A 71,641-nucleotide genomic window follows, 5' to 3' on the forward strand; every position below is an offset into this window, starting at 1 on the left:
TCCGGTCATGATCTCGCAGTTTGTGGGTTCGAGCCCCGCATCAGGCTCTGTGCTGACAGCTCGGAGCCTAGAGCCTGCTTTGGGCTCTGTGTCTCCCTCTCCCTCTCTCTCTGCCTCTCCCCCGCTTACACTCAGTCTCTCTCTGTCTCAAAAATAAACATTTTTTAAAAATTAAAAAAAAAAAAAAAAAAAAAAAAACGGATACCAGACAGATCAGACCCTGGATTCCAGTCTCTGGAGGCTTCCATAAATTTTAAAATGGCAGTGTGAAGGAGGCTCCAAGAAAGCCACTTAAGATGTCAGAAGTAGGTTTGTTCTTGGTAACAGCAAAAACATGGGGTGGGGCCATGGGAGCCACGCTGAATCAGATGGACTGAAAAGGAGAAGGTTGAACTGAGAAGCTCAGCTGTCTTCCAGGCACTTAAATGCCCCAAGCCAGTTGCAGGCATGAAGTAGAAATCTACCTCAGAGAATGACGGGCTAATTGTTTTCTTTCCCCTCAGAACCTCTCCCTACTCTGTCCCAGCAACTTTGACTGGTTGGTTGGTTCCTAAATCTGCCTGGAGGGCCAGCTACCCCAATGAATGAGAACTTTCCACTCTTTCTTTCTCTGCAAAAGAAGCCAGATAAAATCCAGGGTGTTCACCCCACAGGGAAGAAATCTGGAAGTGTCCCTGAGGCCTGGAGGCAGTCTCCACCCTTCCACTCCCATCCTGACCCAGAGCAACCGTGCTTGCTAGAAGAGTCTCGGGAACTTCGTGCTACCACTTTGTTCTTCGCTCTCGAAAACTACCTCAAGTAACCAGGGCGCCCTGGAAAAAGTGTAAGCTTTGAAGTGCAACAGATCTGATTTGAATCCCAGTTCTGACTTTGGACAAGTTACTCGATTTTTCTAAACGTGGATTTCCTTATCTCTAAAATAGGGATAGTAATTCCCGCCTCCTAAGGTCATTGTCATAGTTAAATGAAATAATTTCTATCCAGCTACGACATTCGTGCCAGCACATAGTTCCCGCATCCACCACCATCGGTCTTTCCCCCCAAAACCCCAGTTGCCTCAGAGGCCCCTCCATTAGCCAATACTGGGCATGAGGAGGGCCATGTGGACCAATGGAATGAGAACCGGATGAGCTTCAGGAGCCCTGCATTCTGGTTGCGGCTCTCGCAAGTGCTTCAATTGGGCACAACGCTCGGCCTGTTGGGCCATCAGTTTTTCATCTGTAAAGACAGATGCTGACTCGAGCCCTGCCCACCTCACAGAACGGAGGGAATGTGATTTATAAACATCAGCAAAAAAGGACAGAAGTTTGTATTAAAGTACCAGTGAGGAGCGCCTGGACGGCTCAGTCTGTTCAGCGTCTGACTCTTGGTTTTGGCTCCGATCGTGATTCCAGGGTCATGGGATCAAGCCCTGCGTCAAGCTCTGCACTGAGCCTGGAGCCTACTTAAGATTCTCTCCCTGGGGCGCCTGGGTGGCTCAGTCGGTTAAGCGGCCGACTTCGGCTCAGGTCACGATCTCGCGATCTCGCGGTCCGTGAGTTCGAGCCCCGTGAGTTCGAGCTGTGCTGACAGCTCAGAGCCTGGAGCCTGTTTCAGATTCTGTGTCTCCCTCTCTCTGACCCTTCCCCGTTCATGCTCTGTCTCTCCCTGTCTCAAAAATAAATAAACGTTAAAAAAAAATTTTTTTTTTTTAAAAAGAAAAAAAAGAAAAAAAAAAAGATTCTCTCCCTGTCTCAGGGGGGCACCTGGGTGGCTCAGTCGGCTAAGTGTCTGACTTCAGCTCAGGTCATGATCTCACAGTTCGTGGGTTCGAGCCCCGTGTCAGCACAGAGCCTGCTTGGGTTTCTTTCTCTCCCTCTCTCTCTGCCCCTCCCCTGCTCTCTCTCTGTCTCAAAATAAGTAAATCAATAAACGTTTTTAAAAAGGATTCTCTCTCCCCTGCCCCTCTTCTCCACTCGCGCTCTCTCTCTCTCTCTCTCTCAAAAATAAATAAATAAACATTTTTTTAAATAAAAAAATAATAAAGTACCAGGGAGAACTGCAGCTCAGAGTGGTACTTTTCTGGAGAGTATTACATTCCTGATTGCAGTGAAATGTAATCAGCCATTCATTTAATGAAACTGAATTGATCCCTAGTCTACCAAGTGTTCAATCCCAGTGCAAAGAATTAGCTCAGGGGCGCCTGGGTGGCTCAGTCGGTTAAGTGTCTGACCCTTGGTCTCGGCTCAGATCATGGTCTCATGGTTCATGAGACTCTCTCTCTCTCTCTCTCTCTCTCACACACACACACTCTCTCTCAAAATAAATAAAATAAACTCTGAGAAACTTAGTTCAAAAATAACCTGTCCTCCTCTATGATACTAGATACATGGGTTGAACATCCCTTCAATCCCTCATTCATTTAATAAATGTTATTGAGTCCTGACATTGGAAAGGGGCTACAGTATTTATCTCTTATAGGACATATTTCAGTCTTATTAGTAATTTAGTTGACTTTCACCTCCTACTGACTAGACTGTGAGCTTTTTGAGGCCACGTGGGATCCAGGCAAGGTTCAGTGCCTGTTGACTGACCAAACGGACCCAAACAACTGACCATGTCTTCACTAACACAGCTGCCACGAGTGCTTCTCTGACCATTAGCTACACTCGCGGGGGCTTCTTGTCACCCCGGTCAGGCCCAGGAGAGGGAAGCGTGCTCATCATTTTTCCATCACCCCAAACAAACTACTCCTTGTCCTCCAGATGACTCAGCAGTCTCTAGCCCCTGGCCTGGCATCAGACCCCAGGATGGCCCAGGGCGATGCCATTTCTATGAGCACAGCCTGGCATGCACCCAACCATTATGTTAGCACTCCAGTCTCTTCGCATCCCACAGGCTCAGGACCATTAAAGCTGTCTGGGGCCTCTGATATTAATGAGGGATCCTCTCAGCACAGTTCAGCTTTGCTTCCTGAGTGTCAGCCCTCCAGAAGCAGACAGATCTCACTGGCAAGTGCATTTCCCTCCACTTCCAGACCATTCCAAGGCTGCCTGCTGGATGGGTGGCACGGGAAGGATTTGGCTTCTCGCCCTCACATCGGTCCCTTCCCTTCCTCCGTCTCCCATCTCTACCCTCCCTTCCCTTCCTTGTCCCCCTCTCACTTTATTTTCATCCCCTCCCCCCTCACACCTCTTCTTACTCTGTCACTTTTCCTGCTTTCTCGTTGTCCTTCTCCCCCTTTATCCCACGCCTACCTCCCTTCCTTCTCTGTCGTTGTCTTTCTTGTCTTTGTTGATTTCCATCTCTCTGCCACTGTGCCTCTTTCTGTCCCTTTGTATATGTCTGTCTCTGTCTTCCCTTCTGAGTTGTCTTCTGCTCCTCCTGTTCTCCACTCCTAACTCCTTGCCTTAAAACTGCAACCATTCCGGGGGCAGGAAAGCATGGGATTCAGGGCACAGGAAAAGACCAGTTCTAAAGGAACACAAGACACATAGAGGGATCTGGGAAGGTATTTGAATTATCTACCAAACTTGAAACCAGGTTAAAAAGGAGTTTCCCCCACCCCTCAAAACTATAACACAACAAGATATCACTTTACACCCACAAGACTGGCTAAAAATTTGACTTGACCAAATTTGGCAAGAATGTAGAAGCAACTGGAAGTTGCACACATTGCTGGTGGGAGTGTAAAATGTTACGACCACTTTGGAAAACTGTCCTTTTCTTTCCTCATAAAATTCAACATACATCTGCTCCCTGACCCAACAATTCCACTCTTTGGTAAAAACCCAAGAGAAGTGAAAATCTATGATCACATAAAAACAAAACATGAATACGCATAGCAGTTTTATTCATACTACCCCAAATCTAGAAAATACCCAAATGTCCATCAATAAGAAGATAGGTAAATAATTATGGTATATTCATACAATGGAATATCACTCAGCAATAAAAAGGAGCATGCAATGTAATGATTAATCTCCAAAACGTTGAGTGGAGGAAGCCAAACACAAAAGAATATGATCCCATTCATATAAAATTCAAAAACAAACAAATTGCCCCAGTTGACCTTGACGGCAGCTTTGTGAGACTCTAAAACGGAGGGCCATTTTTCCATGTCGTTAAAAACAATCTGTTGTGATAAAAGGCATGGTGTAGGACTGGCCAGAAGGCCGGGGAATGAATAACTTCATCAGATGATAGAAATGTTCTATCATTTTGGATGACAGTGACAGTTATATGTAGTTCACAAACTTCATCGACCTGGACACTTAAGATCTGGGCATTCTATTGTGTATAAATTATGTTTGTTTTTAAAAATTGTTTTTAAAAACAATCATAATTACATAATGCACAGAAAGGTAGTGTTATATTTCCACTTCTTCTATTCACATACAGATCTGTTTTCATAATTATGGTTAAATGTCCCACACAGTCCTTTTTCTCTTAAAAGCATTTTGTGCATTTTTTCCACGTCTTTAAAATTCTTTGAAAAGCGTGCCTTTTTGTAAATGAACGTAATAGGTCACCATAAAGATGCATCATAATCTACTTCAGCACTTTCCTATTGTTGGACAGGTATGTTGTTTCCAATCTTTCATTATTGTAAATGGCAATGTCATGACAACACAAATGGAAATGTGTACATACTGAAGATTTTTTACTTTGAATAAGTGGTTTAAGAGCAGGGACTCTGGAGCCCAGACCATCTCAGTTTGAATCTCAGTCTCACCACTTGCTTTTTGTGACCCAGGCAAAGTTATACGACCTGTCTCTGCTTCAATTTCCTCATTGGAAGTGACGATATTGATAGTAACTCCCCTCACTACACTGTGAGGTTAAGTGGGGTCATAAATGTAAGACATTTAGAACACTGCCTGACATTTAGGAAGCCCTCAAAATGTGTTAGCAATTACTTACAGGATTGTTTGAGGAAAGACCTACAACTGGGCTTAGAACAATTGATGTTGCAAACAAATTAGAAATTATTGTTGTTGGAGGACTGGAGGAGATCAGAGAGGGTTGCTCAACTGCCCCAAAAGTCTATGTTTGGGTTGGCAGAGTCTAGACCAGGGATGGCATATTCTATATTTGACCTATATCTTGACCTTGCCAGATGGCACTATTCGATATCCACACTGACCCCGTAGAGCCCAGCTATAGCTTTGAAATCCCTTTAATCACCGTTTCATCTGAGTGGAGATAAAGGAAGGTTTGTTTGCATCCTCGTTCTAGAGCAATGGTTCTCAATCCTGGTGGTGGTGGTATAGGCGGACTTCCAAGAGAGCCCCAGTGATTCCTGCCTCTGGTAAGCATGCCTTTGTGAATCCCCTTTCTCTGAGAGTGGGCTGGACCTAGTGACTTATTTCTAATGCATAGAACATGGCAAAAGTAACGGGATGTTGTTTCCATGAATGGGTTATAAAAGATGGTGACTTCTGTCTTGCTAGCAGATTCTCTCACACACAGACTTTAATGAAGCAAAGCTTCCATGTTGGAGAGGTCCAAGTGGCAAAGAACTGACAGTGGCCTGCCCCCAGCAGCCAAGAAGGAACTGAGACCCTCGGTCCAGTGGCCCATAGGGAGCTGAGTGAGCTCAGAAGCAGATCATGCTGCAGTTGGACCTTGACTGCTGTCTTCTGAGAGACCCTAGGCCAACACCTTGACTGCCACTTCATGAGAGACCCTGAAGCAGGGGATCTAGCTAAGCTGTGTCTGCATTCCAGAACACAGAAACTGTGAGGTAACAGATATGTGTTTGTTGAAGCCATTAAGTGCTGGGGCAATTTGTTACCCAGCGACAGATGAACTAAAACAAGTGGGAAAGAGGGGCTTTAAAGAAAATACTGATGTTAAATGATTATATCAGAATTTCTAAGGATAGAACCCAATCATTGGTGGTTTTCCAATCTCCCCAGGTGATTCCAAAATATAGCCAGAGTCTGCTTTCTGGACTTCTCAAACTTTACAACGCATTAGAATTACCTACGTTTTTGGTCAAAATGTAGATCTAGGGTGGGGCCCAAGGTGTTGCATGTCCATCAAGGTCCACTTTATGCTGGTGCTGATGATCCCTAGACCACCTAAAGTAGCAAGGGTCTAGGGACTCCAGGCAAAAGCCAAGGGGGGACTGGACTGCGTGTATGACTCTGGAAATGGTAAGAAGCACGAGGATTCAGGACATCAGGACATGTGAAGGAATACTCCTCAGGTCTTGGCTGTGGAGGGTGAGGCAAGGCTAACAGCTGCCTTGAGGTTTCAAGTCCAGAGGACTGGGAAGAAGCTGGTGTGTTTTGGTGAGATGAGGAAGCTAAAAAGGAGAAGCCTATTTGGGAGGAAAAATAGTAATTGGTGGAAGTAACCTGATAAGGATGATCAGGACATAATTTGCGGGACCCAGTACAAAATGAAAATGTGGTACGCTTTGTTCAAAAATCATTAAGAATTTCAAGATGGTGACAGCAGAGTTTTAATCCAAGAGCGTGAGGGCCTCTGAGCGTGGGTCATACACCCATGAAGTCAGCCCAAGGACAGATCAGGCAAAGTTCAAGACTTAACTACTCCAAGAAACCACACTTGGTTACCCTGACACCCAAACTCTCATCCCCTCAGCACTGGAGTGATGAGGTATTTTGGGATGACGGTGGGGTTCAGAGCTGACGGCCAAGAAAGAATTCTCTCAAAGATGTCTTTGGTGCAAAAAGGTGATTTTATTAAAGCCCGGGGACAGGAGCCGTGGGCAGAAAGAGCTGCAGTGGGGTTGTGAGGAGTGACTCATAGTCTGCGGGGGAGATAGCTTGAAAGGAAGTTTCTTAAAGGGATTTTCACATGCTAAAGACTCACAGATTACTGGAGGCCTAGTTATTGTCAAGGTTAAGGTTGTTTTTCCCTCTAGCAGAGCATTAACGTTAAAACGGCAGGGAGTTCCTGGGCATCAGGCTGTTGATAAGGTTGTCCTTTCCTTGTCATTGTACTAAGATATTTGGAGACTCTATCAGTTTAAACATTTGTGTTCTGACCTTTCCTTTGTCCTTGGGCAGCCAGGAGTGCCTGAGGAATATCACACTATCCCACCTTGAGAGGTGCAGTGTGCTAGCTTGTGCTTTGCCCTCAGCCTGCCTTAGGCTCCCTCATCAGAAGTACGCCGTACTCTGTGCCTTAAAACTCCCTCACACATTGTCCTACAACGAGGCGCTGGTCTTGTTAGCTCCTCTGCCTCCATGAGACTGGAAAGTGCCAGAGGACAGGAGAGTGATTCCTTTGTTATTTCCCCCCAACCAGTTCTCACAGGGGCATGGCATGGATAAGTCCCCCAAGATCAGGAATGGGCCCCGTGCCTGAGTCACCGGTCCTGCACCTACGTCCGTTGGGCTAATGCTCCACCAAGGGAGAGCGATGCCGCTGTGGGCAACATCAGCCAGTTTCCCCCTCCCTCCAGCCCCTCCCTGGATCTGAAGGCCTCTCCCAGATTGGATCCTCAGATAACAGGCTGTGAACAGAGTTCACGGGTGGTAGCTCTAAGAATATTCCTCAACAGGAGATCCAGGGGAAGATGGTGGCGTAGGAGGACGCTGGGCTCACCTCGTCCTGCTGATCACTTAGATTCCACCCACATCTGCCTAAAGAACCCAGAAAACCACCAGAAGGCTAGCAGAACGGACTCTCTGGGGCCAAGCGTAGACAAGAGGCCCACGGAAGAGGGTAGGAAGGGGGGAGAGGCGGTGCGTGCTACATGGACTTGTGGGAGGGAGCGGGGCAGTGGAGGGGCAGCTCGCTGGGCAAGGCAGAGCCCCTGAAGTCTGGTTTGCAAAAGCGGAGGGGCCGGACTGCGTGAGTTCCGACAGCCAGCGGGACTTAACATCTGGAATGTTAAAAGTGAACAGCTCTGCTCTTGGAGAGCAGGGAGGGTGAGAGGACACTGGGAAGGAGAATTGTTGAGCCCCAGACACAGAGCTCAGCTTGGCGGGGAACAAAGGTGCTGGCCAGCGCCATCTCCCTCGCTCATCCCCCAGAAGAAATCCCAAAGGGAACCAGTTCCCGGCACCGAACTTGCTTGTGCCGTGCAAACCCCCAACGCTGTGCTTCTGTGGATCCATCCCTCCGACGGGTCTGCCTACCTCCCTCCCAGTGCTGCAGGGCCCCTCCCGCAGGGGACCACCATCGGCAAAGTGAGCTAAGCCTGCCCCTCCCACCCCTGCGCACCTTGCGGATCCACCCCGGCTAATACGCCAGATCCCATCAGAGCAGCACCACAAGCCTGGCAGTGTGCAAGCAGCCCACACAGGGGCCACACCACTCCACAGTGAGTCCTGAGTCTGGGAGAGGGGAAGGTAAGATACACACCAGTCTGACTGTGGCCCCAGCGGTGGGCTGGGGACAGACATCAGGTCTGACTGAGGCCCGCCCACCAACACAAGTTACTCCAGACAGCACAGGGGAAGTGCCCTGCAGTTCCTCACCACTCCAGGGACTGTCCAAAATGACGATACAGAAGAATTCTCTTCAAAAGAAACTCCAGGAGTAGTGACAGCTAACAAATTGATCAAAAAACGATTTAAGCAATATAACAGAACATGAATTTAAAATAATAGTCATAAAATTAATTGCTGGGTTTGAAAAAAGTATAGAGGACAGCAGAGAATCTCTTGCTACAGAGATCAAGGGACTAAGAAACAATCATGAGGAGTTAAAAATGCTATAAATGAGGTGCAAAATAAAATGGAGGTGACCACAGCTCGGATTGAAGAGGCAGAGGACAGAATAGGTGAATTGGAAGATAAAATTATGGAAAAAGAAGCAGCTAAGAAAAAGAGAGATAAAAAAATTCAGGAGTATGAGGGGAGAATTAGAGAACTAAGTGATACACTAAAAAGAAATAATATATGCATAATTGGTATCCCAGAGGAGGAAGAGAGAGGGAAAGGGGCTGAAGGTGTACTTGAACAAATCATAGCTGAGAACCTCCCTGATCTGGGGAAGGAAAAAGGCATTGAAATCCAAGAGGCACAGAGAACTCCCTTCAGACGTAACTTGAATCGATCTTCTGCACGACATATCATAGTGAAACTGGCAAAATAGAAGGATAAAGAGAAAATTCTGAAAGCAGCCAGGGATAAACAGCCTCTAACTTATAAAGGGAGACCCATAAGACTAGTGGCAGACCTATCTACTGAAACTTGTCAGGCCAGAAAGGAATGGCAGGAAATCTTCAATGGGATGAACAGAAAAAAATATGCAACCAAGAATCCGTATCCAGCAAGTCTGTCATTCAGAATAGGAGAGATAAAGGTCTTCTCAAACAAACAAAAACTGAAGGAATTCATCACCACTAAACCAGCCCTACAAGAGATCCTAAGGGGGATTCTGTGAGTGAAATGTTGCAAGGACCACAAAGTACCAGAGGCATCACTACAAGCATGAAACCTACAGGCATCACAATGACTTTAAACCCGTATCTTTCAATAATAACACTGAATGTAAATGGACCAAATGCTCCAACCAAAAGACATAGGGTATCAGAATGGAAAAAAACAAGACCCATCTATTTGCTGCCTACAAAAGACTCATGTTAGACCTGAGGACACCTTCAGATTGAAAGTGAGGGGATGGAGAACTATCTGTCATGCTACTGGAAGTCAAAAGAAAGCTGGAGTAGCCATACTTATATCAGACAAACTAGACTTTAAATTAAAGGCTGTAACAGGAGATGAAGAAGGACATTATATAATAATCACAGGGTCTATCCATCAGGAAGAGCTAACAGAAATGTCTATGTGCCGAATACAGGAGCCGCCAAATATATAAAACAACGAATCACAAACATAAGAATATTCCTCAACAGTTATTGTTTGTAAAGTGCTTTATGGTCCAAATCAGAAAAGAACCATCCCATCCCTGAGGGTTGGCACCTCCCCCACACTGATCATTTGGCATCGATTGTGGTTGTTTACAAGTTGCTGACAGCGCTCACCTGCACCCCCTCTGGGGCAGACCCGGCTCTCAGGCCCAGCCCTCACCTTGCCTTAAAAGGGTCTCAGGAGTCTCCTAGACCACATGTACCAACGAGGGTTCACAATTTACTGGAAAAACATATTAACACTGATTTACTGGACAAACTTATCAACCTTCTCAATACTTCTAATCATATCGTAGACTAAGAAACTAAAATGTCAATGGGTTGACAATAATGCAGTATATCCGGTCTATAAAATTCCATTGAATTTTACATGCTGCAACATTGCACATCTTGTTCCGGAATTATAGGTAAATGCTAGGATGTTTGGCACCTTTCTCTGTGACTTTACACCTAAGGAAGAAGGAAACTACTATTTATTGTGAAGCTAGTATATGTCAGGTACTGTGCTGGGCACTTCACATATTATGTCATTTAATAACAGAGAAGCAGAATAACAGAGTGACGGGGAGAGCAGTCTCATAAGCCTAACAGCCTGAGTGCAAGTGAAGCTCTGGTACTTACTGACTCTGTGCCTCAACTTTCTCGTCTGTGAAATGGGTAGAGTGATAGAGTACTTTCTGCATGGGAGTGATTAATTGATTAAATGATTAAGTGAGTTATTACAAGACAATGTGGACAGCACTGACCTTCCATTATTAGTAATCTACGTGTATCTTCACTACAACCTTGTGAGACAGTATGATTCCTACTCAGTTTACAGATGTAGTAACTGATATTCAGAGAGGTGAGGCCATTTGCTCAAGGTCACAAACCTAATGGTGCCAGACTTGGTATTTGAACTCAGGAACGCTCCGAGTACAGCCCAACATTGAAATTCCTGGAATCAATGAATTCACGACCTCCTATCATGTGTCCCCACTACCGATAAAGTAAAGGACAAGAGACTAAATCACTTTTTGTTTTAGCTCAGGAGAAGAGGGAGTCACAAAAACAACCAAAGAAAAGCACAAGATAATATCAGATAGCGATTATGCACCGAAGACAGTAAAATAGACTGATGTCTGGCAAAAACTGAAAATAGCCCAAATGTTCATCAACAGGTGAATGAATACACACGCTGTAGACAAGAAATGAAATGCTGATGTATTCAACAACAGGATGAATCTCAAAATGATCCTGGATGGAAAAAAACCCAACACTATGTACTGTATGATTCAGTTTATACAACATTGTAGAGAATGCAAATGAATCTGTCATAACAAAAACAATCCAATGGCTGCCTGGGGCTGAGGGCAGAGAGAAGGACTGACTGCACAGAGGAGCTTCGAGAGCGATGGAAATATTCTGTATCTGGATTGTGGTGGGTGTTTCATGGATGTATCCACATAATTAAACTCCTCAAACTGCACACTTTCAATGGATGCAGTTTCCCGCACATTAACAAAACCTCAGTAAAGGTGGTTTTAAAACATGGGGCAATGACTGTGCTTGTGCTGAGAACTAGGTGATGAGAAGGATGTTCAGGGTGTAAGGAATCAAAGAGGTATAGTCCAAGGGCACCTAAATGTTTTCAATCCATGGCGAACCAGGAACCAGCAACTGGCCCCTGATGCAAAATGAGGAGGTTCAGCGTCTAAAGAGAATGAAAAAAGAAGAATGAGACCCACCTAAAATTTTTGATGATCACCAGGCACCGGCAATTCAAAACAAAATGCTCTTTCCTGCTGGAGCAGACCGCCCCTACACCAGCCACTGTCTTCTGTAATGGTTCACGGGATCAGAAAATTCTGTGTGGCACACGGTTCTCAGTAATTGTTACTGAATATAGTGGCAAACGGCGATTTTTAAGATACGATTGATAAGCTTTGGTCTCACACTTATTTTTCTTTGGCAGGACTCCCTCATGGTGCCCAGCCTTCATGATGTTTTCATTGACTTTTACTGAAATTAGACTTGAACAGCTCAGAGCCTGTCTTGTCCATGGGATGCCCAGCCCATCCAGGCACAAAATGGTAATATCAGACCCTGTGAGCCAACTACAAATGCCAGCAGTTCAGGAAAACCAGTTTGTTTATTTGGCTTTCTTTTTTTTTTTTTTTTTAATTTTTTAATGTTTATTTATTTTTTTGAGAGAGACTCAGAGCATGAGTGGGGGAGGAGCAGAGCGAGAGGGAAACACAAAATCTGAAGCAGGCTCCAGGCTCTATGTCAGCACAGCCCAATATGGGGCTCGAAACCACGACCGGTGAGATCATGACCTGCGCCAAAGTCGGACACTTAACCAACTGAGCCACCCAGGCGCCCCTGTTTATTTGTCTTTCTAATTTTCATGTTTGTTTTGTTACGTTTGTCTGAAAATCTGCAGACCACATTCTGAGATCAAGCACATGCCACCTGCTCCAGACCGTGTACCCAATGCCTAATATCCCATTTTTACCGAGGAAGAAACTGAGACCCAGAGACATTAAATCATTTCCACAATGGAACAGCTAAGACCAGAATTCAAGTTAGACTTTTGCCAGCCGCCCCAGTGCCCCCAGTGCATATGTACTGAGCACCTTTTACATGCTCAGCGCTATATAGGAAGAGATAACCCATAGAAGATCTAGAATAAATGGTCTCCGTCCTTTAGAAGTATAATCTTTTAGCCCAAACTAAAAAGCACGAATACCACAGGGAAATTTATTCAGTTACTGAGCACCTATTATGCAAGGCACTAATAATCTCGACTCTGTGATAAAGGATCCAGAGTTTTCCATGCAGTCACCCCCTTCACACCTGTGTCTTAGTGACCTTCACAGCAGCACTAGTAGGTAAGAATATTGAAATCCCACTTCACAGCCAAGGAGACTGCTGTAAAGAAATGTTAAATAGTCTGCCTAAGGTCACACAGCTAGGAGTAGAGGAGCTGGGCTTTTCCTGGGTCTGTCTGACTCCCGAACTGGAGTTTGGAGTTCTTGTGCACTGTGTCTCCAGCCTCTCTATTATCAGGCAGTAGGGATTTTCAAAATCGGGATAAAAAAGAACAGACTCGTTGGTTGAGCCTGGGCGGCAGACTTGGTTTCCTCTCAAGCTGTAGTCTCATGGTTCCTGGTTTCCAGCCCCTCACTGGGCTCTGCGCTGACAGTGCGGAGCCCACTTGGGGTGCCCTCTCTCCCTCAATCTCTGCCCTTTCTTCTCCCATGAGTACACACACTCTTTCTCTCTCTCAATAAATAAACTTAAGGAAAAAAAACTATTAAAAAAAAAGAGAGAGAGAGAAACATAATAAGCATTGGCACTCACCCTTAAGGCTCATTGGGAATGTAGGTCATAGAGACTACACTCTAGGATACAGGCAGTTTGGACCAAACCAGTCCAGTGTAAGAGCCTTAGTACACTATATAGCACCATAAAAACCCAGCTCCAAGGAACCAACTTTAACGAAGCTTGTGTAGGTCTTCCATATTGTAACATTCAATCCCTTCCCAGCCCCGCCACCCTCCTGGCACCTTACCAACGTCCATTCGTGATAAACAATAAGCATACTTTCAAGAGAGACAAAAGAAGCAAGAAGTTACAGATCATCTGAACGTAGTGTCAATTTTCCAGAAACACCAGGATATATCGCCTCACAAATTCTTATGTACGTACAGGAACAATGGAAGAGCATATGTAAAATCAGGACTGTCCTCAAAAACAAGAACTGTGTGCAGCTACAGGGCTGTCATAACCTTGGACACTGTAAACACATCATTTGTTTCTCTTGGAAGTGAAAAGTGGCTCCGAAGGCTTTGAGAAAATAAGCACTGGTGGATGTTGATTCTTTTCCAGAGTGGTTGGTTGGTGAGAAGAGTTACCAAATACCTAATTGCTGTAATATATGCCAAAGATGGCAAAGAAGGAGCCAATATATCGGATTAGGTGTGACTCTCGAATTACATCCTTTTAGCAAAAACAAGCACCCTCACTCAGTATTCAGTATATCAGCCCTTCAAGTCTTAGTCCCAGTCTACTTTTCCGGTCTTCCTTCCCACTCCTCCTTCTCTGCCCCAACCAGACTGATGCCATGCCTGGGATCTTGTAGGCACTTAACCGATATTTGTTGAAAGACAGAGAGGAGGAAAGGAAGAAAGAGAGAGAAAAGGAAATGGTAAATATAACCATGGCTGAAATGGACTCATGCTATCTTCCTGCTCCCCTCTATGCAATCCTACTCTAAAGAAAGGATCTAAGGGGCGCCTGGGTGGCTCAGTCGGTTAGGCGTCCGATTTCGGTTCAGGTCATGATCTCGCGGTTCATGAGTTCAAGCCCCGTGTCGGGCTCTGTGCTGACAGCTCAGAGCCTGGAGCCTGTTTCAGATTCTGTGTCTCCCTCTCTCTCTCTGACCCTCCCCTGTTCATGCTCTGTCTCTCTCTGTCTCAAAAATAAATAAACGTTAAAAAAAAAATTTAAAGAAAGGATCTGATAAACTTAGTTCTAAGTGTCATCAAACGTGACCACAAGAAGCTTCTAACTAATCCAGAGCGGTGGTTTTCAACCCTGGCTGCACATCAGAATCACTGAGAGAGCTTTTGAGAAACACTAATGCCCAGCCCCTGCCCCCCACCACCCTGAAAATCTGATTCATTGAACTGGAGGGACACCCAGTTCCATATTGTAACATTCAATCCCCTGGTGCTTTGTTTCTAATGTGCAGACAGGGTCGACCGTTTCTGGCACAGCCCAGTCCCCTCAGAGGTCCAGAGAGTTGATGTCACTTCTCCATGGCTGGAGAGCTGGGAGGTGACAGAGGCGGGATATAAACTTACAGCATCACTGGGTCATTCTAGCCTTTATCAGCTCTTGATCTCACGATATTCTTTCTTCTCTCGTAAATGTCTCAGACTTCAGTTTTTCTCGTCCATATATGCATTTAGCAAATAGTTATTAAGCACCTACCCTGTGCCAGGTCTGCAGCAGTGAGCAAAACAGCCAGTTTCCTCTCACCTTGGCCTCAGCAAGAAGAGCCCTCATACCTGGATGCCTTTCTCAATTTGGATCATTTGGGCTCCACTAGTTTGTGAATTTCTTGGGACCAGGAGCCATGAGTTATTTATTTTTGGAGCTGCAGAGCCTAGCACATTGCCTGGTGTAAAGGCAGATTTGATAAAGTTTGATGAATAAACAAGTACGAGTGATTCCTAAATCCCCACACATGGATCAAGAAAACAGAAAAATGTCAAGAAGACCACTCGTATTAGTCAGGACTCTCTCAATTCTATGTCATTGAAATCTAACTTAAATTCTCTCCGTCCAGAGAGGGTATTTACTTGCTCGTAACTGGCAAAGGCAAATGTGCAGAATCCCAGAGGTCAAACCATGTTATTAGGGCTCAGTCTTTCTTGGCGGCTCCCAGCTGGCTCAATTTGTGTCCGTTGGCTTCATTCTTAATTCACAGGCTCTCCGTGTGACAGGCAAGACGGTTCCCCAGTATTCTCAGGTTTGTATCCTCTGATTTCAGCAATCCCAGCAATGACGCCAGGGCAGCCTCCAAAGGCCCATGTGCCCATCCCTGAACCAAACACTATCTGGTTCAATGCTCTCTTAGTATCTCCCAGGGGCCAGGCCCTTTGCAAACAAATAGGCTGTCCAAGAACACTTGAATGTATGTGGGTGGATGGATGGATGGACCGGTGTGTGGATGGTGGACAGATGATGAATGGTGGGTGGATAGATGGGTGGGTGGGTGGATGGTGGAGAGATGGGTAGATGGATGGATGGTGGGTGGATATCATTAGTGTCCAGTGGCTCCACCCAGAGCTGCCTGAGGCTCTCTTGTTGTCCCCTTCTTCCCACCCCTCTTACCCCAGGCTGTCACTTCACTTTCCTAAAAGCCTTCTGGTTGCCCATGGAGCCATTAGATGGTCTCTCTTGGTCCTCAGCCAACAGCTAGAACTTTCCCTCCCTCTTGTATCCAGCATCCAGCTGAGTCTGGAATCAATACCAGGACGCTGGGTGTGAACGGAAGGAGCCTGCTCTTTATTTGCCATTATTTACTTCTGAGCGTGTGCATTCCCACTGCTTTTCCATTCTCGCTGTCTCTCCTCTCTTTTCCTTCCCACTCCTTGGGAACTGGCTCAACCACAATAGGATCGGCTCATCTGCATTTGGCCCTAGAGGACCTGCCAGACTCCGAGGAGGAGGGCAGAGGCGGCGGGCGGGCGGGCGGGAGCCGCACGGCGCTGTGACAGCGCACAGTCGGGCCCGCGCTCGCCGCCTGGAAGCCCATGCCGGGCCGGAGCCGGGCCGGGATTGCTCATGAGGCCTCTGCCGAGCGGGAGTAGGAAGAACCGCGGCATATCCCTGGGGCTCCTCGCCCTCTGCCTGACCGCAGCCTGCTGTCTGCAAAGTAAGCGCGGGGCGGCGGAGGAGGGGGGGGCGGGTGCGGCGGGGCGAGCGCAGCGGGGAGGCTCGGGGCGCGGCGGGGCGGCGGGGCCAGGGGGGCTGCGGCGGACCGCGGGGTGCGCGGGGCGCGGCGGGGGACCGCAGGGCGGCATTCGGGTCCCAGGTGTCGCGGCTGCCGGGCCACAGGCCCTAGCCCACCTTGGGGGCCCCGCCTGGCAGGGGACGCGCTGCTCCCCGGCGGGGCTGGGCGCGTCCCCTAGGGCGCCGATCGCGGCCGGAGGGGACGAGCAAACCGCAGGCTCTCCGGTCCTGGCACCTTGGGCCACTTGGGGGTGCCCGTCCCGGCCCCGCCCGGCGGGGCGTTATCAGAGCCGGAAGCCGGCGGGGAGATAACCGGCTCCGGGCCCGGGCGGCCGCCTCCTCTGCAGTATTTTCTATTTCTTTTTCCTGGAATGACCGGACTGCAGCTGAGGTGTTCCGACCCCAAGGGCACGCGGGCCCCGCCCCCTACTGTGGGGACCCCTCGTCCTCCTCCGGGCTTCCCCGGTCACCAGGACATTCTGTAGGCCTTCCCTAAACGCAGAAGAGCCCACAGCAGACTCTCTTGAAGTAAAGGGGTTCTGGGGGTTTGGGTTTGGGTGTTGGGGCTTGAGGTGGCCCTTGCCACTGTGCACTGAGTGGCGGGCTTTGGGTGACCCTAGAATCTCCCTAGTATGGGGAGTCTGGATGTAAGGCACAGCTGCACAAACTCCCAATGGCACAAACTACAGACTGTAAGTTTTACTTTCTCGTCTAGTCATCAACGTTATTGTCATTCCCATTTTACAGATTAGCTAAGTGAGGTTCAGAGTGACCAGTGCAGGGCCATTGGAGGTGGGAGGGCCAATAGTAAGAGCCAGCTCTTACTAAGCATGGATGCATTCACGATCCCTCAGACTTTACAAGACTTCTGTCCTTGAATCCACAAGGCAACCCTCTTAAGTGCTACTCGATTTCTGTTTCACAAGTGAGGAAAGGAGACACAGAGGTTGCTACTTGCACAAAGTCACCAGCTGTTCCTGGGGAGGGTGGGGTGCCAGGGTTCAAACCCGAGCACTCTAGCACTGCACCCTTACACCTCTCTGACTAGAGCCCAGCTTTGGAGACTGCACATCTCAGAAACTCAGAAAGACTGGGACCTGGCATGCACTTCTGGCTGCCTGTTGAGGGAGAAGTAACAGGTTGTTATTTCTCAGGTAGGTGGGTGTGTTTGGCCTGGCAGTGACCTTTTCAATTGTTTTTCAAGGCTCCAACACATGTTTCCAACCACCATTCTTACACAACAGATGTTCCCAAGACTCAGGCCCCAGCCAATTGCCACAGTGTGTAATTCATTCATTCACTCACTCCTTCAGGGCCCCCTCTGCCTGTAGGAAGCAGGCCTCGGTAGGGAAACCTAGTTCAGAGTCATGCCCTCGGACAAGCAAACGACAGTGCCAGCTTGCAGTGGTGACTCTGGAGAGGCAGGAAGTGCAAACTTTCTGGGAGCCCTGGACGTTCAGAACCCAGACTGGAGAACTGGCCCCACTGAGTCATTCGTGGCCCGGTCCCCAGGAGGACAGAGGAGCGGGCTGAGTCTGGTCTGGGGAGGGAGTGGATAGGTCAGAAGCCACCATGGCTAGAATGGAGCTGTGGGTTCTGGGCTTAGCTGGGGATGGGTGGGAAGGGGCAGGAGAGCCAGTGTAGGGGGAATCTCACCCAAGCTCCCGGAAAGGCCCAGAAACCATTCCAGGACAGGGCCCGTTCATGCTCTCTCTCTGTCTCAAAAGTAAATAAACGTAAAAAAAAAAAAAAAAAAAAAAAAAAACTTAAAAAAAAAATAAAAAAGAAAGTCTTCCAAATTCCTTCATTTCTGATCTCCACGGGAGATCTGACATACTCCATGCTCGTCTGGGAGGGGGCTGCAGACAGGAGACCCTCTTTTCTCTATTACCACCAGGACCTGAGGACACCTATATGTGACACCCTATTTGCTGTCAGACTTTTTTCTTTAACATGTATGTATGTATGTATGTATGTATGTATGTATAATGGATATACAAGGCATTCAATATTACTGTAGGTGTACAATATATTTTTTTTAGATTTTTTAAATTGTTTTTTAAGTTTACTGATTTCTTTTGAGAGAGAGCAAGAGAGCGAGCAGGGGAGGGGCAGAGAGAAGGAGAGAGAGAGAATCCCAAGCAGGCCCTGCACCATCAGCACAGAACCCGATGTAGGGCTCAAACTCGTGAACCATGAGAGCGTGACCAGAAATGAAACCATGAGTCAGGCGATTAACCGCCTGAGCTATCCAGGTGCCCCTAAGGTGTACAACATATTGATTTGATAATTCTATGTATTGCTCAGTGCTCATCAAGATAAGGGTAGTCATCCTCTGTCACCAACAACATTATTAAAAGATGATTGACTGCGTTCCCTATGCTGTACTTTTCATCTCCGTGACATTTACTTTATAACTGAAAGTTTGTACCTCTTAATCCCGTGTCCCCACCCTCCCAGCCTCCTCCCCTCTGGCATCCACCAGTTCTCTGTATTTAAGGGTATGTTTCTGTTTTTTTGTTCGTTTGTTTTGTTTTTTAGATTCCACATATAAGTGAAATAATACGGTATTTGTCTTATCCATGTCTGACTTATTTCACGTTGCATAATACCCTCTAGGTCCATCCACGTTGTCACAAATGGCAAGATATTCTTTTTTATGGCTGAGTGATATTCCATTGTAGATATATATCACTCCTTCTTTATTCATTCATCTATTGATGACACGTCTGTTGCTTCCATATTTTGGCCGTTGTACAATAATGCTTCAATTAGCATAGGGTTACATATATCTTTTCAAATTAGTGTCTTGGTTTTCTTTGGGTTTTCCAGCAGCGGAAATCCTGGAACCCATGATAGTTTTAATTTTAATCTTTTGAGGAACTTCCATACTGTTTTCCACAGTGGCTGCACCAGTTTTCGTCCCCACCAACAATGCATGAGGGCTTCCTTTTGTCCACATCCTCACCAACATTGGTTTTTTTCTTGTCTTTCTGATACTAGCTATTCTGACCTGTGCAAAGTGATATCTCACTGTGGTTTTGATTTTCATTTCCCTGATGATTAGTGATGTTGAGCATCTTCTCACGTGTCTGTTGGACACCTGTATGTCTTCCTTGGAAAAACAGTTATTCAGATCTTCTGCCCATTTTTTAATCAGGTTGTTTGGGTTTTTTGGTGTTGAATCGTATAAGTTCTTTATATATTTTGGACACTAATCCCTTAGCAGATATACCACTGCAAGTATCTTCAATAGTTGCCCTTTTGTTTTGTTGATGGTTTCCTTTGTAGAGCAAAAGGTTTTTATTTTGGTGTAGTCCTGAGTCTTTATTTTTGCTTTTGTTTCCCTTGCCTGAGGAGACGTATCTTTTTCTAGATACGCAACATTTTTCTATGTTGCGAAGACTGATATTCAAGAGATTACTGCCTCTGTTTTCATTTAGAGGTTTTATGCTTTCAGGTCTCACGTTTATGTCTTTAATCCATTCGAGTTCATTTTTGTGTATGGTGTAGGCAGGTGGTCCAGTTTTATTCTTTTGCATGTAGCTGTCCAGTTTTCCCGAAACCATTTGTTGAAGAGACAAGTATTCTCTCATGTACTCTTGCTTCCTTTGTTGTAAGTTAATTGACCATATAATCTTGGATTTATTTCTGGTCTTTGTATTCTGTTCTGTTGATCTCTGTGCCTGTTTCTGTGCTAATACCATACTGTTTTGATTATTATAGTTATAGTTACAGTATATCTTAAAGTTCAGGGTTATGATACGCTCAGCTTTGTTTTTCTTTCTAAAGATTGTGTGGTTATTTGGGGTCTTTGTGGTTCCATACAAATTTTAGGATTCTTTGTTCCAGTTCTGTGAAAAATGCTGTTGGCATTTTGATAGGGATTGCATTAAATCTGTAGATTGCTTTGGGTAATATGGATTAATGGTAATAAGAATTAATGATATTAATTCTTCTAATCCATGAGCATGGTATTTCTTTCCATTTGTTTGTGTTGTCCTCAATTTCTTTCATCAATGCAGTTTTTCATCAGTGTTCTTTCATCAGTATAGTTTTCAGAGTTTAGGTCTTTCACCTCCTTGGTTAAATTTATTCGTAGGTATTTTATTCTTGTTGGTGCTAGTGTAAATGGAATCGTCTTCATAATTTCTTTATCTGCTACTATTAGTGTGTAGAAATGCAACAGATTTTTGCATATTAATTTTGTATTCTGCAACTCTACTGAATTCATTTATCAGTTTGAATAGTTTTTTGGTGGAGGCTTTAGGATTTTCTATATATAGTATCATGTCATCTGCAAATAGTGGCAATTTTACTTCTTTCTTACCAGTATGGAGCCTTTTAAAATCTTTGTCTTGTCCACTTGCTGCAGCTAGGATTTCCAGGACTATGTTGAATCAAAGTGGTGAGAGTGGAAATCCTTGTCTTGTTCCTGATCTTAGAGGAAACACTTTCAGTTTTTCACCCTTGAATATGATGTAAGCTGTGGGTTTTTCATAGATTTCCTTTGCTATGTTGAGGTATGTTTCCTCTAGACCTACTTTATTGAGGGTTTTCATCATGAACAGGTGTTGTACTTTGTCTAATGCTTTTTCTGCATCTTTTAAACTAATCATATGGTTTTTACCCTTCCTCTTGTTAATGTGATGTATCATCTTGAATGATTTACAAATGTTGAACCACCTGGATCTTTATATTAATCTCACTTGATCATGGTGAATGCTTTATTGCTGTGTTGTTGAATTCTGTTTACTCATATTTTGCTGAGGATTTTTGCGTCTTTGTTCATCAGAGATATTGGCCTGTAGTTTTCTCCCTTTTTATAGTGTCTTTGGTTTGGGTATCAGGGTAATGCTGGCCTCATGGAATCCATTAAGAAGTTTTACTTCGTCTATTTTTGGAATAGTTTGAAAAGAATAGGTATTAAGTCTTCTTTAAATGAGTCAGAGAATTCACCTGTGTAGCCATCCGGTCCTGGACTTTTGTTTGTTGAGAGTTTTTTTTATTATTGATTCAATTTTAATACTAGTAATTGATTAGTCCAGATTTTCCTGAATCAGTTGTGGAAGGGTGTATACTTCCAGGGATCTACCTACGCCTTCTAGGTTGTCCAATTTGTTGGCATATAAATTTTCCCAATATTCTCTTATAATTCTTTATATTTCTGTGATGTTGGTTGTCATTTCTTCTGCTTCATTTCTGATTTGATTCATTAGAGTCTTCTCTCTTTATTTTCTTGATGAGTCTGGCTGTAAAGGTTGGTCAATTCTATCTTTTCAAAGAACCAGCGCTTGGTTTCATTGATTTTTTTTTCCTACTGTTTTTTCTGCCTCCTTCATTTATTTCCGCTGTAATCGTTATTATTTCCTTCTTTCCACTGGTTTTGGGCTTTGTTCTTCTTTTTCTGACTCCATTATGGGTAAGGTTAGGTTGTTTATTTGAGATTTGTTTTGTTTCCTGAGGTAGACCTGTTGCCATAAACTTCCCTCTTAGAACTGCTTTGCTGTGTCCCAGTGATTTTGGATGGTTGTATTTTCATTTTCACTTGTCTCCATGTATTTTCGTCTTTTCTTTGATTTCTTTATTGAGTTGTTTAGAAGCATGTTGTTTAGCCTCCATGAGTTTGTGTGTTTTCCAGTTGTTCTCTTGTAATTGATTTTCAGTTTCATTGGTTGTGGTTGGAAAAGATGCTTGATAGGATTTCAATCTTGTTAAATTTATTAAGACGTGTTTTGTGACCTAACATGTGATCTATCCTGGAAGATGTTCCATATGCACTTGGAAGAATATGTAGTCTGTTGTTTTCAGATGGAAAGTTCTGTACATATCTGTTAGTCTATCTGGTCTAATGTGTTTGTTGCTCAAAGCCATTATTTTCTAGTTGATTTTCTGTCTGGATGATCTACCCATTGACGTATGTGCTGTGTTAAAGTCCCCTACTATTATTGTATTATGTCAGTTTCTTCCTTTATGCCTGAAAATCATTGCTGTATGTATTTAGGAACTCTGTGTTGGGTCCATAAATATTTACAATTGTTATATCCTCTTGTTGGATTGATACATTTATCATTATGTAGTGCCCTTTTTTGTGTCTTGCTACAGTCTTCATGGTTTTTTTAATTTATTTTTTCTATTTTATTATTTAAAAAAAATTTTTTTTAATGTTTTTATGTATTTTTGAGACCGAGAGAGACAGAGTATAAGCAGGGGAGGGGCAGAGAGAGAGGGAGACACAGAATCGGAAGCAGGCTCCAGGCTCTGAGCTGTCAGCACAGAGCCCAATCTGGGGCTCAAACTCACAGACTGTGAGATCGTGACCTGAGCTGAAGTCCGACACTTAACTGACTGAGCCACCCAGGCTCCCCTTCGTTTATTTTGTTAAGTTTATTTATTTATTTAGAGAGAGAGAGAGGGAAAGAGAGATGGAGAGGGGCAGAAAGAGAGGGACAGGGAGAGAATCCCAAGCAGGCTCCACACTGTCAGCACAGAGCCAGATGCAAGGCTTGATCTCACAAACCATGAGATCATGACGAGAGCCAAAATCAAGAGTCAGATACTTAACTGATTGAGCCACCCATGCACCCCGTTACAGTCTTCATTTTAAAGCCTATTATGTCTGATGGAAGTATTGCTACCTTGGCTTTTTTTTTCTCTTCTCATTTGCATAGTATATGTTTTCCCAGCCCTTCACTTCAATTGGTATGTGTCTTTAGGTCTCAAGTGAGTCTCTGGTTGGCAGCATATAGATGGGTATTTTTTTTAATCCATTCAGTCACCCTATGTTTTTGATTGGAGCGTTTAGTTCATTTACATTTGAAGCAATTATTGATAGGTAGGTACTTAATGCCATTTTGTTCATTGTTTTCTGGTTGTTTTTGTGGTTCTCTGCTCCTTTCTTCTCTTGTTTTCTGGCCTTGTGGTCTGATAGTTTTCTTCAGTGTTGTGCTTGGATTTCTTTCTCTTTGGTTTTTGCACACCTATTATAGATTTTTGATTTGTGGTTACCATTGGGTTCAAATATAACATCTTATATGTATAGCGGTCTGTATTAAGTTAATGATCGCTTAAGTTGGAACACATTCTAAAAGCACTAATGTGTCCTGTATATGATATCATATTTTGCATGTTTTTATGTTGCCTATCCCGTGACTAATTTTTGTAGATATAATTGATTTTCCTACTTTTGCACGTTAGTCTCCATTCTGACTTTGTAACTGGTTAATCTACTACTTTACTATATGTTTGCTTTTACTTGTGAAATTCTTTCTCTTTCATAATTTTCTTACTTCTAGTTACGGCCTTTTCTTTCCCTTTACCATTCCCTTAGCATTTAGCAAATGTTAAAGAATTCCCTTTAACATTTCTGGTAAGCCTGGGTGAGTGGTGATGAACTCCTTTAACTTTTGTTTCCTGGGAAACTCTCCTTCTATTCTGAAGGATTACCTTGCCTGGTAGGGCATTTTTGGTTGTAGTTTTTCCCTTTTAGCACTTTGAATATGAATATATCATGCCACTTCTGGCCTATAAAATTTCTGCTGAGAAATCAGTCAATAGCCTTATGGAGTTTTTCCTGTATGTAACTGTTGGCTTTTCTCTTGCTGTTTTTTTTTTTTTTTTTTTAAGTTTATTTATTTTGTGAGAGACAGACCCCACTAGTCGGGGAGGGGCAGAAAGAGAGGGAGACAGAGAATCCCAAGCAGGCTCTGCACTGTCAGCACGAGCCCAATGTGGGGCTCAAACCCACGAAACCTGGAGATCATGACCTGATCTGAAATCAAGAGTTGGATGCTTAACTGTCTGACTCACCGAGGTGCCCTGGTCTCCTGCTGCTTTTCAAATTAAAGGTTCAATTCCCTTTCGTCATCATCATCGTTTTAATGATTGTGTGCCTTGGTGTGAACCTCCTAGGGTTAATCTTGTTAGGGGCTCTCTGTGCTTTCTGAATCAGCAAGTCTGTTTCCTTCCCCAGATTAGGGTTTTTCAGCTGTTATTTCTTCAATTTTTTAAATTTTTTATTAAAAAAAATTTTTTTAATGTTTATTCATTTTTTGATAGAGACAGAGCGTGAGTAGGGGAGGGGCAGAGAGAGAGGGAGACACAGAATCTGAAGCAGGCTCCAGGCTTTGAACTGACAGCACAGAGCCCGACGCGGGGCTCGAACTGACGGACCGTGAGATCATGACCTGAGCCGAAGTCGGACGCCTAACCAACTGAGCCACCCAGACACCCCTCTTCATTTTTTTTTAATTTTTTTATTTTTGAGAGAGAGAGAGAGAGAGAGAGAGAGAGAGAGAGAGAGAGAATGAGCAGGGGAGGGGCAGAGAGAGAGGGAGGCACAGAATCCAAAGCAGGCTCCAGGCTCCGAGCTGTCAGCACAGAGCTGGACATGAGGCTTAAACCCACAGACCGCGAGATCATGAGTTGAGCCGAAGTCTGACACTTAACAAACTGAGCCATCCAGGCACCCCTGAGAGGAGTCTTCTGCCCTCTTCTCTCCCTCTTCTCCTTCTGGGATCCTTACAATGCACATGTTATTACACCTGATGATTTCACAGAGTTCCCTTAACCTATTTCCATTTTTTACTATTCTTTTTCCTTTTTGCTGCTCAGCTTGGTTGCTTTTCATTACTCTGTCTGCTGTTAGACTCTTAAAAAATATATTTTAATATATCTCAAGTCAGGACACATCAATATCAAATTGATTGCTTTGCTCTAACTCCGTTGGCCTGGACGGAAGTTGAGCCCTTCCTGAGAGGATGCGTGTTGCTTCTGTCAGTCACCAGGAGACTTCTTATCTGGGGAGTAGGAAAGACTTCATGGAGAAGGTGAGGCTGAGTCTTGAAATATGAGTCGTGTATACCACAGGACGAGATGGAGTAGACAATTCTAGCGATACAGCAGGCACTCAAAAAATAGGTGCCCGGTTCCTTCTCGGGCCTGGCCCAGAAGGGTCCAGACATGCTAAACAAGGGAAGGGGAAGTGTGCTGCTGCCTTACCCTGCATCTACCAGGATCTTAGCGGAAACCCCACCCCGAGACCCTGCTGAAACTGCGCCTCCTTGGTCCAGTGCATTCGTGAGCCTGGTCTGCCCGCACCTGCGTTTTCCCTGGACAGGAAAGTATTTACTTATCCAGCAGTAAATGGGGGTAGGAGAGAGGCCAGGTTGGCAAGTTCAAAGTTAGAAAATGATTTTCTCCCGTAACTGGGAAGGCCCCAGTCAGCCTTGTGGGCAAAGAAGAAATAGCACATTGGACCGTAAAGGGAGCACCGGACGTTCCTTGTTCGAGTATGCTTCAGGAAGCACATTGCCCTTTCCTCCTGCTGAGTTGCACCCTGGGGACAGCTATGGCCTGTGCCGTGCAGACCCCAGAGGAGCCTGGCTGCTCTGGGACTTCCTGAGGAATCCTTAGCTGGCAGAAAAGGAAGAGCCCGGAGAGCTGGTCCCAGTCCCAGCGCTGGCTGTAAACCCTGTACCCATGCAAGTCCCCGTCCTCTCTGAGTGCACAGGGCAGTGAGCTTGGTGGTTCTCAGCCAAGGCTGCACATTAGAACCCCGTGGGGGGCTTGTAAGACCTACAGATGCCCACACCCTACTCTAGAGAGTCAAACTGGTATCTCCAAGGGCGGGTGCCAGTACCGCTGTGTTCTAATTTTAAGTTCCTTAGGTGATCCTAATGTGTGACCAGGCAGTGCTCCTGGACTAGGCCATTTCTATGTCCCCTCCATGAGTCTCATCCCACGGAAACAGTCAGGAAGCGTACATGTCTCTCCTACCTTCTGGTCTCAGAACACCCACCATTGTGTAGCGGAGCCTCACTTATGTCTTATTTGTGGTTTTTATCCTGACCAACCTATAGATACTTTCCCACCAGGCTTAGGTCAGGAAGACAAGGCTGCCTAGCTTGGAAGTCGGGTTTGCTCAATAGTTCCTGAGTACCCACGGTGTGAGAGGCCAGGACACTCAGCAGGGGGGGAAGGCATGGCCTTGGGCAGAGCAGGGGCGGGGAGGGCGCGGTGAGTCACATCCTAGCCTGATGATTGGATGTTAGGTAACCTGGGGCCACAGAGAAAGGGATTTACCTGGCTTGTTTGGATTTGGGAAGAGGCTTCTAGAAGCGGAAACCAGGGAAGACCAAGTAGGAGGTAGCCAGGTGAGCAAGGAGGGAGGCAGTTCTGAGTAACAGGAATTAAGAAGCACAGACCCAGCATTGCCCTCTTTCCTCCCTTTGCACCAATAGCAGGTGACCATTCTTTGGTTAAACCAGGTCTTCCAACACTTGGCCAATTTCTTCCTATGCAATCTTGTAAGTTCTGTAAAAGTTAAAGAAACAGAGTTTGGGAAGGCTCTGGCTCTGGATCATAGGTTAAGCGTGCTGGAATAGTTCCTCTGATAGACCCTTACACTAATGCCAGAGAATTGGGAGGGAGATGTGGGTCCCTTGGCCCCAGGCAGTGACCAAGGGACCTCACGTGAGACTTCTCGATTTGCCCTTTTCTACCAATGTACCATTCGCTGCCCCGGGCTCACTAGGGGAATAGATCACATTCCTTTTGGAAGCCAATGCCCAGAAGCAGAAGCGCAGGCTTGATCTTTCCTGTCGCCATCAACCAAGCCTTCTATATACCTTGGGATGGGATTTCAGGGGTTCTTGAACCACAGCTTATTCCTTCATGTCGAGGAGACCATGGATTCAACGTGACAGCCCCAGCCTGAACGAGCCTGAACACGTGTTACACGTCACTGGGCCCTGGCCATTCGGACCTCAGCACATGCTGGGCGCTCACCTGCTCCTTCCGGCAGGGAGGTGGGCAGTCAGTCCCCTGACATGAACGCAAGGCAGGCTGGGAACTATGTTACAGGAGCCCGGGGGGGCCCTGGTGGAGGAGGCACCTTGAGTGAGCACACACCTGAGATAGGGGAGGGGGGAGTCTGAGCTGAGAACGAGGGGAGAAAGGCCCAGAGGGGAGAGGTCTGTAGTCTGGTGAACTAGAATTGGGTGGCGAGGAGTCTTGAGGGATGGGGATGGAAAAGAAAGTTGAGAGCAGATTACTGAGGACTTTCAGCGCCAGGGGAGACACAAGCATGTGTGTGGTCTAGAAGATCACTCCAGCCGACCGAAGAGAAGAAAAGGCAGTCTCTCCTGAGTTTTTATACTTGCTAATAACAGTGACAAGACAACGATATGTGTGGCTGTTTATTGAGCACCTGCTTTGTGCCAGGTACTGCAAACAGCAGGCTTCCACTCACCTTCACATAATCCTGCAAATAGGTGCTGTTGGCTATTGGCCCCCATTATACAGATGAAGAAACTGAGGCTCAGAGAGGTTGAGGAGCTTGCCTAAAGGTACTCATTCCACTAGGTGCTTATGGAAAGCCCACAGTACCAGGCATTGTGATGCGCCCTGGGGACTCAACAGTGAAGAAAATGGATCTGCCCGCCCCACCACCATGTTCATAGTTGACAGCTGATCGAGGAGGATGAGCCATTAATCACGAGGAAATACCACACTGGGATAAGTGTGTTGATAGGAACAGGGAGCTATGGGAACACAGAGCTGGGCCCCCTAACCTAGAGTGGAGCGATCAGGGAAGGCTTCCTGGAAGAAGTGATGTGTAAAATCTACAGGGTGAAGAGGAATCGGCCCCTCAGTGCCTCTGAAGGGGGAACTTTGTACCCTAACTGTGGTACCCAGTCATGAGTGTGCCTAAATCCTTTGATTGCTCTATACCTTGCTTCCAAGGGCCTTCAGGCATCCTATAAATACCTCTCAAAGAACCATTGGGAAGTCACCCCACTTCATTTCTTCCTTAGTCCTCCTGTTCCACACATATTAACTGTGGAGTTACCTGAGAACCCCACTTTCCAGTTCCCCCGGCTGCACACTGGCCCAGGCCCGACCATAAGTCCTGTAGCCCCACTGTGCCGACAGCGAACCCTGCGGCACCCTGCCCCCCTCCCCCACAAGGCTGTGCAGGGCCAGGCAGCCTGCCTCCACCATGCCCCGCTGGCTTCCTTGACATCCGGGTAGAAATGCAGCCCATGGCTATTCAGAAGAGTTCAGCATTGCAGCAAGGGTGGCTCTTGCTTGTGGTAGAGAGATCCCAAAAGGAATTCTGTGAGGAAATCATAAGATTTACAAGTGCTCATTCCAGTCTATACCTGCTATGGGATTTGGGCTGGAAGAACCAGCTCCGGTCCCTGGTACAACTCCGGCTTCTGTTTGCACACACCCAGGGATGGGGAGCTCACTACTTCAGTAAGCAGCTCAGTGGATCGTCAGAGAATTTTCATTAATAATAGCTAATATTTATTGAGTGATCACCAGGCGTTGGAAACTGTGATACGCTCCTTATAGGCATTGTCTCACTGAAACTTCTTTCTGCTGCAGGAGGTTGGGTCACAGACTATTGTAGTGTATCTATTTCATAAGTACGTAACTGACGCCGGAAGCCTAAGGAGTTTATCCCAGATCACACAGCCATTACTGGCAGACCTAAATTCTGACTCCAGAGTCCATGAATGCATCTATTACACCCACACGGCCTCAGTTCTGTTTACCAGAACCTTCCTTATTTCAATCTTTACCCACCGATCCTCATTCTGGCAATGACTGGGCATCCCAAAGCTTCCTTTCTCCAAGATGAGAGGTTCTGCAGCAGAGGCGGTACCCCCCACCACCACCCCCCCCCCCCCCCCCCCCCGTGGCGTAAGAGGTGTTAGCAGTGTCGGAGAAGGAGAGGAGGGGCCGGCCTGCAGGGATCCTGGGAGCATCCTCAGTGCCCCTCAGGGCTTGCAGAATCACAGCTACCAAAGTTCTGAGCATGTGGTCCCAAGACCAGCAGCAGCATTACCCAGAAACCTGTTAAAAATGCAAACTCTGAGGCCTTCCCCCAAGACTACTGAATGAGAAATGGAATGCGGCCTGGCAATTGTATTTTATTTTTTAAATGTTCATTTATTTATTTTTGAGAGAGGGAGAGTGCGAGCGGGGGAGGGTCAGAGAGAGAGGAAAACAGACTCCCAAGCAGTCTCCGCACTGTCAGCCCCACGCGGGGCTCGAACTCACCAACCAACCGTGACCTGAGCCAAAGTCGGACGCTTAAGTGAGTGTAATTGCATTTTAACAAGACCTCCGGTGATTCTGATCCAGCTAAATGTTGAGAACCACTGCATTATAGCCTTGGAGAAAGGGGAGGGGCAAATGGAATTATTTAACTTTCCTCCCTAACCCCCAAAGCATCCCTAGGAGTAATAAAATTTGCAGGATGCCAGAAAAAATTCATTTCTCCCAGAAAGAGCTGGCACAGGTGCCCCACACATCCCTCTTGCACCTGGCAGGCCTCCATTGCTTTGGCTTTAGGCTTTGTTAAGTGCTTCTTTGAAGGGTTATGAGCCTTCAGCGGCTAGCCCCTTAGTGCGGATTCACTCAGTAGTTACCAATCTTGGCTGCACACTGGAATAACATGTGAACTTTTATTTTAGATATTAAGTTTATTTATTTTGAGAGAGAGAGCACGGGGAAGGGGCAGAGAGAGAGGAAAAGAGAGAGAATCCCAAGCAGGCTCTGCACTGTCGTTGCATAGCCCAATGTGGGGCTCAAACTCATGAACCGAACCATGAGATGGGGACCTGCGCTGAAATCAAGAGTCAGATGCTTAACCCACTGAGCCACCTATGCGCCCCCCACATGGGGACTTTTAAAGATCGCAGAGGCTTCCGTCCCTCTTTCCTTTCCCCCCAAAGATTCTGAATACCTCTACCCAAAGGGGTAGGATTCTTAAAAGCTTCCCCAGATGATCTAATGTTCAATCAAGGATGTCAGGATTCAATCAGGCTTCTCGGCTATGGTGAATGAGTAGATTAGGTCAAGTGGCCCACTTGGGTCCAGTTAGCTGTGGCCGGGGAGGCCGGCTGAAAGGCCCTCTGCATGGGAATTCTGAGAACGATGGCAGTGGAGCTGGTCAGGCACCCCATTAACTAATAATGGCCTTCCACGCAGAGCGAGCGACCCAATTGGTGCTCTGTGAATGTTAGTCCCCTTGGCTTCCCTTCCTAAGTGCTTGTTGAATGGAAGGAGACTCGATTGGATTCTCATGGCCTGGAATCAGAGCTCCATCTGGGTGAGAAATCAGGGAAGGGAGCTCCCCCTGTGCCCCTGCTATCAGCTTCTCACAGCCTTAAGAGTTTTTGGGGTTTTTTTTTATTGGATCATTGACAGCCAAGCCTTCATGATCCCTAATTACAAATGAGGAAATGGAGGGGCGGAGAGATAAAAGGCTTTGCAGAGTCACCCAGCCAGGGTGTGGTGTCACCCAAACGGCACCTGTGGCTTTTGGTTACACACAGTGTGAGTAGAGTGGCCTTCCCAGGCCCACATCCTGCCCTTCTCTGCCACCCTCTGCTCCGGCAGGCAGGTGTGCCTTCTCAACGTCTGAGGAAGCCTGCGGAGTGCTCTCTGTGTGGTCAGAGAAGAAGCCAGAAGGGACGCCAGGATACCCGGGGAGTGTGGCAGTCCAGAAGGCACAAGTGTGTTTCAGGTAGGAGAGGTGGCCAGCGGTGCCCAGGAGGAGAAGGTCGTTTGCTGAGAAGGAAGAGGAATTTGGAGCTCTAAAGAGATTGGAGGGAGCTGGTCATAGTAATCGTGGAAAAGGGAGTAAATTCACAAGAAAAAGCGTTGTGAGGTTGGCAGTATGGAGGGTCCTCTTGAATTTGGTGATCATGAATGTGTGCTGGCAACCGTGCGCTTTGTTCTGGAGGGTGTCTGTTGAGGGACATTCTCCCGCAGTGTTGACGGCTCGGGTTTGAGCAGAGAGGAAGTAGAGAGCTGCGGACCGAGACTCGGCAGATGTGATGAAAACACAGAGACCAGTGGAGTAGGAAGAACTGACAAGAGTGCTTGGAACATGGCAGGCCATGGTACCCAGGCTGGCTAGGGAGGGAAGTGAGGATTATGGATGGGGAAAAGTGGAAGGAGCCGGAAGGGAAGGACGCATGAGGCCAGTGGGAGCAGTTGAAGAGTAAACAGGAAAGAGAAAAGGCTGTGGTCAGGGCGGGCTGCTTTACTGGAGGCCAAGGGTGAATGTTCTGGTAGGCAAGGGTGCTGGATGGGTTGTCCAGGGGGATGCTGGAGGTGCTTACAGCGATGCCAAGCCCCACAGGAGAGTTGCCAGTGTGTTCGGAGAATGAAGAAGAGGGGTGCCTGGGTGGCTCAGTTGGTTAAACGTCTGACTCTTCACTTCAGCTCAGATCATGATCTCACTGTCGTGAGATCAAGCTCCGAGTCTGGTTCTGTGCTGAGTGTGGATCCTGCTTAGGATCCATTCTCTCTCTCTCTCTCATTCTGTCTGTCTCAAAAAAAAAAAAAAAAAAAAAAAGAAGGGGCGCCTGGGTGGCTTAGTTGGTTGAGCATCCGACTTCGCCTCAGGTCATGCTGTGGTCATGATCTCGCGGCTCATGAGTTCAAGCCCCACGTTGGACTCTGTGGTGACCGCTCAGCCTGGAGCCCGCTTCAGATTCTCTGTCTCCCCCCTCTCTGCCCCTCCCCTGCTCACACTCTGTCTCTCTAAAATAAATAAACATTAAAAAAATTTTACAAAAAGGAGAAGGAGAAGACGAAAGACTGGGGGATTTCTCCTGCTGTTGAGGGGAGAGGGTGGAATGACTAACTGCAAGAGAACAGATTTTATTTTGCAAGGCAGCAGAAAGTGATCGTCTAAACCAGTGCTGTCTAAAAGAAATATATTGCAAGCCATATAGGTAATTTTGAATTTTCTAGTGGCCACATTAAAAAAGTAAAAAGAAACAGGTGTGATTTAATCATATATTTTTAACCCAATATATTCAGGGTATTATGTCAACATCTAATCAATGTAAAAAAATTACTAATGAGATATTTTGCCTTCTGTTTAACATACTAAATGCTGTCTTCAAAATCTGGGGTGTATTTACACTTAGGGCACATCTCCGTTCGGACTGGCCAATTCCAAGTGCCCAACAGCTACATGTGTGGCTAGTAGCTCCCGTACTGGCAAGCCCAGCTCGGGACTGTTGCCTCTGGTGACATGGCCCTTGCAAGTCTTTACCAGCACTGAGCCATGTGCGATGTGGGGAAATATAAAAGAGGTGTAAACATCCACCTCTGTCCTCAGTGTTTTATTTTTATTAGAGGCATCTGTGGAGCATTGAAAGTGCCTTGGGGGGTGCTCCTGGGTGGCTCAGTCGGTTGAGGGTCCAACTTCAGCTCAGGTTATGATCTCGGGTTTCATGAGTTCGAGCCCCACGTCGGGCTCACTGCTGTCAGCCTGTCAGCACAGAGCCGGCTTCAGATCCTCTGTCCCCCTCTCTCTGCCCCTCCCCCGCTTGCACTCTCCCCAGAATAAATAAATGTTAAAAGAAAGGAAAAGAAAAGAAAGTGCCTTGAGTTCCAGCCTCAGCTCTGATTTTCTAGTTGGTGAGAGCTTGGGCTCTGTGTTACGCCTCTGGGCCTCCGTGTCCTTGTCCGGAAAGTAATGTAAAGTAAATAAGCAAGTGAAGCATAGTTCTTTTTTTTTTTTTTTTTTTTTTGATAGTTTATGTATTTATTTTGAGGAGCACATGTGTGGGGGAGGGGCAGAGAGAGAGGGAGAAAATCCCAAGCAGGTTCCACACTGTCAGCACAGAGCCCAACTCGGTGGGGGTGGGGTGGGGGTAGTCTTAATCTCACGAACCTTAAGGTCATGACTTGAGCTGAAATCAAGAGTGGACGCTCAGCCATCTGAGCCACCCAGGCAGCCCATGAAGCATATTAACCCAGGTCTCCTGCCTGCCTGCCTCCCAGGTGGAGATAGTACCTGTGAATTACTGACATTTTCCAATGTGAAAAGTCCGTGGCTGAGATTGGCATGCAATTTATTTATTTTGAGGATCACGCCATTTTTTATTTTTTAAGTAATTCACAAACTTGCTAAAATAGCCCAACTGTCCAAAAAGGCATAAAGTGAAATGTAAGGCTTTCTTCAACCCCAGACACCCAGTCCATCCCCCAAGACGAGCACATCACTGGTTTTTAGAGTATCCTTCCAGAGATTTTCTATGTCGTTATGTGGATAACTTTATGTGCGTGTGTATATACATATTGTTACTTAAATGGAAATATTCTCTATATACTGTTATGCCTTGTGCTTTTTCATTATTTTTTAGATAATCGAATATCAGTGCATATAGATGTATCTCAGTCTTTAAATGTCTCTGTAGTACTAGAATATGAATATTGATAATTTTGTTTAACCAGTTGTGACATAGTAAGAAATACATATTTGGTCACCTCTCCCTGGTTCCTGACACAGAGCCCCTCATATCCTAGTCATTTACTAGGTAATAGGAGCATCTCCTGTTACAATATTTGGTCTTACTCCTTGGTTCCTGACACAAAAGCTAACTGAGGCCCTTGGAATCTCCAGAGTGATAAGTCTGTCTTTTTGTTTGCCAATGAGGCGACTTTTGGAAGATGCTGGTTGGTAGAGGAGCTAACCATGGGATTAGAAAGTTAGAACTTTCAGCCCTAACCTCCTTCCACCACAACCTCTGGAGATAAGAGAGAGGCTAGGGATTGAGTCAATCACCAATGGCCAATGATTTTATCAACTCTTCCCAAGTAAGGGAACTTCCCCCCAAATGCTAACTGAAGAAGCTTGGAGAGCTTCTGGATTGGTGAGCCCATCGAGGTGCTGGGAGGGTGGCACACCTGGAGAGGGCATGGAACCTTTGCACATACCTGCCTACACCTCTCTTCCGTGTCGCTCTTCCTGAGTTGTATCCTTTATAAAAATAACAGATAATAGTAGAGTGCTTTCCTGAATTCTGTGAGCCATTCTAGCAAACTATTGAACCTGACGAGGGGGTGGTGGAAACCTCTGTTTTATAGCCAGTTGGTCAGAAGTACAGGAGGCCCAGGGGCGCCCTGGGGGGCTCAGTCAATTAAACATCCAACTCTTGATTTCGGCTCAGGTCATGATCTCGAGGTTCGTGAGGTCTAGGCCCACATCGGGCTCTGCACCTACAGTGCGGAACTTGCTCGGGATTCCCTATCTCCCTCTCTCTGTGCCCCTTCACACCCCCCCCCAAAATAAATAAATAAACATTTAAAAAAAGGAAGTACGGAGGCCTGGACTTGTAGTTGGTGTCTAAAGTGGGGGCGGTCTCATAAGACTGAGCCCTTTAGGGGTGGGGTGTGCTCTCCCTGCAGGTAGCTGGTGTTGGCAGAGTTACGAGTAGTGTAAGAGCCCATTTTCCCTTACTGGTCTCTTACCGGTGAGCATACAGGATGCCTCTGGTCTTTTGCTACTTCAAAAGACTACACTGTGCTTCAGTAACAAGACCTACATTTGTGTTCCCTTATTACTTGTAGGATCCGTTCATAACCGTGGAACTTCTGGGTCAAGAGGTGTGTGCTAATACTATTTTCATAGATTTTACCATATTGCCCTCCAAGAAGGTGACACCCATTTACAAATCCCCACAGTAATGTTGGAGTATAACTTCACCCTGCTTCTGACAACGTAACGTTATCAGACCGCTTCGTCTTTCCTGGCGGATAGCGGCCGAGCCATTCAGCTTTCCCAGCCGGGGTTTTGCTGGGCTGTGATAATTGCATAAGACAGGTGGTCACAGGTGGTGACCCACAGAAATGCTATTTTGGAGTGATTTTTTTTTTTTTTTTTTGGTTGGGGTACAACTACAGGAACCTGATGCAGGGGAGCCCCCTGCAAGCCTTCGCCTAAACCTGCATCTGTCCATACTGTTTGGATTTGGCTGATGACTGGGTGACTCCTCAAGGCCATTCATTATACAGTAAGTTGATCAGGGGCGAGCTGAGCTTTGGTCCCTGAGTAATCAGGCACTGAGAGGGAGAATTACTACCTGAGCTAATAGGAGGGATAGATACCCTGTAAACTGGGCACACATGTCCATCCTCAACACCATTCATGGCATCTAAACCCAAATGCCAATGTTTAGGGTTGCCATGCTGGCCTCCAACGTAGAACGGTCTCCAAAATTCCAGGCTACTTGTTTCAAGAATGACAGAGGTTAGGGGCGCCTTGGTGGCTCAGTTGGTTAAGTGTCCAACTTCGGCTCGGGTCACGATCTCACGGTCCGCGAGTTCGAGCCTTGAGTCGGGCCCTGTGCTGACGGCTCAGAGCCTGAAGCCTGCTTCGGATTCTGGGTCTCCCTCGCTCTCTGTCCCTCCCCCACTCGTGCTCTCTCTGTCTCTCAAAATAAATAAACATTAAAAAGAAGAATGACAAAAGTTAGGCAGCGACGTAAATATTTTAGTTGCAACTTAAAACTGCTGTTTCTCCTTTGAGCTCTTTGACCCTCAGCAGACTTGGAGGGGAAGGGGGCCTCACCAGCATCCCCCTCAGCTCGGCACAGATCCTCCTGTTCCTGATCCCTCCAGAGGGGCAGCAGTTTGACAGGCAGGGCACGCGTGTCTTTATTCGTCCATTCCAGTATATTCTGAGTGCGCACAAAGTGCCAGGCACTGTGCTGGGCTCTGGGGCTTCTGAAATGACTGGAAACGAGTTCCAGGCAGACCTACTGTGCACACGCTCACATCCTGCTGCCCTCGTTCCCCGCCAAGTACAGGCCAAAGCCAGTGCCTGGGGTTGTTCCCGACTGTCGGGGCTCAGTCGTGGGTTGTCCTGAAGGTGTGTAGGACAGGCGCATGTGGTGGGCTCAGGGCAGTGTGAGCCATGTGTGTGTAAATGTTCGATCTGCTGCCAGATCGCCCTCCAGGAAGCCCCGTTCAGATCCTGATGTGCCTCTATTTAAATGCCATCTGAGGGCCTCCCTGCCCGAGGGCTAACTCCCTCAGATAATCTCCGTTTTGCTACAGATTCCTCAGGCTACCTACCACCCTTTTACTCAGCAGGGCCAGAGGGAGCGGAGGATCCTTCCTGCCTCCCTGGGTGGGCTCACTGTTCTCCCAGCCAGGATGGCGCTTCCTCCCTTTCCCACAATTTTAAAATTTTATCCTTCAAGGCTCTGCTTCTTTCACTTTCTTTAAGCTTATTTATTTATTTTGAGAGACAGAAAGAGCATGAGCGTGGGAGGGGCAGAGAGAGAGAAAGAGAGAGGGAACCTCAAGCAGGCTCCGTGCTGTCGATGTGGAGCTCGATGCGGGGCTCGAACCCATGAACCTGAGCTGAAATCAAAAGTTGGACGCTTAACCAAGTGAGCCGCGTAGGTGCCCCACGGCTTCGTTTCATTGAGTGTCTGTCTGCTCCCTTCCCCAGCTCCTTGCAAACTTCCTGCCTCCTACCAGGGCGGTGAAATGCACACTGGATGTCACTTTCAGTTCAGCCACTTAATGTGACATTGCACAAATTCTGTGTCTGTCTGCTCCCTTCTCCAGCTCCTTGCAAACTCCCTGGCTCGTACCAGGGCAGTGAAATGCACCCTGGATGTCAGTCTCAGTTCAGCCACTTAATGTGACATTGCACAAATTCTGGAACCTCAGTGAACGTAACATGTGCTACTCTGTCAAATGGGGATAATAATAATACTGTTCACCAGGCCACACCCGCGAGCCAGCACCCTGTTGCGGAGAATGCGATGGCATTCTGTGACTGTGGGGCTGCAGTGGGATTGCTGACCTTGGAGATGCGTTAGGAAGGCAGAGCGTTAAGGGAAGAGTGGCTTTGGCCCTCCCTCACCTCTGCCTCTGCCCCCCACCCTCGGGTGCCTCAGAGATCAGCTCTTGTGTGCCTTGGAGTTTTCTCGTTGCTCCTCAACATTTCTGTGAGTCTCCGCGTAACCGACAGTCCTGGTTTGCTTCTAGCACTGACACTCCCCAATCCTGGGAAAACCCCTGGGCACCCTGGGAGGGCTGGTCATCCCAAGGCTAGTGACCTAGACCTGAGCCGAGGAGAGCAAGCGCGGGGGCCCGAGTGCTGTGCCCTGGGGGGCCTCACACGTGTCCTGTCACCCCCGCCTCACAGCCTTCGTCTGGAGGCTTTTCGGTCCTCTTTCCACAGCAGAGGAAGCTGAGGCTCTCGAAGGTGAAGGGATTTCTCCACGGGGAGGACACCCCCCGGGTTGAGTCCACGTGGATCTGCTCACATCATGAGCCTCCACCACACCTCCCCGCCTCTTGGAATAACACTTTTGTCCTGTGCTTCCTCGCTCTGCCGCCCTGCTCCAGCAGTGTTCCTGATGTAGGCTTTCTGACTTCCAGTTTAGTGCTGGTTCTCGGCTGTGTCAGATGGTCACGCTGGCTGCACAGGTGGCTTTCCAGATAAGATGAGTTGTCCTGATAAAGGTGGCCTCCATGACTCCTGACACCCAGAGTCTGCACCAGCCATCCGTCCGTCTATTAGTTGATACCCTTGTTCATCGAAATTGTGGTCTGAATAGGCTTGACCTTTGCTGTGATTTCAGGAAATAGATCCATCTTCAATCATCAATTTCTTTAAAGCAGCAAAATACAACCTCTGTAATTTATTTGTCAGAAAAGGAGTAAGGAACCATTCTGAGTAGTATATTCCAGCCCATTCCTGGTAGCTGATTTCTGCTGGCACTTTCCCTCTGATTAGTTTCTTTTTCTTAATGTTTATTTATTTGGAGAGAGAGAGAGAGAGAGCGAGCACGCGCGGTGGAGGGGCAGAGAGAGAGGGAGGGGGAGAGAGAATCCCAAGCAGGTTCTGTGCTGTCAGCCCAGAGCCTGACACAGGGCTCAATCTCACCAAGTGTGAGATCATGACCTGAGCCGAAATCGAGAGTCAGAGGTGCCCCTCCCTCTGATTAGTTCTAAGTGGGTCTCCCCAGTACGAGGAAGTCAGGCTTTCAGGGAGCACCTTGGTTCAGGTTCCAGTGACTTCTGTCTTATTAAAAATCTTTAATTCTGTGACGCCTTCTTTAAAGGAGGGATGTGCATCTGGGAAATGGGTAGAATTTAGTTCTTCTCTGCTTTTCACATAGAAAGCAAGTGAAGATAGGGGTGCCTGGGTGGCTCAGTCAGTTAAGCGTCCGACTTCAGCTCAGGTCACGATCTCGCGGTCCATGAGTTCGAGCCTCACGTCGGGCTCTGGGCTGATGGCTCAGAGCCTGGAGCCTGCTCCCGATTCTGTGTCTCCCTCTCTCTCTGCCCCTCCCCCGTTCATGCTCTGTCTCTCTCTGTCTCAAAAATAAATAAAAAACGTTAAAAAAAATTTTTTTTAAAAAAAGAAAGCAAGTGAAGATATAAACCAAGGTCAGCTTTTAACCTTTCTTTAAACTTTGTCCACCAGATTGCTTGGTCTAATCAGGAGAACCTTAAAAAGGTTTTTTAAAATACATGTTATTTTTTTATTCAGTAAACAACTGAAATTCAAAGCTTATATAAATGTATAATTTGGAAAATAAAATTCCATTGCCATCCAGTCTCTAAGGGGCAATTCCTGTTGACACTGAACATATATTACTACAACATTTTCTGTATGTAATAGGTACCTATTTATACAAACATAAATAAGATCATATTATGCTGCTTTATAAATCTATTTTTTAACCTAGTAACATGTTGTAGACACTCTCCCTTGTCCATGCAAAACTTATCCTCGTTAATGGCTGCCTGGCATCCATTTTCCAAGTGAAATCTGATTTATTAAACCAACCTCCTTGAATAGAACATTTTGAGCCAGGTCTAAGGATTGGTCTAGATACTAACTTTCTCTGGACTTGTTCTGAGTGATCTTAGCATGAGGTACAGAGGCGGGTTACTCATTAATTCAACTTTTTAAACTAAGGTGACAAGCAGTTTGCCTTTAAATTTTTAGAACTGTTAATTTTCCCTCCTAATTATAGATAGATAGCAAAAGGAACTCTTTGTTCTAAAAACCTAGTTAAATGCCTGGTTGGTTTGATTAGAAGGAGGTTTTAATATTAAAATCTTTATTATTTTTTTAAGTTTCTTTCTTTATTTTTTTAGTTAATCTCTACACCCAAGGTGGGGCTCGAACTCACAACCCCAAGATCAAGAGTCACATGCTTCCCTGACCTCGCCAGCCAGACACCCCAGGAGGAGGTTTTTATGGTCAAAGGAAAATACAGACTAGTCGACCAGTTTCCAGCTGTATCAGCATCTCAGAAACTTGGGCTTGTTATTTTTGTTTGTTTGCTTTTCAGTTTTGCTATTTCTTGGGCCAGAGTACCTATAAGACTCAAAATGAAGGTCCCTAAGGGTATTGAAAGGGCTGGCAGTATCCCAGGAAACTAATCTGTCAGTAACCTTGACCAATATGTTTAACGTGAGTGTGCGTGAAATACACATGTTGCGATGCAGGTTTATCACTAGCTCTAAATATGGTTCTCCAAATCTTATGGTAATCATATTCCAACTGTTCGTATTTAGGGTCAGAGAAATCTGAAAACAGATAAATGATCGTCACAAGGTGAAGTGGGAAAAACAGTTTTTTGTATGTTTGCTTTTTTAATGGAAGTATAGTGGACGTACAATGTTACACAGTGAGATTCCACAGGTCTTTATGTTATGCTGTGCTCACCACAAATGCAGTTACCCTCTGTCACCATACAACACTATTGCATTGACTACGTTCCCTGTGCTGTACCCTTCATCCCCATGACTTGTCCCATAACTACAGCCTGTACCTCCCTCTCCCCTTCACCCATTTTACCCATCTCCTCACCCCCACGCCTCTGGAAACCATCAATTTCTTCTCTGCATTTATGGGCTTGTTTCTGCTTTTTGTTTGTTGGTTTGTTTTGTGTTTTAAATTTTACATGTAGGTTAAATCCTACGGTATTTGAATTTCTCTGTCTGACTTATTTCATTTAGCATCATACTCTCAAGGTCCATCTGTGTTGTCCCAAATGGCAAGATCTCATCCTTTTTTATGACTAATACTCCATTGTGTGTGTGTGTGTGTGTGTGTGTGTGTGTGTGTGTGTGTGTGTGTGTGTGTATTCCAAACATTTTCGATCGGTGTGTTTTCATTCTTGTCTCTATGGATATTTTTATTTCTTTTTGATTTCCTCATTGAGGTCTGTCACCTCCCTGATTAGGTTCACCCCCAGGTATTTTAGTCTTTATAGAGCAATTGCAAATGGAATGTTCTCTTAATTTCTATTTGTGCTACTTTATCATAGTGTATAGAAATGCAACAGATTTCTATATATTCTATATTCAGCAATGATGGGATTCATTTAATATTGCTAAATTTCTGGTGGTGTCTTTAGGAAAAAGTTTTGAATAAGACAAAACTGCACTTAAGTCCCATCCTTTCCATTTCCTAGCTACATGGGCATGTTGCTGACTCATGTAAAAAATTAGAAGGATTGGTAAGCACGTAAGTATGTATTATCGTAACTGGCACATGAAGTCTTGCCTAAATTATAGTTCTCTTTCCTACTTGCGTGTTACCTTTTATTTTTATTTATTTATTTACTTATTTTAACGTTTATTTATTTTTGAGACAGAGAGAGACAGAGCACGAACGGGGGAGGGTCAGAGAGAGGGAGACACAGAATCTGAAACAGGCTCCAGGCTCTGAGCTGTCAGCACAGAGCTCGACGCGGGCTGGAACTCACAGACCGCGAGATCATGACCTGAGCCAAAGTCGGCCAGCCGCTTAACGGACTGAGCCACCCAGGCGCCCCACGTGTTACCTTTTAGATACGCAAATTTGTCAAACCATTTCGGCAGCAGCATTTCTCAGGAAATCTTACCCTTCTTGTTGCTATAAGTATTTGTCATTCACTTATTCAACTCAACAAAGATTTAATGACCAATCCCTCTGTGTCCGGAATTCTGCTGGGGGACACAAAGATGAAGAAAATACATTAACTCCTGCCCTCTGAGGGCTGACCTGGAATTTGACCTCTGTTTTCTTCCTGAGAGAGGGGGCAAATGTGGCAAAATGTTAATAATTAGTGAATTAAGGAGAAGGTACATATTAATTGTACTTGCCTTTCAACTTTGCTGTGAATTTAACATGTTTTAAAGCCCAGAGTTGGCGAGAAAATCGATCTCTGTTACTCGGCAGTTGTAACCCGTGAGAACCATTATTACCTCCCAGTGTCTCACCTTGATGTTTATCAGATTATGTCTAGTCACCTAGCCGAGGCCTTTCGGAGAGAAACACTAGTGGAAAATGCTGGGGATGGGAGAAGGCAGGGAGAAATGTCTGGAAAAGTTAACAGGTGTGGTTACCTAGAGCCACACAGCAGGGGCCGTGGAGCACCTGGACACCCAAAGATTGAGGGGCCAAACAGGAAGTGGAGGGCGGAAACCAAGGGATGGGCTCTGAGCTTAAGTCCTGCCCTGTTCGTTACCCAATGTCCAGCCGTCTCTGGCCGGTCCTCTCAGGGAGGGTGCGGGGGCATTTGTCACATTCCGTGCTCTCCACTGCCAACCGGTGATGACTGATTTGAGCATAGAGATTAAATATGTGGGCTTTGGAGCCAGCTTGTGTGACACTCAACCTTGCAGAATGAACTTGGACAAGCTAGTTAGTCCTGTTGACAATGAGGTTTTGCTCCACTCTCGATAGAATTGCAGTAGGTTGTGTGCGAGACATTAATGAGGCGATTTGTGCAGGTGGTTGCACGGGGCTTGTGCATGGCACCCGCTTACTACACGTATGACGGCATATATGTATGACCTCAGTCAACGGTGCTGGTACACGCTTGTGCAGAAACTTCTGCTTGACGCCTCTTTGACTCACCCACCGCCCACATCTAGTTTGCCAGCATGTTTCTTCTCCCCGTTCATGCCCTGTGAGGCTATGCCTCATCTCTTTATTTTATTTTATTTTTTAATGTTTATTTATTTTTGAGAGAGAGACAGAGACAGAGCATGAGCAGGGTTGGGGCAGAGAGAGAGAGGGAGACACACGATCCAAAGCAGGCTCCAGGCTCCGAGCTGTCAGCACACAGCCCAACGTGGGACTTGAACTCACAGACCGTGAGATCATGACCCGAGCTGAAGTCGGATGCTTAACCGACTGAGCCACCCAGGTGCCCCTAGACCTCCATCTCTTATCTGTCCCCTGCAGCAGCCACCTGCCTGCTCTTCCTGCATCTGGGCTTATCCCCTCTCCCCCAGAATGTTCTCCACAGCAGACGTTCTCAAGCTTAGCGGAGAATGTCCCCTCCTGCCTGAGCCCTCCTGTGGTTCCCATCGGCCATGAGTGAACCCCACTCCTGACCCTCACATTGTGGCCCGTGTCCTGCCAGCTCTCCAGCCCCACCTCTGTCTCTCCCCACTGCATTCTGACATGCTGGCCTTCCTTCTGTCCCTCAGACACACCAGCACTCACCATCCCCTCACAGTTTTTTCACATGCTCCCTCTGCCTGACCTGCTCTTCCCTCAAGTCTCCACACGTTGCATGCCTGTCATTCAGGTCTCCATTCAAAGGTCATCTCCTCAAACCCCTTTGCACTGCTGGTGGGAATGCAAAGTGGTGCAGCCGCTCTGGAAAACAGTATGGAGGTTCCTCAAAAAAATGAAGAATAGGACTACCCTACGACCCAGCAATTGCACTACTAGGTATTTATCCAAAGGATAACAGGAGTGCTGATTCTATTGGGCCCATGCACCCCACTGTTTATAGTAGCCAAAGTATGGAAAGAGTCCAAATGTCCATCGACTGGTGAATGGATAAAGAAGTGGAATATATATATATATATATATATATATATATATATATATATGCATACACACACACACACACACACACACACACTGGAATATTACTCAGCTATCAAAAAGAATGAAATCTTGCCATTTGCAACAACATAGATGCAAGTAGAGTGTATTCTGCGAAGCGAAATTAGAGAAAAACAAATATCCTATGACTTCACTTATGTATGGAATTTAAGACACGAAACAGATGAACATAAGGGAAGGGATGCAAAAAGAATATAAACACATAAGAGACTCTTAAATACAGAGAACCAACTGAGGGTTGCTAGAGGGGTTGTGGGTGGGAGGATGGGCTAAATGGGCGATGGGCATTATTAAGGAAGACGCTTGTTGGGATGAGCACTGGGTGTTATACGTAGGGGATGAATCGCTGGATTCTACTCCTGAAATCAAATCGTTATTGCACCATATGCTAACTGACTTGGATGTAAATTTAAGAAAAAAAATAATTAAAAAAAAAAAAGGTCATCTCCTCTGCGAGATCTTCCCTGACCATTCTCTCTAGAGCCACCTTTACCCCACTGGTCACTAGTGCCCTGTTTTATTGTCTTTAAAGCACTTGTCATTATCCAGAATGATTTCATTTGTTTATTTCATCCTTGTGTGCCTCCTATTTAGAATGGAGTCACCAGGGAGGTTTACTATTCATCCAGTAAATAGTCACCTTGGATCTTGTTCGCGGGGGGTGTGTGTACACACACACACACACACACACAAAATAGCACAGACTGAGGGACTTAAGCAACAGAAATTTATTTTCTCACAGTTCCAGAGGATGGACAGTCCTAGATCCCAGGTCTAAGCACAGGTCAGTTCAGTTTCTGGTGAAATCTCTCTTCCTGCTTCTTGCTGCAACCTCACATCGCATTTTCTCTCATTTCCCCCTTGCATTCCTGTGGAGAGGTAATGAGAGAGAGAGAGAGAGAGCTCTCTGGTGTCTCTTCTTATGAAGACAGTAATCTTATTGGATCAGGGCCCTACCCTTATGACCTCATTTAACCTGGATTACCTCCTCTTTTTTTTTTTTTTTTTTTAATTTTTTTAAATGTTTATCTTTGAGAGAGAGACAGAGACAGAGTGTGAGTGGGGAAGGGGCCGAGAGAGACACAGAACCTGAAGCAGGTTCCAGGTTCCGAGCTGTCAGCACAGAGCCCGATGCGGGGCTCAAACTCACAAACTGTGAGATCGTGACCTGAGCCGAAGTCGGACACTTAACCGACTGAGCCACTCAGGTGCCCCTAACCTTGATTACCTCCTTAGCGGCTGCATCTTCAAATACAGTCACACTGGAGGCTGGGATTCCGACATGGGAGTTTCGTGATGCGGGGTACAATTACTCGGTCTATAATGTTCACCACTGTAGTGCCAGCACCAGAACCTAGAAGATAGCCTGGCATGTGCTAGGCACTCAATAAATAGTTGCTGAATAAATCAACGAGTCGTGAAAGTCCGCTTTCCTCTAAGTTCATACAGACGCTGCCCCACATCTGGCATTCCATCCTGCAGGTCAGGGTGTGTCCCTGTACATCCCCCAGTCGGCCATCAATGCCACGGTGGAGGAAGACATCTTGCTCTCGGTTGAGTACTCCTGCCATGGCGTCCCCACCATTGAATGGAAGTACACCTCCAACTGGGGCGCACAGAAGATCGTGGAGTGGAAGCCGGGCACTCAGGCCAACATCTCCCAGAGCCACAAGGATAGGCTCTGCACTTTCGACAACGGCTCCATCCAGCTCTTCGGCGTGGGCGTGAGGGACTCGGGCTACTACATCATCACGGTGACGGAGCGCTTGGGGAGCAGCCAGTTTGGCACCATCGTGCTGCACGTGTCGGGTAAGGCAGCCCCCACCCCGGGGCCTGGCACCTCTCTGAACTGCCCACGTGTGGGGCAGCGACTTCATGATATTAAAAGAGCCATTATCTTCCCCTTGCCCTGCCCGCCCCGTAGAGATCCTCTACGAAGACCTCCATTTTGTGGCTGTCTTCCTTGCTTTGCTCGCTGCCGTGGCCGCGCTGTTAATCAGCCTCATGTGGGTTTGTAATAAGTGTGCGTATAAATTCCAGAGGAAGAGAAGACACAAACTCAAAGGTAATTCTCTGGGCCCTGTGGTGATCCATTCACGCTTTTATGGCTGGAGGTGGTTCTTGTTATCCTGGTCTCACCGAGAACCCTCCCCCCCGTGGCTGGCGGGCAACTGAGCGGCTTGTCTTTTGCTTTGCAGAGAGCACCACTGAGGAGATTGAGCTGCAAGATGTGGAGTGTTAGCCAAGGCTGCGCCCAGTTACATTCCTACCTCAAGGGGAGAAGAGTATTTTCCACAAAGGGCGCGAACGCGGCCAATCCGCCCTCCCAGCCTCCTGCCGCCTTGCCGTAGCCACACGGTCCCGAGGGGACTGCGGATGTTAGCGAAATTGACTCCGTGGACTCGAGGACTCTGGATTGGACAAAGTCCGTTCTAGTGCTTGCAAGAAGCTCAAGGAGAAGCGTGCTTGAGGCTTCGGGCCAGAGCCTCGCTCGGCTGCCGCTTTGCGGACCCACGCCAGTGGCCTCGTGCTGGTCGGGCCGCTTGCTGGCTACACTCGTCGCGGCCCTGGGGGTGGCCGCTGGAGGCCGCTGGAGGCGTCTCCGTGTCCGAGGCCGGAGTGGCCCCGGACCGAGCGTGCAGCCAGCATTGGACAGGCTCTCCGTGTTCCTTTCTGCTCTGCTCGTCCCTCCAGCCTCTGCTGCGGGAGCTACTGTGAGAAAACCCGAGGCTTTTAGATGATCTGCCTGCCATGCAGGGGGAGAGACTGGGCCCTAATGAGGTGCTTGGAGCAGACCCCGGGGCCTGGTTAGGGAGAGGGGCTCCGCTTGTTCCTGAGGGACCAGTGTCAGAAGCAAGGAATAGGGAGAAAATGACCTCTCTCTTCCTCTCGTAGCCCAACATTAATTGGATTTTCCCTCCTCTGGCCCCTACTTAGGCCAGAGTGAGGAACACAGATGTTCATCTCCACTGTGGGCAGCAGCTGGCCTCCAAATGGCTTCCCGACAAGCCAGGTTCTGGTACCTGTGAAAGCGAGCCTGCGTGGTGGGTGGTACGACTGTGCCCCTCGTCACCAACACTTTGTCTCAAGTCAGGCCCTTGCTCCCTCCCAAGTGGGCTTAGGAACACTTGGCGCTCACCTACCTCACAGTCGGGGTATCAGGTGAAGCCCACAGTATGCACAGAGCTCACTGAGCAATTTCAGGAAAGCAGGAGGATTCTTCAAGGGTCTGGAAAGCCAAGCAGGCTACCGAGTGCTGTAAACTGATACACGCTCTGGTGTACCGGGGCTCCACGGGGACCTGGGGACTGGAGCACAAGTGGCCTGGGCTCTTAGGCTCTCGGCTTGTCAGTCACCGTGTTTACTTGAAAGTTTCTCCACCCCGACTTCCATTTGGCAAGCTCTAAATAGGCATGAACTTGTTTTCCATTATCCTTTCTCTCTCCAACACTCTTAGCTACAGACCAAACGCACCAGCCCAATTAGTGGAGCATTCCCTTCTCTTCTCCTCTTTGTTTTTTGAAATGTTTGTTTTTGCGAGAGAGGGGTGGGGAGGCCAGGGAGGGGCAGAGAGCGAGGGGGACAGAAGATTCAAAATGGGCTCTGTGCTGTCAGCAGAGAGCCCGACTTGGGGTATGAACTCATGAACTGTGAGATCATGACCTGAGCCGAAGTCCCATGCTTCACCAACTGAGCCACTCAGGTGCCCCTCTCTTTGCTTGAAGTCCCCAGTGTCAATATCTTTTCTACTTCCCATGTGGCAAAAAAAGTTGCCTGGAGAAGTTAGGCCTTTCTCTAAATAATCCGGGGTAACAAGAAGGGATTTTTGGAGTAGTCACACAGGAGCTCTGTGCTCTTAGAGAAAGATTCTAAAGGCATTACTTGATTCAAAAGGCAAGAGAGCAGTTGGTCTACACAACTGATTTGTAGCTTGAGCACCTGCACAGAGAAGGTTCTCACCCCCCAGGCCACCTCCTGTGCACCCACTTGTAAACACGCACACCTGTGCCCTTTCCCCAGGCAGCAGTCAGAGGAATCAGTCCCCCACTGGGATGGGTTCCTCATACAAGTCCCCACTATCATGAAGAAGCAGGGTGGGAGTACGGGAATAAAAAGGGGGCCAAGGATAATCTGATTAGTTCGTTCTTCTCTTTCCCACAGAAAGCGCATCAGCAGGAAACCCGTTTGGATCTGGGCACCTGCTGGCATCTGTGTGTGCTCTTTTACATCACCTGCTTTCCAGAACTGTGCTTCTAGCTTGTCAGAAGTCAGGGGTGGTAATCTCCAGAATAAAAGGAGAAATGGAAAAGCGGAACCAGTGAGAGGCCTTCATGGCAAACCCAAATGTAAATTAAACTGCCCCCCACCCCAAAGCTCATGAAAAGTTATGCCCCTGGCTTTCCATGTCTTTATTTTGCACTTTTAAAGCTCCCTCCATCCTGAACAGTCTTGTGGAAAGTATTTGATTCCAGAGCCTGAAGTGTTTTTGTCTATTTTTCAAAAAAGAAAATCTGAAATTCCAGAGGTTGGCCACTGGAAATGCTAAGCTATAAGTTATGTTTTAAACTGTGAAAAAAAAAATTGTAAAGAACAAAATAAAGCCTGAAAATAAAGCCCCAGCCCTTTGTGTGTGAGCCCAGTCCTGCCAAGCGCTCAGAGGCCCTGGGTGAGGTTTCCATCACCTGTGGGCATTAGAAAAACCCCAGCCACAGCCATGGGTCTGACACCTTTTTTATTTTTATTTTTATTTTTTTCAATATATGAAGTTTATTGTCAAATTGGTTTCTATACAACACCCAGTGCTCATCCCAAAAGGTGCCCTCAATACCCATCACCCACCCTCCCGTCCCTCCCACCCCCCATCAACCCTCAGTTTGTTCTCAGTTTTTAAGAGTCTCTTATGCTTTGGCTCTCTCCCACTCTAACCTCTTTTTTTTTTTTTTTTTTTCCTTCCCCTCCTGCATGGGTTTCTGTTAGTTTCTCAGGATCCACATAAGAGTGAAACCATATGGTATCTGTCTTTCTCTGTATGGCTTATTTCACTTAGCATCATTCTCTCCAGTTCCATCCATGTTGCTACAAAAGGCCATATTTCATTCTTCCTCATTGCCACGTAGTATTCCATTGTGTATATAAACCACAATTTCTTTATCCATTCATCAGTTGATGGACATTTAGGCTCTTTCCATAATTTGGCTATTGTTGAGAGTGCTGCTATAAACATTGGGGTACAAGTGCCCCTATGCATCAGTACTCCTGTATCCCTTGGGTAAATTCCTAGCAGTGCTATTGCTGGGTCATAGGGTAGGTCTATTTCTAATTTTCTGAGGAACCTCCACACTGCTTTCCAGAGCGGCTGCACCAGTTTGCATTCCCACCAACAGTGCAAGAAGGTTCCTGTTTCTCCACATCCTCGTCTGGCACCTTTTTTAAATGACGAGGAACTGTAAACATTTTTTAGTGATTCTGAAAAACACTGCCCGTCATTCTGCCCTGCATCCTCCCAGAAGCCTAATTGGAAGTTTTTGCTTCCAGAATATTAACCATAATTCAACAGAGTCCTTTCTGCTTCCGGAAAGGGCTGAAATAAAGATGTGACCATTGTACCACCGCGTTCAACAGTGCGTGAGATGCCGCACGGAACATAACATGCCCCGTCTACAGAACGTCCTCTCAGATTGCGATCTAAGAAAATTAAAAAGGTATACACCGTACTTTCTCATTTCATCGTGTTCCGAGTTTGGAAGGACGGCAGAGGCCCCCGTGGGAGGAACGCACAGCACGCCAGGCCCCTTGAGATAGAAGTCACAGAAAGGTGAGGAGCTGCGCAGTGCAAGGTAGCCAGTTCTGAGACCTGCCCTGAGCAGGAGCCTGCTGTCAAACCCTGGGGCAAGGGGAACCCTCCCTCTGCCATCGGTTTCATATCCCAGCCTGGGTTTCTTTGGCCGCTGCAGGGAAGCATCGAGCACCTCTGGTTTAGGGACGCAGAGCCAGGCCTGTGGCCACTGTGGGCGCGTCTGTCCACAACGCAACTTCTCAAGGGGTGGCGGCCTTTCTAGTCCGCGCGTGGTGAGGCTCAGGACACCACTTCCACTGCCTTTTAGAAATCGGGTGGGCGTTGGGGCTTGGTTTCATTGCAAAGGTGAGAAATCCTTCTTTAAAATTGAAATGATACTCAAGTCTGTATATAAAGTAAAAAGTAAAATTCTCCCTCAAGTCCTACTCCCCGGAGGGAAGAGTAGTTACACTGGGCATGTATCCTTCTAGCTGTAGGCATCTGTGAACACCTCTCTCTCTCTCTCTTTCTCTCCATGCACACATCCCAATAGTCCATCTGTTTTCTTTTTAAGCAAATGGGCTTCTGTGATATGTGTTATCCTACAATTGGCTTGTTTTCCCTTAATGTTTCTTAGGCATTATTTCGTGTCTCTACTTATTCCTAAACTTCATTCTTATTGCCTGCACAGTGCAATCCCTAGCATGGATACATTACAATTGTTCACTCAGAAGGTACTTTTTATTTCAAATGATATATACGAAAATAAATATCTTGAGTCATCTTTCTTTCAATGGCAGACTTGTTCCTTCAACCAAGGTGGCTTCTTCTTGTTAACTAACACAGTCAGCTCTGTTCCCTAGGAATCCTTTACTCTTTCAGGACTTCAGAGTGATTGTTTCGTAATATTGGTGGGTTTTATTGTAAAGCTTATTAGGGACTATTTGGAGGAGGGAGAAAGAGTATTGTTCATGTAAAAGAAATCCAAAGTTTCAGCTTTAAAATTTTTTGTGTGTGTTTATTTTTGACAGAGAGAGGGAGAGACAGAGCATGAGTGGGGGAGGGGCAGAGAGAGAGGGAGACACAGAATCTGAAACAGGCTCCAGGCTCCGAGCTATCAGCACAGAGCCCAACACAGGGCTTGAACTCACAGACCGCGAGATCATGACCTGAGCTGAAGTCACTCAACTGACTGAGCCACCCAGGCGCCCCTAAAGTTTCAGCTTTAGATGTCACCTTATAAAGTGGAAACAGGTAGGTTACATTCCTTTGATGCAACAGACCAGGGTTTGTTTGGGGCAGTTCTGGCCCTAAAAATGCTAAAAGTATTTTTCCTTCAGGTACCTCATGGTTTGAACGATTCCTTTTCTTGCCAAACAAAATGAATTTATTAAACAATTATTTATTTTCCTGTTTTTACTAATCACAAATACTAAAGTGTCAATTAGGATTCCTGGTCAAAACGAAATCATTGGTATCACTTTGATTTGATGGTGTTCTGGCAAAGAAATCTGATGGTGAAGTTTTGTTGGGTGAATGTGTGATCGCCTTTAGGCTTTTTCAAATACTAAACACAGATCACAGTTCTCTATTACTGCCTTTTGGGTCCCAAGGGGCTTGGACTGGGAGTATTTGTAAAGTGCGTCAAAAGAAAAGCTGTGAATAGATTTAGGTAAGAGACACATCACTGGCTTCATCTAAATTATTGGGAAGTTTTGCAGATTGTATGTTACTTTTTTGGGGGGGTGGGTTAATCTTTGCAGATTGTATGTTACTTTTTTGGGGGGGTGGGTTAATCTTAAATTACATGAATAGATACAGCCAAGACTCTACTAAGAGAAATGTACATTTTTAACCTCAGAAAGCTTTGGTTTCTGTGTTGTTGTTGTTTTTTAACGTTTATTTATTTTTGAGACAGAGAGAGACTGAGGATGAACAGGGGAGGGGCAGAGAGAGGGAGACACAGAATCTGAAACGGGCTCCAGGCTCTGAGCTGGCAGCACAGAGCCCGACACGGGGCTCGAACTCACGGACCGTGAGATCATGACCTGAGCCGAAGTCGGACGCTTACCGACTGAGCCACCCAGGCGCCCCACTTTGGTTTCTGTTTTAATTGAAGTATGATCCACACGCAATGTTATGGTAGTTTCAGGTCTCACCATGTTAGATACCATCTGTCACCGTGTAACGTTATTACAATATTGACTGTATTTCTTGTGCTGTACTTTTAATCTCTGTGACTTATTTCATAATTTGAAGTTTGTACCTCTTAATCCCCTTTATCAATTTCACCCATTCCCCCACCCACCTCCCTCTGGCAACCACCAGTTTGTTCTCTGTATTCGAGTCTGTTTCCGTTTCTTCTTTTGTGTTTCGATTCCACGTATGAGTGAAATCCTATGGTATTTCTCTGACTTGTTTCACTTAGCATAATAGGTGTATATACATATATAGAAGTACACACACACACACACACACACACACACCACTCTTCTTTATCCATTCATCTATTGATGAAAACTTGGGTTGCCTCTATACCTTGGCTATTGTAAATCATGCTGCAATAAACACAGGAGGTCCATATCTTTTCATTTTCTTTGGGTAAATATCCAGCAGTGGAAATACTGGATCACAGGTATTTCTGTTTTTAATTTTTTTGGGAACTTCCACACCGTCTTCCAGTGTGGTTGCACGAGTCTGCATTCCCACCAACAGTGCAGGAGGGGTCCGTTTCCCCTACATCCTCACCAACATGGTTATTTCTTGTCTTTTTGATACTAGGCATTCTGCCAGGTGTGAGGTGGCATCTCATTGTGGTTTTGATTTGCATTTTCCTGATGCTGAGTGATGCGGAGTGTCTTTTCATAAGTCTGTTATCCATCTGTATATCTTCTTTGAGAAAATGGCTTTTAAGATCCTCTGCCCATTTTTAAATCAGGTTGTTGCTTTTTTTTTTTTTTTTTTTTTTGGTGTGGAGCTTTATCAGCTCTTTATAGATTTTGGATTTTAACCCCTTTTGGCTATATCATCTGCAAATATCTTTAACAGGTTGCATTTTGGTTTTGTTGATAGTTTCCTTTGCTGTGCAGAAGCTTTTTATTTTGACGAAGTCTCAGTAGTTTATTTTTGCTTTCGTTTCCCTTGAGACATATCCTTAAATATTTGCTAAGGCCGACATCCAAGAGATTGCTATCTATGTTTTCTTTTAGGAGTTTTATGGTTTCAGGTCTCATATTTACATCTTTAACCCATTTGAGTTAATTTTGTGTATGGTGAAAGAAAGCAGTCCAATTTCATTCTTCTGCATGTAGCTGTCCAGTTTTCCCAACACGATTTGTTGAAGAGACTGTCTTTTTCCCATTGCATATTCCTGCCACCTTTGTCCTAGATTAACTGCCCATGTAGCTACGGGTTTATTTCCAGGCTCTCTATCCTGTTGCACGTGTGCTACTTTTATATCTCAAACTTCTCCCTCATCTACCACTTCAAGCCAAATATAGTCTGTTCTACAACAAATGTTTCACAATCAGTAAATAGGAAGAGAAATAAAGTATAATACGGAGGTTTTCCTGGTTCCTAATCAAGGGGAGCCAGAATATTGGGAGCAGAAAAACACGTTGGCCATGTGGTGAGCTCAACTTTTAAAGAAGTAAAAATGAGCACCAGTTATTTCGGGCTCCTTTACCGTAATTTAGGCCATTTCCTTTTTTGGGTATTTATTTATTTATTTTTTAACGTTTATTTATTTTTGAGACAGAGAGAGACAGAGCATGAGCAGGGGAGGGTCAGAGAGAGAGGGAGACACAGAATCGGAAGCAGGCTCCAGGCTCTGAGCTGTCAGCACAGAGCCCGACGCGGGGCTCGAACTCACGGACCGTGAGATCGTGACCTGAGCCGAAGTCGGCCGCTTAACCGACTGAGCCACCCAGGCGCCCCCTTTTTTGGGTATTTAGAGCGGTCTCAATTTTTCAGTTTGCAGACGGTGATCTCTGTGACTCTGTCCTTTGCGAAGTATGCCTAGAGGATGAATTTCTAGAGGTGGACTTGTAAATAGGAAACCGCAAACTTGAGAACGAAGACGAAGCTCCAGTCACAAAGTTCGCGTGCACTTGGCACTTGCTATTTCAGACACAGGGTTTCTCAGCTGTGAACTGCCTGTCAACGTCAGTTCCCACCCTGAAGTGAGAGTCAGAGATGTTAGTCCCAAGGCAACGAAGAATTGGAGTACGAAGTAGAAGTGAACCAAGGTATGGAAAGAAATTGACCACAGAGCATGGCTTTCAAAATGAACTGGAAAAAACCAAAAATCTTCATGGCCACAGATGCACTCGCTGTCTTTGTCACCTGTAAATTTGAACAAAACAGGACATTCTAAAATGCTTTCTCCTACTGATAAATACAAATAAAGCCGGCGTCTTAACCACTTACTGACTTCTAAAACGCTGGACTTTCCGAGAACAGTCACTTGATGTTTTCTATCTGCCAGCCCTTTAGAACTTCACATCCATTACCAACCATACTGAGACCTTTGAACCACCACTGAGGTGAGCAGGGGGCATTCTTGTCCTTGTTTTAACACGTAAGGGACCAGGTGCAGCCGGGGTAACGTTGCCAAACGGAGACAGCTAAGCAGGGGTAGAACCGACATCAGAACCCAGCTCTTTTGCCAGCCTGTTAAACACACGGTTAGGGACTAACTGGTTTGCTCCCGCTGGCCTCCCAACTTTCCCAACGGTATATTCTTCCATTGCCGGGTCATCCAGGTTGCAACATTAATTAAGCTGGAGAATGTGAATCAACACAAGGCACACGAGTTGCTGGCCCAGTGGCCGAGCTGCCATCTTCCCCCTGCCTCTCCTTCCTTTTCCACTGTTTTCTAAGTAGCGGGTAATGGCTCTTCACTCCCCAGCGATGAAGACCGTGGCAGCGTGAGGTTGCTCCACTGTCCTCAGATGAAGCTTGAGAGAGCCTGTGGTTACACCCTGGGCTCTCCGCTCCACTCGGTGTGGTCGTTGCACTGGCTCCTGACCAGATAATCCTACACAACAAAGCGTTCGTTCTTTCTAGTTGATAGCCATTTTATGTCTATTATAGTAAGAAGGGGGCTTTTATTCTGGATCTCTTTAAACTGTAACTCTTCTAATAACTCATTTTTATTATATTTACCAAATTATCAATTTGCAGTGGATGGAAATTAAACAAAAAAACAACAAAACCCCCACCAAAACGAAGTCTCCTAGCAAAAGTCCTTTGAGTATGAGCCTTCAAAATTACAGAAGACTCCACATGTGAGTAGAGCTGTATGGATTAGCTTAGGATAATTAGCTAAGGCAACTTTTGTGGGCCACCATGAAGAGATTTATTTTTTATAAAGCTTTATAATTGTAGAGTCGTAACAGTTTCTTAGAATTTCCATGGATAGAAAGATGCAGCATATCAATCAGGAGGGGAAAACAAGCAAACACACACAGAGATGTTATGGTACTTTGTGGCTTACAAGTTCCATTTTTCTTTTAAAAGAAAAATATAAACCTTATGAAGCGATTTTAGTCATAACTTATTAAAAGGGTATCTTTAAAAAATTGAAAGCCTTTCTCATAAGGAATACACTCCCTATGTATTATTTATAATTGTTCCAAAAGACCCATATAAACCTAAGTCTCTTATTAAGGGAAGTAACTTAGGTGCATTTTAGGATTGGGGCACTATTTCCAGAAAGTTCAAATATGTTATTTGTAAAATGTAATCAATCCACAGATCCATTCGTATTTTTCCCTGGAGGAAGAGCGCTTTATGGAGTGAGACAGGACAATACTTTCACTGAAAGAAGGAATCCAGAGCTGTTGGGTGGAGGCTGGAGAATTGCAGGGGCAGGCGGGGCGGGGTGTGAGCACTTGCCGTCTTAAGGGACAGAGGTCATTCAAGTGGCGGAAGAGACAAAAAAGGGACCTGAGAAAACCCTAAAAATATACTCTGCCCTCTGTGCCTTCGGCTGAGCACTTTCTAGGATGCTCTCAGAGGACCCAGGCATACATAAAGGCAATTGGAGGAAGAGGTAGTTGATTTGCCAAGACAAGCGTAGCTTTAATAGCTCTGCTACGGAAGGGGGAGAGGATCTTCCTGCCGGCGTGTAGATCCTTCCACTTCAGGGGAAGAGGTCTTCTTTCACTGTGAGCACGCTCTGTACGAAAGCTGGGTCATAAGAGCGTTTGTATATTCTTAAGCAATCTTTTTAACGAATAGGAGAATGAGATGAGTTGATAAAAGACATAATTCATTTGGGGGTGCCTAGGTGGCTGACTGACTCTTGGTTTTGGCTCAGGTTATGATCTCTCAGTTTGTGACCTCAAGCCCAGGGACAGGTTCCACGATGACAGTACAGAGCCTGCTTGGGATTCTCTCTCTCCTCTCTCTGCCCCTCCTCTGCTCTCTTCTCTCTCAATAAATAAACTTTAAAATCATCAGTGCTCTTTTCTAAAAAAAAAAAAAAAAAGAAAAGACCATTCATTTAGGTTGTTAAGAGTTCAACGAGTATCTGGAATTTTTAACCATATGCTTTATTTGATGTCAACATCAAAGGAATATTTTAAAAAGTTAATTCAAACCCATAAATTAGTAACATTTCAAGTTAACTGCATAAAAAAAGTTGTTTTGCATCTCCCTATACTATATACCCCATAACTGTACATAAGCTTCTGCATTTCAAAGCACTTGTCACTTATAAAGTGAAAGGTTTCAAAATGCTAGGTAAACATCTGCTAATTATTTTTTTAAAACAATACTCCTTTGGAAAATTTCTCTTCCTTGTGCTTATGGTTCATCTTCTCAAGTCCGTTTCTGGAAACTTCTCTGCCAAAAAACAATCCAGAGACCGTGCTGGAAACAAGGATCATAGCAGGCAAGGGCTGAGCGCAGACATAAGCAGCTCCATTTTATAGACAAAGTTTCGACCTTCCATCTTATTCCACTGAACTTCTCTGAACGGACCACGAAGATGATTCCATTTGCTATCCTGTAAAACATCACTCTTCGGAAGGTCTTTACACTGGTTCCGGGGAAACTGAACCATGATCTTGCTGCCACTTTCAGGGCCATTGCGAACTGCGGAGCAAAACCAAAATATCAGTATGGTCAATTTCCAAACTAGAAAACAAGGAAGGAAGCGTCCCACAACTTCATTCTACCACGAATACAAAAACCTTTTCTGCATATGCACTTAAAAGCTCTTGTTTAAAAGCGCTGGTCCGTTTTCATATGCAAAAAACCAAACAAACCTTGCTGATTTATATATACTAGGCTGGTATAAATATTCACGAATTACTGTTTGTATCATAAAAATGTGGCAAGATGAATTCTGGCTTAGGAAAGTCATATGTCCTGTATATTTTCAGAAAACCAATTTATTTTTTTTCTAAAACACTTGACACACATCTAATATAGAAGGAAACTCAAACGTTCAGAATCAGGACTGGGAGGGAGAAGGCAAGATTATTCTGAATTACGAACTTCAGGTTTTAATGAGGCTTCATTACTCAGCGAAGAAGAAATGGGTATTTTGAAACTCTTATCAATAAAGATCGAGCAAATGACCAAGCCTACAGATTCAGACCATGGTTCTGGGGGAAAAATTTCTAATTGCTCACTCTTTCAAATATTTAGAACAGGTATTAGTAAAGACCACACTAGGGGCGCCTGGGTGGCTCAGTCAGGTAAGTGTCCGACTTCGGCTCAAGTCATGATCTCGCAGTTTGTGAGTATGAGTCCCACGTCGGGCTCTGTGCTGACAGCCCAGAGCCTGGACCCTGCTTCAGATTCTGTTTCTCCCTCTCTCTGCCCCTCCCCTGCTTGTGCTCTCTCTCTGCCTCTCAAAAATAAACGGTAAAAAAAAAAAAAAAAAAGAAAGAAGGAAAGAAAAGACTACACTAAAGCCGCAAGTACTCCAAAAACTCCTCTCCTCTCTGTTCCATCCCGTCATGTCCTTAGGATCTGATATTACTCTTGCCAATTTGCAGTACATTTTCAAAAAGCATTTATCCATCAAAGGTTTTGAACTTTAGGAGTAACGATGCTAATGGCAGTTTTCAGATCTCTTAGGAAAATGTGTCACCAAGCAAAACATTTTTAAGACCACTAGAAGAGAATAATTTGTTGCTCTGAATAATAGCTATGATCAGATAAAAGCTCAGCATAACTGCTATATGAACTCACTGCAGAGATAAATGACTCCCAAGTATGCCTATTACAGGTAAATGTTAACACCAAACTCCCAAAGGCCTCTTCACATTCCAAGCAGCAGCCAGTACCTGAGATAGCATAGTCACCACTCGGGGAGGCCACCGTTATGGCAGAGGCATTGCCAATGCTCTCTATGGGTCCAAGGCCCACATGATTACTGAAGCTTAGCACTTGCCAGCCCATAACCTTGGCGAGCTGCTGAACTGCATGCACCTGATGCTGTGACATCTGTGAACGAAAAAGGAAACTTTATGTGTAATTGCCATGGATATTTACTTTGCAGTAGCTTGACATCACGACTGTGAACTTTTTGTTGGGGTGTCCCCTGCCGAGCACAGACAAGAATCCTATCTTCTGTGTGAGGAACCCTCCTCTGTGATTACCGGGGGAGGATCCCACCTTCCACCGCAGAGGTTAAAATAGCCTGATGCTCGCCTTCCCTGCCCGATGGCAGCTTGAGCACAGACACGTGACCTAAACTTGGCCAACCAAAGACTCCCACCTGGATCACCGAATGTGGCGCAGTACCAAAGGCAGCGGGGTGTGCTGAGTATCTTCCAGTTACCCCTGCAAATCCACTCTCCACCCTACTCCACCCGGAGAGGATGACCCATATGGTTACATCATTTGGCTTCAGGGTGGGTTCAGACAACGGGAGCAACCAAGGTAATGGGAGCCAGAGGATGGCGAAAGAGAGAGGAAAGCAAGGTCGGTACCCTTCCCCGTGAGCTTGTATCCGGTGATGAAAGGCGACTAGTTTTTTTCCAAGGTGGCCTGTTCCACATGACTCTCCCCCTTTAGGGCACCTACAAGCCCTCCCCTTATCCCTCTGGCTTAGGACTGGTGACCACTCAGCACCCCCCGGCCTGGTTACCTGGTTGGTACTAGCACCAGGTTACCACACTTTCCCCGGTGGTTCTCCTACACCCACACTTTTGTAAATCCTTAGAAAAAGTACTGAGTGCCACCTATTTTCTACTAAAATCCTGACTAATGCACAGGGGCAAGTTAGAGTGCACTCTGCCACTAGCGATGAAGGCAGTGGGAGTGTCAGGATGGCAACTGACAGCAGCCGCTGTCCTGGCTGTGCTTCTCACCGGGCAGCTTCCTTTGATCTCCGCCACCTGCGAGCCTTGTTCTCTAGACTTTCCATTGGTTCTCGGAGCTACCCAACAGCCTCCCAATATAGTTCTGTGTGCGTGCGTGTGTGTGTGTGACACGAAAGTCAGTTTAAGTGTAATCAACCAAGAACTGCCGTATCTCACAAATGCATTTTATTTACGTGGCACCAAAGAAAGAAGTCAGTATAGAAGATTATTGCTTCTAGGATGGAGAGAGCATGTTTTTTTCAGCTTTATGTGAAATATAAATGTGTATATTGTGAAAAGCGTGTTAGCTTCTCTAAACCTACCCTTTCTCCCACAAGTCAGTTTTTCACTGGATCATAACTCCATGAGGAACACAGGAGAAATACTATTCTTAACTTTACAGAAGAGGAAAGAAGGTCCAGAAATTTGTCCGGCGTCACAGAGCAAATTTGTGGTGTACCTGGGACTAGAACCCAGCACTTTCCATGCTGCTCCTTAACACGGAAGAACTGTATCTGAGGGCTTAAGTAAAATATCCCACTTATTATCATGGAGGGTCACTAGAGTTTTGTATCTGATCTCTACTCTGGTTTTCTGGGGTAATTCTCCACTTTTGTGTGGACCCAAAGGGGCTGTAAACCCAGGCAAACGTGAGAAATCCGAAGTTTACAGTCTCCGAGCTGCTCCTTCATCTTAACCACAAACCAACTGGAAATATATCTAGGACAATTTATCAAAGTTTCACAATTAGTCATTAAGTTGTAAAATGTGCACTAGAAATTAAGCAAGATGGCGGACAAAAATAGCTTTCTTTTTATAATACACCTTAACTCTTCCTTACTCATTTTGTTCTTTAAGCAGTAACAAGGGCAAGAGGCCCCAGACTTGCGGTCTATAACGCTTACCTGTGACAGGAGGAAGTCCTGTAGCTCCTGCTCCTGGTGAGACAGTGTGATCACTCTTCCATCCCTGTGTACAACTCGGATCTGCTCAACTCCGATATTCAACTGCAGCTGAATGGACCTTTATAGACACATATACTAAAAATCAGAAATGTTCAAAATTACCTCATACGACGCCACAGACCTCAAACCTTAACACCAAAGAAACCGAAAATAACAATTTTGATAACCTACACCAACACCCATGGGAGAGAGGGCTTGTCTTAGGTTCAAGGTAACCGTCAGACTCCCACCAGATGCCCCTAGGTCACCCATGAGCGCAGAAGGATGCAGGAGAGGAAGCCCAGCTTGCCAGCCGGCCAACACCCACTGCCACTCTGCTCTGACAATCTGCACACCTTTGCTGCACTGAGATGAGATCTACACTGGGCATGTGGGGGACCTGCCCCGACTCAGAAGCCTCATTCCGTATAAGAGCCACATGTCCTCATGACAACTCCATAGACATGGTCTCCACAGCCCCCCCCCCCCCCCCCAGGAGATACTGCCCAGTTTGAGAAGTCACTCCATCTGGGAAAAGCCAAAGGCACCTCCATCAGGTGTTTATAATTCCTTCCAGTCCAGATCCACTTTACCAGTTTGGGATCATTTTTGCCAAAAGCAATGTTGCCTAGTAACACAGGTGGCATCTTTTCTTAGCAGGTTACTAGGGGACTATAGCTAAAGAGTTAACCGAAGATCAAATTCTCATACGGAAAGGGAAAAGCTTTCATTAACTCCACACCCTCTCCTGAAATAATCAGCAAACAAGTCAAAATATATACTCTATTAACTTGGCTTAGGTCAAATAAAGAAACTCACAAAACAACATGCAGATAACGACCTTCTTCCAAACCAATTTACAAATTTTTAGCACTAGCATACAACATCTACGAGAAATAGGAAATTCTCCAAATCAAACCATCTAGATGAACTGAAGGATAAAATAGCATTGTATCTCCTCACATTTGAAAATACCTCTTTTTTTAGACTTGACTTTACAGTGACCACTTAGGAATAAAACATTGTGTCAATTATCTATGTAAAATTGTAATTTTGACGTATTAAAAGTTTACATATTTCTTTCAAAGAAAAACACAAAATTCAGAAGGCTTAAAAGGAAAAACTTACAAACTTAACCAAATGGTAAAAAGCCTGAGTACTGGGGCACCCGCCTGAGTGGCTCAGTCAGTTAAGTGTCTGATTATGGATTTTGGCTCGACTCACAGTTTGTGAGTTTGAGCCCTGTGTCGGGATCCACGCTGTCAGTGCAGGGCCTGCTTGGGATTCTCTCTCCTCCTCCTCCACTTGTGCATGCTCTCTCTCTCTCAAAATAAATAAACTTAAAAAAAATTATGATTACTATTGGTAGAAGCATAGTTGTGGCAACCGCTTTGAAAAGCAATTTGGTAACATTAACACAAAATTTAAACGTCCTTATCTTCTGACCCAGCAATTACACCTGTAGGGCTTTATCCTACGGATATACTTGCCTATGGATGTACTTGCACGTGTACAAGTTACCTGGCTGGCATCCAACTAAAATGTTCATCAGGGGGCACCTGGGTGGCTCAGTCAGTTGAGCGTCAGACTTCGGCTCAAGTCATGATCTTGTGGCTCTGAGTTTGAGTTCCACACCAGGCTCACTGCTGTCAGTGCAGAGCTCACTTAGGATCCTCTATCCCCCTCTCTCTGCCCTTCCCCACCTGCGCTCTCTCAAAAATGAATAAATATTTAAAAATACAATAAAATGTTCATCAACAGAAGGCTGATTAAAAGTCATGGTACATACAATGAACACAATGAAGCTGTAAAAAGAATGAAGTAAATCTGTACGTAGTGTTAAGGAATGCTTATTCACCAATATAACCTAATGCAATTCACCAATATAATATTTAAAAAAACATGCAAATTGGGAATGACTGCTGATAGGTATAGGGTTTCTTTTTGAGGTAATGGAAAATGTTCTAGAATTAGTGATGATATACAACGTAAATAATATACTAAAATCCACTGAACTGTACACTCTAAAATAGTAAATTTTTTATGTGAATTACGTCTCAATATTTTAAAAGCGCACAATATTGTAGGGAAAAAGTAGGATATATATGCTTGTAAATGCACAGACTTTCCTAGAAGGATGTGTAGAAACTTTTTAGATGCTTCTGGGAAGTCCTAAGAGAATTACTTTCAACTTTAAATAACCTAAGTTGACCCCAGCTATAAAAGATGAGGAAAAGGGCATTCTACTACTTCCTTTCCCTCCTGATGCTGTCAAGGATACATCATCAACAACCCTTCTTCTCAGAAGTTTAGAACTTTTACCCCGGGCCCTGAAACCATAATCTCACATTTGTTTGGTCTTGTAAACGTAAATAACTCGATGCTGACAATTTTTTTTCTTTTCCACTCCTTTGTACTCTTTCTTGTAATGTTTTACAGTGGAAAATTTTAAGCAAAAGTACACAGATTTTGCATATATAGTAGTATATACGAAAGTAATGCAATGAAATACAATGAAAGCCAATGGCCCCATCACCTAGCCGTAACAGTTAAAATGCATGCCAAACTTGTTTTACCTTATTCAACGGCTACTCTCCCACCACACTCCAAATCACCTCAATTATTTCCTTATTTCTCTATGGTATAGGGGAAGAAAACCATGATCTACCTTCACCCCACCATCTTTTCCTGGAAGTTGCAAGACTGATTTCCATTGTGTATTCCTTTATCTTCTATATCCGATCTTTTACATCATGCTCCCTAGCGATTTTTCATTTTTGAAAAATAGTGAATTAAAGTCTCTATATTAAAAAAATAACAATTGGGGCGCTTGGGTGGCTCAGTCAGTTGAGCGTCCTTCGGCTCAGGTCATGATCTCGCGGTCTGTGAGTTTGAGCCCCGCATTGGGCTCTGTGCTGATGGCTCAGAGCCTGGAGCCTGCTTCGGATTCTGTGTCTCCCTCTCTCTCTGACCCTCCCCCGTTCATGCTCTCTCTCTCTCTCTGTCAAAAATAAATAAAACATTAAAAACAATTTTTTTTAAAAATAACAATTTAAGGGGCGCCTGGGTGGCTCAGTCGGTTAAGCGTCCGACTTCAGCTCAGGTCATGATCTCACAGTTCGTGGGTTCGAGCCCTACAATGGGCTCTGTGCTGACAGCTCAGAGCCTGGAGCCTGTTTTGGATTCTGTGTCTCCCTCTCTCTCTGTCCCTCCCCTGCTCACGCTCTTTGTCTCAAAAATAAACAAACATTAAATAAATAAATAAATAAATAAATGAATAAATGAATAAATGAACAAACAAACAACACTTTAAGGGTATTATACTCTCCTACTCCTGAGGGTGGTGATTTTGTTTTCACTGTGTTTTGCTCAACAGAGAGAGCACAGTGGCTAGTTAGGTCTGCCTGAAATAAAGCAACTAAAACTTGAAACAGAAAAGGTACTCACCGACATTGATAAATGTTTGCTAATGGCTCTCTCAGACTGACCTGGGGAAGGGGACTTAACTATATCCTGTCAGTTGTTAATTTTAGTTTTTAATATTTTATTTGAGAGAGAGAGAGAGAGAGTGCAAGCAGGAGAGGGGCGGGGGGGGGGAGAGAGACAGAGACAGAGAGAGAGAGAGAGAGAGAGAGAGAGAGAGAGAGAGAATATACCCAGCAGCCTCCACACCCAGTGCAGAGCCTGACATGGGGCTCGATCCCATAACCCTGGAATCATGAGTTGGACTGAAATCAAGAGTTAGTCGTTTAACTGACTGAACCACCCAGGAACCCCAGTTGTTAAATTTCAAGAGGCTCAAACGGAGGCCAAAATGCCTTCCGTGGCTACTAGCTTAATTTTATTAACTTGGTTTATTCTCCCCAGATTTATTGAAATATAATTAACACACATCATTGATTGGTTTAAGGTGTATGTAGAACATGATGATGTAATAAGTGTATATATTTTATGAAATGATCATCGTAGTATGTTAACACCCATCACCTCATAAGCTGCCCATTTTTGTTCCTGTGATAAGACCTTTCAAGATCTACTCTTAGCTACTTTCAAATATACAACACAGTATTCTTAACTATAGTCACCATGGTGTACATTAGATCCCAGAACTTTTACAAATGGAAGTTTGTACCTTTTGCCCACCCCGCCTCCCAACCTCTGGCAACCACCAATTTGTCCCGTGTATCTTAGCCCGTGATTTGTGAATGTAAGTGAAGGAGAGTGCTTCTCTGTGAATGGTCGGGACAAAAGTCATTTCACCCCCTTTACAGACACAGCTCTCAGCCCCATTTTAAGGGCATAATCATGAACTGGATTAGACACAGGTTTAATCCTCTAATCTCCCCCCGCCAGGAGAGCTACAAAACTTAGGCTGTTTTAGGCACAATATGGAGAGTATAGGCTCTAATGCAAACAGCCCTACTCACTTCAAATACCCCAGACTCGCCACTGCCTCGAGCAAGAACTGAAGCGGACCAGAGTGTAAGGTGTGGCCGCTCAATGATGAGGCTCATTTTTTGCCGCAACTCAAATATGTGACATTTACCTTACGGAGACTACTTCAGACATTCTTACTTCTCATTTGCACAAAACCTCTACAGTTGATAGAATTTACTGGAATGTTATGGCACCGCAGCAAATAAAACCCCAAATCTCGATATAATCATTCAACAAACATCAATATATAAAAAGCAACTTAACGTTTGAAACGAACAACTTATTTTTGACACTTACTTGCATATCTGTTCATAACCTTGTGATGTGATTAAAACCTTCACACTAGATTCATAAACATCATTAATATTCGACCAGTGAGCCTGTATCTGAGGGTCCTCGATGCGACTTGCCAAGCTGTCAATGGTTGCAGCAGCTCTTTTAAAGAAAAGAAGGTGAAAATTTTAAAAAGCTACCATTTTAAATAGTAAGATTATAAATCACTTTATTAATGTTATGGCTATTTGAAAACGGGAGGACTACTTTTTAAAAATACTACATTTGAAAAGGAAAGACCTTTCTTAAAAAAAGGTTTATTTCCTTTGAACTCCAATTTGTTTTCTCTCAGGAAAGCTCATCAGAACACAGGAAGAAGGGTACTTTTAGGGTATATGCCTCAGGTCTGAAGAGAATAGAGATCATTCATGGATGTTAATATTTGGTCCCTGGTAACAAATGGCACACCCACTGTGGAGGCCCATTTACTATCACGGAACTACAATCATTTTCCTGAGAAGCCAGGGAGCCTTTCTGCACCATGAAAACCTTACACTCCAAGATAGATAAATATGTACACGAGAAATACGATTTAACTCCTCATTATGTACCACAGATCATAGTAAGTGCTTTCGTGAACTGTATCGTTTCATCTCACTAACAACCCTGTCAAGTAGACACTATGATTATCTCTATTTTTCAGTCTAGCCACACTTAGTAATTTGCCTAAGGTGACACAGCCATAAGCTGAGGTATATAACCGGTAGTCTAACATACTAGTCAAACAGCTACTACCCAGAACCAAAGCATAATTCATGACACTTAATGAGACTACTGGAGGTCTCCGGTTTCTAGTTATCTGATTCCGGTACTTGATTGGGAAGAAATGCAAACTGCCATTGAGGACAAAAGGCCATTTACATAAATGGGTTTGGGGTTTGCTCTTTTACTGCTTCTGCTCCAGTACTGGTTTCTTTCAACCTCTTAAACTTTCTCTTCCTTTTCTGGGATTCGTTTCCTGGACAGAATTTCTTCCAAAAATTCCTACAGCAGACAGATATGTATGTGAGCACTGATCTTAGCATTATGCCTCAATAAACTGGAAATAAAAAGTATCTAGTGACTGAGAATTGGTAAAAGAAATCATGGAGTGTTTACATAATGGGGTATTGCATAGCTATTAAAATATCTCTGAAAAGCATTTAATGAAAGATAAAAACATTTATAATATGAAGTGAAAGCAGGATATAAAATTTTGTGATTCCAGATTTTCCTTTTTTTTTTTTTTTTAATTTGAGAGAGAGCACGAGGGGGAAGAGAGAGAGAGAGAATCTTAAGCAGCACAGAGGTAGATCCCACAATCCCCAGCACATGACCTGAGCCAAAATCAAGAGTCAGACACTCAACTGACTGAACCACCCAGGCGCCCCGATTCCAGATTTAAAAAAAAAGATACACATACCCTAGCACACATATATATCAAAATACATGAGCATGTTAATAACAGGTCTTGCTTGTGTATGGTATTTATACAGATGGGGTTGATACGTTGGAAAATTATTTTATAACTGGGGAACGCAGGAATATTTTTAAAGCTTTGCTGCCTCCAACACTATAACAATACTCTGAAAATGTATGAGGATTCCAAAAATAGCTACCTTCATTCCCCTGACTTTAGGTTAAAGGTTTTGATAACTGAAACATACAAATGAAAGTGACAACAGTAACCTACCCTATTTTATTGTTTATAAGGAACTTCTGCGTATATTTCATTTGACCCGAAGACCAGACTCCTATATCCCTAACTGGCAGAGAAATAGGTGGAGGGTCATAGATATGAAAACCAAAGTTAGTGGAGCGCCTGGGTGGCTCAGTCAGTTAAGTGTCTGACTCTTGATTTTGGCTCAGGTCATGAGCTAGCGGTTTGTGGGATTGAGCTCCACGTCCGGCTCTGCACTAACAGAGCGGAACCTGCTTGGGATTCTCTCCCTCCCATTCTCTCTGCCCCCCAACCCCCCACTCATGCACATGCTGTCTCTAAAAATAAATAAACTTAAACAAAACTAAAAAAACAAAAAACGCCCCAAAGTTAGTTAGCAAGTAACTGAGCCCTGTTTTTGTTGTTGTTGTTTTAATGTTTACTTATTTTTGAGAGAGAGAACACGAGCAGGGGAGGGGCAGAGAAAAGGGGACACAGAATCTGAAGGAGGCTCCAGGCTCTGAGCTGTCAGCACAGAGCCCAATGTGGGGCTCTAACCCACAAACCGCACAGAGCCCCACACAGGGTTCGAACCCAGGAACTGTGAGATCATGACCTGAGCCGAAGTCGGATGCTCAAACAACTGAGCCACCCAAGCGCCTCCTGAGCCCTGGTTTAAGCACATTTTTTTACCCCAAATTTCTTATTCCTTTTACTGCACCATGCTGTCTTCTCAGAACATGTCTTCCTAATTCATTTTACTACAAGCTTCAGGCTTAGGTTTCCATTTAAAGACTACACATGTATGTGCCATTAAAACCATGACTTGCAGAAGAGCCTGGGCGGCTTTGCCAGTTAAACATCCAACTTTGGCTCAGGTCATAATCTCACAGTTCTCGGGTACAAGTTCTGTGCTGACAGCTCAGAGCCTGGAGCCTGCTTTGGATTCTGTGTCTCGCTCTCTGCCCCTCCCCCACTCACGCGGTCTCTTTCTCTCAAAAATAAATAAAACATTAAAAAAAAAATTTAAAAAGAAAACCATGCCTTGTATTAGCATGAAAAAAATAAAAATCAAAATAAACACTCATCCACAGCACAGTGTGCCCACACCTGAGAGTCTGGAATATTATCAAGGCACCATTCTAAATGAAGTAAAAAAACAGCTCTCTTCACCAAGGAACAATACTAAAATACAAGAGCACCTTCAACATGTTTCTTTTTTTCTTTTTTAAAGTTTGTTTATTTGTTTTGAGAGATTGAGAAAGAGGGAGAGGGGGAGAGAGGAGAGAAATCCCACGTAGGACTCAATCTCATGACCCTGCTTCCAGATCATGACCTAAGCTGAAATCAAGAGTCAGATGCTTGGGGCACTTAGGTGCCTCAGTTGGTTAACCATCCAACTCTTGGTTTTGGCTCAGGTCTTGATCTCGCTCTTTGTGAGTTTGAGACCCGCATCGGGCTCTGCACTGGTACACGGGGCCTGCCTGGGATTCTCTGCCTCCCTCTCTCTCTGCCCCTCCCCCACTTGCACTGTCTCTGTCTCTCTCAAAATAAACTGAGCCACTCAGGCGTGCAAACCTTTAGCATTTGAAGAAGGCACATTTAAGTACAAGTTCTTTTGTAAACATAAAACTTTGGATTGCAAGTAACTTGTTCTGCTAGTGTTCCCCAAGAGAAGCAAACGCTTCTAACAAATATTAACTTGATAAACGAGCGTGTCTTACAATTCGAACAGTATGTGACACCCAGTGTGACATGATCACAACTGAGCCAATGGTTCCTGAAATTCGCTTTGATAGAAGAAGAGTGCTTTGGATGACAAGCATGTTTCCAGAACGAAACGCTCACAGACCAAGGTTTTCCTGTCGTGTGTATGGAAGCAAGAAAATGAGCCCCAGAGCTCCACAGAGCTGGGCATGAACCCTGATTTTGCTACTCTTTAGAAGTCTCACTTGGAGCAAGTTGTACAACTTCTCTAAGTTGGAACCTTCTCATCACTGAAAATAACTAATACCACCTGATGCCAGAGAACAAAAGCTAGAGAAGTCAACATATGGGAAAGCACCTTCCCAAGTCCTAAAACGTGAGACAGCCAAAAAAAAAAAAAAAAAAAAAAAAAAAAAAAAAAGATTAGAATCAGTTCAGGAACAAGCATCTCCTGGATGGGTCACTGAAGAAGGTGTGGGGTTCAGGGCACACTCCTAGTCAGGTGCCTTCTGAAACTGCAGCCAGCGTCAGAAGCCATCTTGTAAGTTACATGGGCCCTGAAGCTAAGTCTTCCCCACACCTGACAAGATCATCAGTGTCAACTCTTATCCCACACCCCCCTTCCTGGCACAGAAGGTTACAGCATGCCAAAAATAATGCATAGGAAGTAAGTAATAAAGGAAAAATGACTGAAGCTTTGAAGAAAAACCATTACTTTGTTCATCTTTACCTGCTCCTCAGAAAGATATGCTTTGCTTGTTTAATTATTTTTTCCAGAAGCCCTTCACTGGATTGTAATGAATTAATCTCGTTTTTATCAAAAGCCTGGGGACCCGAAAGTCTCATTCTCTTGTGACCAAAAGGTGCACTTGCTGGATGGGGCATCGTGATGGAACTCAAGGTCTGTTTATGAAACTGTAACAAGAATAGCCATTTTCAATTAATTTCATACCGAAGCATAACTGACATAGAACGTGTTAGTTTAAGGCAGACAACATCATGACCTGATGTTAGTATATGCTGTAAAATGATTCAAAATAATCCTAGTTAACATCTGTCACCGTAAACAATTGCAAATTTAAAAAACTTTTTTGTTTCTTTAAAGCAACTAATACTTACATATTTAAGGCAGGGGAGGCTGGAATACATATTTCTATTGAGTTTCTCTCTGCACTCTGCACACTTTCCTGGTGCGTCCGTATCAAGCTTGAGGTTTATTTCTACCACTAGAAGCTAAGCTTGTGATCACAGACTGAGAATTCTGATTATCGGCATATTCCCCCAACACAGAGCAAGGATCCTTCACATCACAGACGGTGAAAGCCATCACTAGGGGAATAACGAGGACTCAGCAGAGAGGAGCCTATGCACATTCACCGCACTGGGTATGCTTACCAAAACGCAAGAAGAGACATTTATTCCATTACCTCTCTAATTAGTAGATGCAAATTATGCTCTAAGACATAAAGATGGTCCTCCGGACTTTGCTTCTCAGTAGCACATTTTTGGGATTTCTTATCATTTGAGGAATGGCACAAAGAAATCAGTAACTGCAAGCCTATTTATAAAAAGAAGTAGGACAGATGCAAATAACCGAAGATACAGAAAAGCACAACTGTCTTCATAAAGTATAATCACAGCCCTTTCTCAAAAGAGCATTCTAAACTTGGAGATCAGGCTTCACGATTACCATTTTCACACCAAAATGACTATTCAGGAATATAATAAACCATCACGTATTTTAATAATTCAAGTTCTATTGACCTACAATGTGGCTGTTGACTTTGAGCTGTGGATAAAGAGAGTTCAACAGAAACTGTATGTTAATTAGTTTCTTCTTGCCTTTAAATTAAAAACAAAAAACACAACACCATTTTTGAAAAAACAAAAAACACTTAGTTGGGGCGCCTGGGGGACTCAGTCAGTTAAGCGTCCAACTTCGGCTCAGGTCATGATCTCACGGTTCATGACTTCCAGCCCCACATCAGACTCTCTGCAGTCAGCACAGAGATTGCTTCCAATCCTCTGATTCTGTTTCCCTCTCTCTCTGCCCCTCCCCTACTCCATGCTCACTCTCTCTTCTCAAAAATTAATATTAAAAAAAAAACACAAAAAACCTTGGAAAAACAACAACAAAAAACCCCACCAAGTGGGTATCTGGTCGTGCTGATTAGAAAAAAGACAAATACTCTTCCTTGCTGTCATGAAAGCATGGATGGAATTTTTCACTTGTAAAACCCATTCCTTTGACAAGACTCAAGAAGCTACATCTCACAATTTTAAAAACAAACAAACAAACAAAAATCAGTGACATGGCTTAACAACAAATTGATCTCCAGGGCAATTCCAACTGCTCTTGAATAATAATATAATTAAAATCCCAATTTCCACAAATTTAGGAATATTACAGGTATTTAACAACCACTGTCTGACTGACATCTTATTTAGCCAGTAGGACAGGATCACTGGGAAATAGTCCACGAACGGTGTCAGCAGACACCTCAAAGCAACTGTTGCTGAGTAACAGCCTTGCTAGTACACGTTTTTCGCGTATGTGGTTTAAAATCCAGGAGTGACACGACTTAGGACACAGACTAGAATTGGGAGACGTGCTGTGTCTTGCGCGCTTTATGAGCCACCATTATGGACAGCACGCTACCGCTTTGCCCTTACTGTTCCCTCAACGCAGCCAAATACGTAACTAGCCCCTCTGCCCTGTTCCCCAAACCACAAAGTCCTATTTATAAACTCAAAAGGGTTGGCTGCTCTTACTTGGAAAGGGCTGAGAGATAATCTGGTTTTTCACCACAATGTGAGGGATCTGTGACTTAATTTGAACAGCTTCCCGAGAGAGCTGCGCAAAAATTTCTTTACACAAGAGAACGTTCTGTGCTGCTTCTAATTTCGTCTGCCAATGTGGGGAACCTGAAAGACAGGGCACATATGTATATATCAATTATCTGACCGGATTATGCATTAATTCGCTTAAGTGGGGACTTGAATCCATACGACAAAAGTTCAGAAAACACTGTATTACAGCATATCTTTCCCAAAACTCAAAAATTTTCCTTTCATTTATGTAGAAAACTGGTAAAGAAGTTTGATCTTAAAAAAAAAGATTGCACAGCTATTCACCAACGGTTAATTAACGGATTATAAATAATAAATTTCCAATTGTCCTTACTCCAGAGTACCAACTTTTCCTCTCTACATTTATCACCAGTTTATTTGGGAATGTAAGACAGGACCAGAAGTTAGAGGACAGAACATAACTACACCTGGTTTGGATTTGGGCAAAGGTCGTTTGAAGAGGTTGACTGTGCCAAGGTCACCTATGTCTGGAGCCTGTTTTTGAATTGAAACCTATGGGACAATAAAAACATGAAAAAATGTTAGCAAATTAACTTCTGGGTGAAGAAATTACTAAAACATACTTTAACAAGGGGCACCTGGGTGGTTCAGTCAGTTGAGTGTCTGACTTCGGCTCATGTCTGACTTTGTCTCAGGGCATGACCTCACAGTTTGTGGGTCTGAGTCCCACATCGGGCTCTGTGCTGACAGCGTAGGGATTCTCTGTCTCCCTCTCTCTCTGCCCCTGCCCTGCTTGTGTGGTCTCCCTCTCTCAAGAATAAACATTCAAAAAAAAGAAAAAACTTCGGCAAATACCTTGATATATGCAGACCCCTCTAAATCACTAGGAATTTGTACATCGAGGGGACAGTAATCTTCAGGTATCTTCTTATCCAGATCAATATCTGTATTCTTTATTACTTCGAATGTACCGTGATGGGGAAAGAGAGATCCTAATGGGGTATTAAAAACAAGAAAATAGAAACAAGTTAACGCATAAATTTAATATACCTTAAGTATATAATATTTCACAGGTGTGCTGTTTTAAAGGAGCACATGCACCCCAATGTTTATAGCAGCACCATCAACAATAGCCCAAGTATGGAAAGAGCCCAAATGTCCATCGATGGATGAATGGATAAGGAAGATGTGGTGTGTATAAAAATATATATATATATATATGTATATATATATATATATGTATATATATATCTGCACCGTCAGATGTGTATAAATATATATATATATATATATATTTATACACATCTACAATGGAGTATTACTCAGCAATCAAAAAGAATGAAATCTTGCCATTTGCAGTTACGTGGACAGAACTAGAGAATATTATGCTAAGCGAAATTAGCCAGTCAGAGAAAGACAAATATCTTGACTTCATATGACTTTTTAGGATACAAAACAGATGAACGTAAGGAAAGGGAAGCAGAAACAATATAAAAACAAGGAGAGGGACAAAACATAAGAGACCCTTAAATACAGAGAATAAAATGAGGTTTGCTGGAGAGTTATGGGTTGGGGGATGGGCATTTTAAATGGGTAAGAGAAATTAAAGAAGACGC

The 71,641-nt window shown here is 45.0% G+C and overlaps 2 protein-coding genes across 2 annotated transcripts in view; one reads left to right on the plus strand and one right to left on the minus strand.

Moving 5' to 3' along the window:
* Positions 1-16,177: 16,177 nt before the first annotated feature.
* Positions 16,178-45,551, plus strand: VSTM5 (V-set and transmembrane domain containing 5). The gene is made up of 4 exons (XM_042959272.1): positions 16,178-16,268; positions 44,538-44,864; positions 44,980-45,120; positions 45,254-45,551. The coding sequence occupies exons 1-4, from the start codon at positions 16,178-16,180 to the stop codon at positions 45,295-45,297; spliced, it is 603 nt and encodes a 200-aa protein (XP_042815206.1). The 3' UTR covers positions 45,298-45,551.
* Positions 45,552-55,367: 9,816 nt separating this feature from the next.
* Positions 55,368-71,641, minus strand: part of MED17 (mediator complex subunit 17) — a 23,251-nt gene continuing 6,977 nt past the window's right edge. The window contains exons 4-12 of the mRNA XM_007079028.3: positions 70,881-71,017; positions 70,493-70,577; positions 69,987-70,139; positions 68,642-68,772; positions 67,945-68,129; positions 63,833-63,970; positions 59,060-59,177; positions 57,135-57,294; positions 55,368-55,932 (exon numbers count right to left, since the gene is read on the minus strand). Coding sequence (XP_007079090.1) covers positions 55,721-55,932; positions 57,135-57,294; positions 59,060-59,177; positions 63,833-63,970; positions 67,945-68,129; positions 68,642-68,772; positions 69,987-70,139; positions 70,493-70,577; positions 70,881-71,017 — 1,319 coding nt within the window. The 3' untranslated portion in view covers positions 55,368-55,720. The remainder of the gene's footprint in view (positions 55,933-57,134; positions 57,295-59,059; positions 59,178-63,832; positions 63,971-67,944; positions 68,130-68,641; positions 68,773-69,986; positions 70,140-70,492; positions 70,578-70,880; positions 71,018-71,641) is intronic.

This window comes from Panthera tigris, chromosome D1, assembly GCF_018350195.1.
Source record: "Panthera tigris isolate Pti1 chromosome D1, P.tigris_Pti1_mat1.1, whole genome shotgun sequence".
Lineage (NCBI taxonomy): Eukaryota > Metazoa > Chordata > Mammalia > Carnivora > Felidae > Panthera > Panthera tigris.

Excerpts from the sequence above, each read along its gene's own strand:
- VSTM5 (XM_042959272.1), top strand. The coding sequence starts at position 16,178 with ATGAGGCCTCTGCCGAGCGGGAGTAGGAAGAACCGCGGCATATCCCTG. Across the intron at positions 44,865-44,979 it reads CATCGTGCTGCACGTGTCGG|AGATCCTCTACGAAGACCTC; the intron begins GTAAGGCAGCCC and ends CCCGCCCCGTAG. Across the intron at positions 45,121-45,253 it reads GAGAAGACACAAACTCAAAG|AGAGCACCACTGAGGAGATT; the intron begins GTAATTCTCTGG and ends TTTGCTTTGCAG.